At 42.5% G+C, this 72089-nt stretch overlaps 2 protein-coding genes across 2 annotated transcripts; both read right to left on the bottom strand.

The window, feature by feature from the left end:
• Positions 1-4744: 4744 nt before the first annotated feature.
• On the bottom strand, positions 4745-8867 carry POU4F1 (POU class 4 homeobox 1). Its single transcript, XM_088457209.1, has 2 exons — positions 8386-8867; positions 4745-7275 (listed from the first exon to the last, which is right to left on the bottom strand). The coding sequence occupies exons 1-2, from the start codon at positions 8506-8508 to the stop codon at positions 6268-6270; spliced, it is 1131 nt and encodes a 376-aa protein (XP_088313335.1). The 5' UTR covers positions 8509-8867; the 3' UTR covers positions 4745-6267.
• Positions 8868-38042: 29175 nt separating this feature from the next.
• Positions 38043-67680, bottom strand: OBI1 (ORC ubiquitin ligase 1). The gene is made up of 6 exons (XM_088459084.1): positions 67438-67680; positions 56700-56835; positions 54446-54537; positions 53284-53526; positions 44929-45017; positions 38043-40693 (listed from the first exon to the last, which is right to left on the bottom strand). The coding sequence occupies exons 1-6, from the start codon at positions 67507-67509 to the stop codon at positions 39319-39321; spliced, it is 2007 nt and encodes a 668-aa protein (XP_088315210.1). The 5' UTR covers positions 67510-67680; the 3' UTR covers positions 38043-39318.
• Positions 67681-72089: the final 4409 nt, after the last annotated feature.

Genomic DNA, 72089 nt, shown 5'->3' with positions numbered 1-72089 from the left:
AGACATGATATTGTCCTGTCAGGCCTCCTCGCATCATCTGTCTTGAAACCAATTTGATTTTATTTACATCCATATGCTGGTTTAATTACAGTGTTGATGAATAGCCTGCAGGAATTGAGTTACAGTCCTTAACCACAAGCGACAGTAGTATAGAGCAGCTTTTCTAATGATCAAATAAAATCTTTCCTTATACTTTTTATTGTTTTTAACTCTGCCACCACTATATTCCCATCTAGATTATGAAATGTGAGCAACCACAGAAATGTTTACACTGCAACACTATATTCTCGATTAGTAACATACAATCGTTTTAGATAAAATACAACACATTAATTTACACTTTTCAGAATGTAAATCCTTATATTCAAAAAGTTTTTTCTCTGGTCATACCTGATGACTTGATTATGTCTGATCATGATGAAGGGGTGCCCCATTGAAATAGATCACTGCAGGGTGGAAACATTAGTAAATTGGTACGTTATTGTTAACTCTAGAGTAAAAAAAATATATAAAAGGATCACAATAAATTTATTTGAATATGTATCTTATGCTAACACATATGAAACGTTAAATAATTTTACATTTGCTAGCACTTTAGTTTTCACAACTGTTTTGTGTGATGTTTTGAAAGAGCAAAGAGGATATTTGGCAGAATACTGTAAGTGGGGTACTTTTTTGTTTTGATTAATAGATCCATGTGGCTAACGCTCTGACATATGGTGCGCGGAGCAGCTTGAGATGCTACCTAAGGCATCCCCTACGGCCATTAACATATTAGAGGCTTATGTGCAGTCAGACAGTCAGACTTCATCTAGAGCCCAACGCAGAGAGCTTGCAACCCAGAGCTGTTTGATATAGTCTTTCAATAATGCATCACTCCTCAATTTTAAGGGAGACGCTTGTGGTGGGGGAGAAATGCTACAGTCCTAGCAAAGTTCATTGACAAATCTACCTCTCTTTCTAAACACACAGAGAAAAACACACTATTCATTTTCAAAGACGTATTTCCACTATACAATGACAAGTAAAGACTGAATGCAGTATATTTGTGTTGGGATCACAAAGTGTATTTTATAAATGCAGAAAATGCACATTTCCTTAAAAAAATAATATAGACTATATTTTTTTTTATTGTCCAAAGGCATATTAATTCCAGAAACACCGGGCGCAAATGTTGTTCTACAGCGTGAAAGTTTGGATAATAGATTCTTAAAAAGAAAGATCTGAGCAGCAGCTAATCGGTAATAACCAAATTCTCCTGCTGGTGTCTTGTTTGTTTTAATAGCAGCAGCATTAACAACCCCTCACCTCTCACTGATCTACGGTCCGCTACTATTTAGCACTATTAGGCAAGTGGAAAGATCACCGTGTGATCTGAGTAAAATACTGTTAATAAGGCGCTTTGATGGGGTGTTATTTTCAGAGAAAATGCCTGTAGGCAGATGGGATGAGTAGTAAAATGACTATAATCTCACAGAGGTCTCCAGAACTAGGGTTCACACCACCGACCAGCAAGCACTTACACTGGTACTGTAATAAGTTAGATAATGCTATACACTTTCACTCTCCTCCTATCACACCTTGCTGTGCTAATTCTATAGGAGCTTGTATATAACTATGCATTCAGATTAAGAAAAAAACATGCACATTTCTTGTGATTAAAATTAAACTTATCCATTTTCAATTAAATAATTGATTCTATTTTTTTTTTGCAAGCATCTATGTAAATTCTAAAGCCGTGGGTTAATTTGAGGGTAATAAAATAGATTCGCATCATCAGAGGTTTAATTCCAGAGTAAACAAGTTTACGCCAGTACCGCCTCAGTGATGGACTTTCCATTGTATAATGCGCCTTTAATAAAGTAGGTGAAGAAAATTAACATAAATCATTATTAGTTATTAGGATTTGCTCTAAATGGCTCTTCAGATGGAGCTGCAAACCCCATCTGCCACTGGTGCTCTTGCCGCAATAGATTGCAGATAAAATAAATGTCCTTACCCCATTACAATGTTCCTGTGTCTGTAGCCAAAAGCCAAACAAAAGCAATAAATATAGAGCTTTACTCTCCACTATTCAGCTGTGACTGTTTTCATCAGCTCTTCCTCTACAAAAAGCTCGATAGCTGCCTGAAAATATTGCATTTTATATCACCAAAGGGCGATTAATATTGCATTAACTGTATTTAACATTTTGAAGAGCCAGTGATCTGCAATGAGCAAATTTTTCTTAACAAATAGAGAATATGTCAGAAGAAGCAGAACGGCTGAAACCTTCCTATAAACATGTTACTTGTTTTGTGTTTATTATTTTTTTTTCTTTTTTGTATATTTATACTGTTATGGTATACAGTAGTGTGATGTGTTTGAAGTAGAGAACGCCATGCTAATGGTCTGTTAAAGTATTCTGACTCTGTCTAGAGACATTCAAGTCTCTGCCTTCATTAAATGTTTATTGTCAACACTTCAGTGAAAAGAAAGAGTCTCATGTAAGTGAATTTCCACTGTTGGATGCTGTCAACATTTTGTTTTATTCTGATCAATGTGTACAAAAGTTTGTATACATTACGTTGAGCCACAGAAGACAGAACAAAATTGTCTCTAAACTATGACTGTTGAACCAGGGTTATGCCCCATCCGTCGACTCCCTATCCAAAGTATTTGTGGGTGTGAAGGTACATTATATATATATACATATATATATATATATATATATATATATATATATATATATATATGTACCTTTGTACCTTCACACTCACAAATTTTGTATATATATATATATATATTTATATAGATGTGTATTACAGCTTAATAAAATTGTTCATATATATTTACATTTGCGTATTTTTAACAATTACTTCTCATTAGACATTATTCCACCATGTGCCTCCTTGATATACGTGATTTACTCCTGCTAGCTTTGATTCATTTAATATTTTCATCTACAGGTTTTGTAAGTGAAAACAGTTCCTAATAACAGAATAGCAGGAGGAAGTCTGATTCCAAGTACAATCAGAATGAATAATAAATCAGGTGCTTCGATGGCCACGAAAATGTCTTATAAAATTATTTTGTGTATTACTCCTCCCATTCTGCTATCTTCACAACAATTACTAAAGTTTTTAATTAGCCTCTTGTTATAATTCACTTTATTAATTTTCCAAATCTCAGTCCATGAATTATTAACAGCGGATCTGTAATTGTATTTACAACATCCCTTTGTAGTGCACGTGATTAAAGCTGGTGGTCGAAAAATATATTTTTTTTATTTACTTCGCCATAAGTTATTTTGCGTTGCATTTTTTAATCGATGTCCGATTCATGCTTCACAGCAATTTTGTTTAACATAGTTTATTGCAGCTTTTGTATATGTGTAATATCGTCAAAATGACACAAATGAAACATTGTGTACATTTTATTTCATATATAGGTAGATATAAAGGGTTGGGGAAGTCATTTTACCATTTGGGTCAGGGTGATATATATATATATATATATATATATACACACATATATATATATATATATATATATATAATTCTCAAATCCATTAGATTTTACACTGTCCTACTTTAAAAAAAATCATTAAAATATCGATCTCATCATGATCACACTAAAAGGACATTTTATACGATACGTCTGCTTTATTTTGTTCAGTCATTGCACTTGTTGAATGAAGACAAAAATTGTCTTAATATCGCAAGAGAGCAAAATCGATAGTATCATGGATGTTATTGTCTATTATTCATTCATGATGGTCTAATCTAAACTGAAAGCTTCAGGAAAACGAGTGCTGGTAAATAGATATATAAGGCTCACTCCAATTCAAGGACTTGGAAGCTGTACCAGTACAGTATGTTGTTGCTGTTGATGTAGTTTGAGAATTATCCTCCATTAATAGGCTCCTAAAAGTTTTTTTTTTGTTAAGGTAAACGTGAACTCGTTGCAGTCATAAACAGGTCTTATAAAATTAGGGGTATAAAATGTCCTGACATAATAAGTGCATAATTTCAATGCATGCCTCTTAAGTGTCTGCAGGTGTTTTATTGGAGAAACCTGTAGACAAGGTCACAAAGCAAATAACTTTTCATGTTGTGAGCAATGCTTTTGTATTGAAGTGAAAAGATTAGCTTCTATTTTGGCCACTTAACTTTTTCTTTTTATTGAGGTCGAAAACGGAATGCTTTATTTTCAATTAATAGTATAAGTTATGTTATTTAATAACACTATTTTTATTTTTTAAAATAACACGAGATAATTGTTAGGGTCAATTACATATATATGAGTTTAAAAGACTTTTAGCTCAGGTCACTGCATTAGATATTACACAGTAGCGCGAATTATATAACCTACAAATACCTTAAATACTTCTGTATATATTTTCCTGTTTGTCTCTAATGTCTTTAATGTTGTCATTTGGAGCAGTAGGTGGCATACTATAGCTACTGATGGAACGCTAACAAGGAGCATGTTAGATCAGCTTATAGATCTGTTCAAATATTTTTAGTGCAAACAAAATATCACCTAAAACATGTGACACTTAATAATGACAAAACTGCAAACCGATTTCTAATAACTGACCAATCGGACACCTGCCAGGTGAACTTGGAGTTCAGTCCCGTTCAAGTCACTCGGCAGATTGCCCGATTTGTTATTTTTTCTTAAGCAAAAGGAAACGTCTTATTATTTTTTTATAGAACTTATGATTTTCTCTATACAGAATATTCAACAAAACAAAGACTGGTATGTTTTAATGCATTTATTTAGAAGTATCTTGTCACCGTTGCACATCTTCATATTGCAGCTGGCGTACATAAATATAAATAAAAATAAAATATTGGGATTCGGTGGGAGTGGGAGGGAAAATAAGAAAGAAAAATCTCTGCAAATCTGTATAAACAGGTAGATAAAATGATGAGGCGTTTAGAGGAAATTCGTGTGGTCTCACATATGTACCATTATGTCAAAATTAAAATATTTACAATATTTTGCTCTGCATCACACAATTACTGGACATCAAAGTCGTGGATTTTTTTTCTCTTTTCATAGTTGGATGAAGACAGCCAATATAACAGTGAAATCACAGCACACACAAAGTCTACCGGAATCTAGCCTATGTAGTGCCCATATGCATAGAAAGTTTGCTCTGCAAACAAGGAAACAAAACAAGTTATAAATGATCCCAGTTAGACTGAACTCTTTATAGAAAGATACGTCATATATGCAGGAGAACCATCAGGCTGGTGAATGGTCTCTCGATCTAGAAATGTACAATTCTGATAATTGTTGGTCTGAACTATATTTTAACGCTGGACAGGGGGCTGTCATCTCCTGTAGGGTGGGAGATATGTTACAACTAAGCATAATGTACTGATTGCAAAATTAATGACACTGCCATAGTGCAAAACTTTTAAAGAAGCAGTGTTCTTAACCCTTGTGTATATTCATTATAATAAACAGAAAGTTTCATAATGCAGGCCCCCGTTAATGCGTTTTAAACACAAGAGACATGTATTATCACTAAACACAAGACATATCCACATTCCTACCCTACCATTGATAGCAGTGATTGGGTGACATTACTTTTTGGGGTGCATTCTCTTATATTGATATTTGCATCCAATTTATTAAATTGGATATTTCCGTCAAAACGTTAATTACCATAGACGGTGTAAAGAAATAACCGGTTGAGCTGGTTACAGCAGCTCTAATACCCGCAATACACAGCTCTCCCAGGGACCAGTAACAAGACAGAATGAGAACAGCACAGAGCAAGGGGACGGGAAAAAAGACAGAGAGCCTCGGATAAAATACTGAGAATTTCACATTATTATTATCATCATAATCAACAATACTTGTATCCCTACTGATTCAATGAGATGTGTTTTAGATTAGTTGTCCTTGTCCAAAGCAAGTACACTTCCCCTTGATTTTATTATTAAAATTCAAGAATAGATCTACAGTTTCCAGCGAGTAACGACGCCCGGATTCCTCCCCTGTACTGTGTAGCATATTGTCCATTGGTCCCGGCAATAAATAATTTGTTTTATTTACTTATTGTTATTTTTTTAAGGTTTTATTTCGTTAGATTTAATCCTTCGGGTTTTTTTTTTAGAGATCACCTGAAGTCTCACAGGAGTTCTGTAGGAGAGAAAAACCCTCCTCATAGATAAAAGTGGGAGAACTCAGAATAAATAAATAAATCGATAATAAATAAATCGATAATAAATAAATAAATAAATTGATAATAAATAAATAGTCTGGGCTTTAGTAATTGGCAGAGAACTTCATCCGTTTCTGCTTCTGTCTCTGGTTGCAGAACCAGACCCGCACCACGTTCTTTTTCAGGTCCAATTTCTCTGCTATGGCCGCGATCTTCTCCGAGGAGGGCCGCGGCTGCACCGCGAAATACGCCTCCAGGGACCTCTTCTCCGGGGCGGCGATGGAAGTCCGCTTGCGTTTCTTTTCCCCCCCATTGAAGAGTTCGGGCTTGTTCATTTTTTCCCTCTGGGCCCCCTCGGCCTCCTCCAGCCAGGCTTGCAGGATGGGCTTCAGGGCGATCATGTTATTGTGGGACAGGGTGAGAGACTCGAACCTGCAGATGGTGCTCTGGCTGAGGGAGCCCACCCCGGGTATTTTCAAGTTGGCCAAAGCAGATCCCACATCGGCCTGGGTCACCCCCAGCTTGATCCTCCGCTGCTTAAAGCGCTCGGCGAAGGCTTCCAGCTCCCGCGGGTCCGTCTCAGAGTCACAGATAGAGGCCAATCCCACCGCTGCCCCTACGGCCGAGGCCACCTGCCCCCCGTGTCCATGGTGTGCAGCCACCAGGCCTGGGTGCTGGAGGGCGGAGGTCATGTTCATGGCCGCCTGGTGGGAGAGGTGGCTCAAGCCGTGCATGTGGCTATGTGGATGGGCTGACGTGGAGATCAAGCCTCCTCCGCCGCCGCCACCTCCGCCGCCACCGCCTCCTACACCACCTCCCCCGACCCCATCGTGTCCACCCGTGGTCATAAGTGCAAGGGACGGGGAGGTGACATGGTCCAGCAGGTCCCCGGGATCCAGCCCCTGGTGGTGATGGTGGTGATGGTGATGGTGGTGGTGGCCCAGGGGCACCGTGGAGTTGTTGGAGCATTGCACGCTGCTCATGGTATGGTAGGTGGCATCAGGCTTGTATGGATGGCTCTTGCCCTGGGACACTGCAATATCCACGGCGGCCAACGCTTCGGCCCGGGCCAGGAGGGTCTCATCGAGGCTGGCGAAGATATTGCTCTGCAGCTAGAAGCAGTAACAGAAGGCGGGGGGTTAGAAACATAATATGTGTGCAATACAAGTACACCCAAATCATAAACAATGTAACAGTAGCAGCACTAGCCTCTTATGGGGTCAAAGGAGGCACAAAGTAAATGACTAGAGGCCAGGAGCTGGGGTCTGCAAATATGTGGGGTCTGTGGCTTTCAGCACAAGAAACTCGGATACATGGGACATATTAAACATTAACCAAAGCTTGGCCACTGTGCTGTGTAGCGCTCTCTGTCCATATATCCAGAAAGCAGGACAGAGGGCACAGAATATAGGTATATGCAGGGAATATAGGGTATGCAGGGGCACCAGACAGAAAGCAGGACAGAGGGCACAGAATAAAGGTATATGCAGGGAATATAGGGTATGCAGGGGCACCAGACAGAAAGCAGGACAGAGGGCACAGAATATAGGTATATCATGCAGGGAATATAGGGTATGCAGGGGCACCAGCCAGAAAGCAGGACAGAGAGTACAGAATATAGGTATATCATGCAGGGAATATAGGGTATGCAGGGCACCAGCCAGAAAGCAGGACAGAGGGCACAGAATATAGGTATCTCATGCAGGAAATATAGGGTATGCAGGGGCACCAGCCATAAAACAGGACAGAGGGCACAGAATATAGGTATATCATGCAGGGAATATAGGTGTATGCAGGGGCACCAGCCAGAAAGCAGGACAGAGGGCAGAGAATATAGGTATATCATGCAGGGAATATAGGGTATGCAGGAGTACCAGCCAGAAAGCAGGACAGAGGGCAACAGAATATAGCTATATGCAGGGAATATAGGGTATGCAGGGGCACCAGCCAGAAAGCAGGACAGAGGGCACAGAATATAGATAGATGCAAAGACACCAGCTAGAACGCAGGGCAGAGACAGAGTGCACAGAATATAGATATATAGACCCCCAAATTATATATATATATATATATATATATATATATATATATATATATATATATATATATATATATATATATGTCTACACACACATGTAACCAGCTAGAAAGCAGGACAGAGTGCACAGAAACGATAACCCTTGGTAATGCATGGAAAGCCATGGAAGTAGTCGCTGACTTACCGGTGGTGTTGGCAGACATGCTCTCCTTATTGCTTCCGAACTGGAATGCAGAGAGGTGTACTTGTGCTCAGGTAAGCTCGGGTGCATTGCAAAATGCGGCTGCTTGCTGTTCATGGACATCATCTTGGAAGAATGGCATGGACGCCTGAAGTACTTCTAAAGTGAGAAGGAGAAAAGTGAGCCGGGTCCCTCCGCCTGGGATGCTGCAGTACCGTGTCTGCTGCTGCTGCTGGTGACCACACTGTGCAGCTCTATGGTACTACTGCTGCTGCTGCTGGTGACCGCACTGTGTAGCTCTATGGTACTACTGCTGCTGGTGACCACACAGTGCAGCCTCTCCTCTCACTTATCTCTCTGCTACTACTAGTGCTGCTACTGTTACTGCTACTGCTGCCTCCTTACACCTGAGTCCCACATCTCGCAGCAGCCGGTTCCTCTATCGCGAGACTCCAGGCTGACAGACATCAGCTGTCTGCGGGCTTCTAGCTGTTACTTCTCAATTGGAAGAGTCTGGGCGGTGCTGGTGACTGGGGGCTGCTCTTATAGTGACCAGCAGGTGCTTCACCTGGAAGCAGCCACTAGGCATGCGCCTTCCTCACTGAGTGCATCTGTGTGCATCTATCTATCTATCTATCTATCTATCTATCTATCTATCTATCTATCTATCTATCTATCTATCTATCTATCTATCTATCTACTGTATTATGTGTACGTGCTATACATCAATGTGCCTGTCGGTACTAAACGAATGGACAGCTTTATCTCAGTTGTAGCCAGTAGATGGTGGCTTTATATACACTTTGTCATGCCTATGTGTATTTGTCATACATGCAGAAACACACACTGTACCTAGGAAGTGTTATAACACTATAAGGAAGATTAATACTTCAGTCTCTAGTCCAGATGGATAAAGTCAGATCTGATCAGCTGTAGACACAATAAGCTGTCTGCCCAGAGAGGGTGCCCAGGTTATTTCACTACTTGCAGAACTCTGCTCCGGCAATACAAGGGTTCCAGTTACCGCTACAGCCAGGCATGGAGACAGCTCCCCTGCACTCTCTATATAAGGCTCCATTCTAATAGAGTGCATTTACTTTGCACACCGATACACACATCTCGAATGACAATCTCAATTAGCATTTTAATGAATCATATCTCCCGAAACAGTGACCCAGACACATTTATTGGCACAATTGCTGAGAGACAAATCCCGCTGTAACATTAACCCATATCATACTGCTGACCCCAAGAACACCGGAAATTACAGATGGACACACACACATATATATATATATATATATATATATATATATATATATATATATATTACGGCACACACACAGTGGTATACACAGCGCTCATCATTGTCCTGGATCTGGGTTGTGCTAGCGCCACTCAGTAGGATTCTCAGCTCTAGACTGATGCTGGAGGGGGGAGAGAGTCAGTGCACCATTCATTATGTCATCTCAGGGGATGCATACATGAAACTTTAAATCAGATGGGAATTGACTAGAAGCTAAGCAATTTCTAGGCAACATCACATATCTTATTAACTTTTGTCAATGATGGCTATTGAAATTAACATATGTACACATGACACCAACTTTAATACTGACGTGCATTTCACATCAACAATTAAACGGCTAAAAACAAATACTAGTATTCATAGATAGTAACTGTCATATATATATATATATATATTGACGAAAGAGCTGCATTTTCATAGAAATCGACCTGGCACGTTAATTCACATTTGAAAGGTAAGGGTCTCCCACTTGCCCACTTGCAGACTAACACTGCGCCATATAAAACGTAATTTCAAAGAGAATAGGAAATGTATAGAAGTCATCGGTAACTGATTTGTCTACTGGGAGAAGGCTTAGGAGATATACTATACTTGATCTGAAAGGCCTAATTTTGAAGGAAAAGTAAGTGATGCAGAATATTATGCTTTCCACTCTCCAGAAGAGTACCCCTCAAGGATCATCTAATTGCCATGTAAATAAACACAGCAAACACAACAAGTAAATTGCATTTATTGTACAATCTTGTACACTAATTACTTTGAAGGCATCATTTTGGTCCATAAAGAATGATATCATTGCACTTTCAACTAAAGCCCAACCGGACATAAAAGCTTCCTCTAAACCACATATTATCTACCTTGTATGTTTCCAAACTGACCTTAGGAGTGGAACGTGTGCAGAGGTTTGTCAATTTCTTAATTGTACATTTTTAACAACTTCTGCTTACATTAAAAATTCCCTTCCAAATTTATACAGGTGGATGCACAGAAAGTGTTTTCATGTACATATCAGGGCTTTCCTACCATCAGCAAAGACTAGCTAATTACAGATGTACAAACTGCAATTATTTCCTCCGCTGCCAAAGTGTAGAATGTTGTCAAATTAAAAATTGAAAGGCCGGAATGTTGTGTAAGTCCCTGGAAACTTCAGTGATGGAATAGAGACAGCTGATTAACTTATATGCTTGTTTACTTTATATGCTACTTACTATAGTCAGATGACGATCACAAGAAAATAGTTTTTCCCTCTCCCAAACACTATCAACATTCATATGTAACTAATATTTCCAGTAATGTACAATTTATGAGTCCCTATTCATCAGAGTGTGCATATTGTATTATTATTATTATTAGAATTATCATAATTATTTCAGATGCTTTCAACTACCTGCAACAATGTTAAAAAAAATATGCATCCCCTCCGTCATTGAATAGAAAGCCCCCATTTTCTCACAGTCGCCAAAGCATGTACAGAGAGCTGGGAAAATAGTTTGCCTTGTCATGTAACACATTGCCCTGATTTATTATAAAAATTTAACGAAATCATACATATTTTAGCAGCCTTTAATCACTGCATGAAAATTTAATTCATGAACTGTAGCGCGTTTAAATAAATGAAGTGTTAATTCATTAGGATTAATTAATTTGTTAAAGGATTGTGTGCAAGGTTAAGGTGGAATAAAACTCTTTTGTTAGTTTCGTGACTTAATAATGAGGTTTAGTTAGCAGTTAAAAGCTGGAGCTTGGCTTGCTGGTACAGAGAGTGTGGATAAACACTGAGCCATTGAGACATTCAACCACAACATAGCAGGGAAATGAAAGAGGTTTATATTCACATAGTACATAACTGTAACTGAAGGAAGAAGAAAAAGAAAACCCTAAAGTATATCACCTGCTACACTTATATAAAAAAAATGTCAGCAGCAGAAGGGTTAACACGTTCTATTAACCCCATCAGATGATGACTGCTGCTGATTAGGACCACTTCACTGGGAATAGGATCAAATAATTCAGTGCCAGTCTCTAGGGGATTCAGGCTTGTGTAGCCAAAACCACTACTATGGATAATGAGGTTCCACCGGATAAAATCTAGGCAAGGGTCATCGGATTAGGCCACAGGCACTGCACATTTTATTCAGATAATAATCAGCGAGGATGATCTTGTACTACTGAGCATAGTGTCTGCCCTTCCTGCACGCCCTGGACTTTCTAATAATTGAGATGCCAGCAAATTAGCGCAGCCAGAATGTCACCGAGCATATGAGAGAGAAGTATCACATCACAGAGGACGCAATGATGGATAGGGCTCATGACTCCTCGTCCTGATTGTAAATGCAGTGAGCAGTCTTCCACAGCTGGTCCTCGCTGAGGTCTACATGCAGCCATTCGTTTCACATGTACTTGTATTACATGCAATAGTCATTAGAGTTACCATTCTGTACCAGTCACATGGGTGGCATCTAACTGGTAGCCTTATCCAATAGCCAGACTGTAAATTCACTACAAACTAGTGACATCATTAGAAGCTAGTGACATCGCTTCTCACTTCATGTTATTAGTCAATAGTGGTGAGTCAAATATCTGCCTCAAATATGTAGATGATTGGTCCAACTTACACCTATTCTTCATGGAGTTTATATAGTATTCTGTTTAAATAATAATAATAATAATAATAATAATAATAATAATAATAATAATAGGCAAATACATGTTTACGTTTTCTTGTTCTTTAGATGTGTAATCCACTGCTAGTATGTGTGATGATTATCGGACAAATGAGTGCCTGATTGTGCATTTTAGTAGAGAGATCTACAGTCTCCCTCTGATATAGCATTGACATTTCCCTGATTAATTAAAACTGCTTCCCTAAGATGTACTGTTTTCCTATAAACATTTACAACTTTAACAATGATGGTTTATTACCTAATTATACTCCTTCTCATTTGTAGTTAACATAGCATTGAGGTATGAGATGAACTTTGGGCATGTTTTATATTTATAACCTTTCACACCATTTCAAAATAGATATGTAAGCATTAGGGATAGCTTATATGTACTTATCAGTAACTCTGCGCGATACCATGTCCCCGTATGCCTGTCTGACACAAAGCAGAAGTCTTATAAATGCTTTTTATTCAGGTATTTTATTTTTTAACCCAACTCTCCGGACTAGACAGTAATAAAATGCTTTGCCCGAATTTACAGAAGTGGAATTTCGGATAAAGGGCTATTGCGCATATACGTATGAGTTGCTCTGCATCATACAGGTGACAAGGAACTCTATGAGGAATTGCTCTATTTACAAATACAGACTATCACCGCTTGCTGTTTGTCAATATGCCAATCAGATACAACGTTAACATTTCACACTCCCTCGACTAATTTGCATGACAGAGGAACAGATGCTGCGATTGCTACTTTTTATGGGCAGAAGCAAAATTATTACTGTGACAGAAAGTGACTGCGCAAATACAAAATACTATCTCATACATTCCTAAAACTCATTAAGTAGTTTCTTTTAAAGTGCTTTATATTAATGGAATCGGAACAATTTATGTACCAGAAGTCCTCAGCTGATACAGTATGAGTTAGGAAGGAGTGATGTCTCACAGACCTGTTCTGCAGTAAGTAGACTATGGGTGAGCGAACCATCTTTGATTCGAATCAAGAACCAGTACCTTCAGTCACTTCCGCTACCCTGCCCTCACTTCATTGCTATTCACAAAGGATGCACAGTGACAATCTAATTAAACATAGTGACTATATTGCAACTCAGCTATGTTTGGTAGTGAATTAGTCCTTAATTCTACTATTTCACACACTCTCTCACACACACACTCTCTCTATCACACACACACTCTCTCACACACACATACTCTCTCTATCACACACTCTCTCTCACACACACACACACACACACACACACACACACACACACACACACACACACACACACACACACACACACACACACACACACACACACACTCACACACTCTCTCCCTCTCTCACACACACAGACTCTCTCTCACACACTATCTCTCTCACACACACACACACACACACACACACACACACACACACACACACACACACACACACACACGCACACTCTCTCTCTCTCTCTCTCTCTCACACACACTCTCTCTCACACTCACACACACTCTCTCTCTCACTCTCTCACACACACACACACTCTCTCTATCACACACACACTCTCTCACACACACATACTCTCTCTATCACACACTCTCTCTCACACACACACTTACTCACACACACACACACACACACACACACACACACACACACACACTCACACACACTCTCTCCCTCTCTCACACACACAGACTCTCTCTCACACTATCTCACACACACACACACACACACACACACACACACACACACACACACACACACACACACACACACACACACACACACACACACACACACACACACTCTCTCTCTCTCTCTCTCTCTCTCTCTCTCTCTCACACACACTCTCTCTCACACTCACACACACTCTCTCTCTCTCTCTCTCACACACACACACACACACTCTCTCTGTCTCACACACACACACACTCTCTCACACACACACTCGCTCTCTCTGTCTCTCACACACACAAACATACACATCAGTGATCACTTTACTTTGTGCTGTAAGACCTGGGGCAGCCTACTGGGCATGTGCGGTCATTAGACTGTGTATGTGCGAATGGCTATTACCAGTGAGGGATTCGGACATTGGCATATCTACACTCTGCACCCTAATTATACTTACCTCTCCAGAGTCCCACAATGGTTTGTACTGCAGGACAGTACCGATGCTTTGCACATGAGCAATAGAGAAGTTTCTGGGAACATGTCAGGGAACATGGCAGGGACATCATGTTCCTCAAGACTTGCGCATGTGCAGTTGAGGCTGGCACAAAGCCAAAGTCTACTGCCAGAGAGGAGGGGTCCCACATGGAGCCTGCACACAGATGGCCTGCTCTCTAAAACTGCCTCTGGAGGATCCATCTCTTGGTAAATTATGCAATATGTAGCTAATAGGTGTCAAACCTTCTAAATAGAGCATGTAGAAGTATTAGCCATAGCAACCAATTAGATTCTACTAGTCATTTACGTAGTATATATTATAAAATTATATCTAGAATCTGAATGGCTGCTATGAAAACTTGTCCTCCACTTCTCTTTAGGTGGTTTGATATGTCCCTCTATGTGAGCAAATGACAATTGTTCTCCACACAATCTTCTTAAATTAGTCACCAATCCATCCTTTTTAAACACTGAGGGTAACACGGAAGGAACTTCATAAACTTCACTCAACATGCAGTGGTGTCATTAAAGTGGTAAGGCATACCATTAAGAAATTAGTGGCCGGTATGCAGTACCCCTATCATCTTAATGCTGATACCATTAGCTGTGCTGCCAAGTGAGACACAGCACTCGGCGGTGAGTTGAACCCTGGAGCATGCCGTAGCATCTGGGGAATGCCCAGCTCCCAGAGCATGGGGCATGACCCCACAGTGACAATAAATGGGGAGTGTTATCCAGACACACCCATTTTTCGGCCATGCACACAGCATACCAAGAAAAATATTTCAGCTACTTGCACCACTGTCAGCATGGATCAGAACCAAACTGAGATCTCCACATTCCAAGTGATCTAGGTTTAGGAACAGATCCCAATATTGAATGGTAACCATCATCTGCACACAGTGAAGGTAGTCAGTTTGTAGGCTGAATCAATATTTCTCCTATGGATTGACCATAAACTAATGCCATCAATGAGACATGAACCAGACAGCACTATTGGTGTAGTATCTAGCATTACTGACTCACAACCCTGAGGTCTTGAGTTCAACTTTTGGCCAAGGAACTATCTGCGTAAAGTATGTACACTGAGTGATCAAATTAATATGACCCCCAGACGATTTTATGCAGAGTAGCTATTCCCCAGATAACGCTTACATGAGATGTTTGAATCTTTATAAGAACGGAAAGGTATGCAGAGACTAACAAAGTGATCTGATGGGCTTTGAACATGGAATGATTGTTGGCATTTGCAGCAGCAATGCGAGCATTAGCAAAATGGCTGCACTGGTGAATTGTTTGAGGGCGACAGTTGTTAAAGTGTACACAGAGTGGACCAGCAAGAAAAAAAACAGGGTGTGAGCGCAAGGCCTGTTGTCATAAATGACTACTGGATGCTAAAGTGGAACAGAGGGTGGGCAGACTTTTTCAGTTCCACAGACGAGTAACAGTACATGAAATGATGGGTAATCTGAATTAGGGACCAGTTTAGATGGCCTCAAGCAGAATGCTGCACATTCCATCGTATGGGCTACAGAAGCAGAGTGAAACGCCTCTAATTTGCTCAGGTACACAGGAATTGGACAGTAAGTGATTGTAAATGAATTATGTGGTCTGACGAATCACGCATTTTTAATGACACCATGCAGTTGGTTGGGTGAGGATAAGGACATAAGAGCACAAAAGCATGGATCCTTCTTGTATCACCAAGACTCTTCAGGCTGGTGGAGGCAACATTATGGAGATGCAGTTCATCGCATTTGCACTAGTATTTCCCACAAAACATACCTACGTAGCATCCATGCCTAGAAGAATTCAAGCTGTATTAAGAGCAATGTACTAACCTGATGGTCATAATAATTTGACCACTCATTGTAGGTTCTCCAGTGTTTGTGTGGGTTTCCTCCCACACTCTAAAAACATACCAGTAAGTTAATACGATTCTGACAAAACATGAACCCTACTGTATATGTGTTTCCATGTTATAGGGAATAGAGTGGTAAGATCCATTGGGGCAGAGACTGAAGTACATGCATGAAATATTCTCTGTAATGCGCTGTGTAATATGTCTGCACTCCATTGGTTTATCCCACAGAATGGATGCCTCCGTCATGTGTAGTTTATGGGTAGATTTTCATTTTCGATGAAATCATTAAATGGGAGGTGAAGGCTGAAAGGCTGTTTTTCTTATGGCTTTAAATTGGTCCTACTAAGCAAATCTTCATTTTCAGTCAATTAAATGGCAGTCAGAAATTAATTTCAATTTAGACCATATTTATTAATGACAACACATTTACCACCAAAACATTCATTGAAAAATTCATCATGTTCATTATATGAAACAAATACTAATGTGCGTTGAATCTCTGGTCACAATATATTTAAAATGAGAACAGGGTACAAAGGTAAATTCTAACTATCATTAATGGTGTAATGTGCATCACATTTCAGGGCAGGTGGAAACCTAAACAGTGCAGGGAAATCATTAGCTTGGTAAACAAAACCTAGGGTCTCTTGAGTTCATCCCTAATACTGTACTTCACAGTATCATTTAGAAGCAAGCCAGACATCTCACCACTTTCTAATGAATTTCATTCCCCTCAGCGGGGGCTCTCTTTCTCATTGCTCAATTAGAGATATGCCGTGTGTTCCTCTTTCTCATCCAGCTAGGACCTTCACTTCCTCTATTGTCATTTTGATTCCATTGTGAGTTAAAGGATAGACAGATTTGGCAGTGCCTGATGCCATCAGTTTAAAACATTGAATAGTGTAGTTATAAAACTGGATACTTTGGAATAAGTAATGTCTGCAAATATAGTCACAAACAAATATCATCTGGAGCATGATTTGGCAAATCAATTTAATTATGTTTGAGAAAATCTTAATCACATATTTCACTTGCTAAGGGGAATACACAGAGCTGTTCTTTTTATATTTTACATTTATATAAAAACAACTGAAAAGGAGAAATGTAAATATTTACTATTATACAATGTAGCACTGTGGCAATTAGTATAGATTTGCACACAATAATTCAGCACAATTGCGAACAAGGATTTTGACTTATTTTGCTCTGCTTAATTAACCTTTAAAGCTACACTGCATGGATACTAATTAAGACAGCTCAGTGACAGATTAATGTCTTTCTGATTTGGCACACCACATCTAAGGAAAACAATAGTTTCAATAGCAGGACTCAGCGACTACATTACTAACATGAGATGGACATAAGGGGCCCAGTCATTAAATTGAGATAAGTGTACCCGGGGCTCCAAAGAGCCTCCTTTGCATTCATTTATATCACACTGTATTTATAAAGCACTCTTCCTATGTCCACAATGGGAATTTTAAATGTGGTATGGCTGTTGATGGGCAATTCTGAGATTCATACACATTTTGTTAGCAAATAAGAAAAGAACATTACATATTCATAAGCCTTAAAAGCAGGAATTTTGGAAAGTTAATGGAAAGATACAAGCCAAACTACTCCATATAGTTAAGGAGCAACAGAATGTGTGAGGCTGAAACAGAATGCTTGGAAATACATTAATAAAATACAAATGCTGATTAGTATTCAGCAATTGAAAGAGTGATATAATCTGTTCTTGAACAGCTGTTTTGTAACACTTGTCCAATTTCTCCAAATTTTTTATGAAGTTATAGGTGCTCATGCTGATATGGGCGTGCGCCCATTTGTTTAGTATGAGATGCATAAGAATTACATACGTTTATAACTTCCAAACTTATACAACCTTGATTAGCTTACTTAACCTTAACTACAAATAAAGACACAGACACCATAGCTTGGCTAAAAAAGGTCACAGCTTTTATTTATAATTGAATCAATTAACCTAACCAGGGTGGCAAAGAGACGCTGCAGACTCAGTTCTAGCTTTTTAACTTACTCCAAAATACTCAGGGAACGCCTAAACCGTTCCCCCTTTCAGACGCACTTAAACCGTGAGGGTCTCACTTCCCTCCTGGGCCAATCCGAGGCGTTTCGTGCAAAAACGCCCGGGTCCCCCTGTGCGGAGCAGGACAAATCCGCCTTGTACATCGAGAGCAAGTGCTCCCACAGTTATCTTGCGTCCCATAAAACCACTGAGCTGCAGCGTACTCCCGCCAAAGCCAGGCCCTAATAGAGACTTGCCCCCCACCCAAAAGAACTAACCAAGACGAAAACAAATCCTGAACAAAAAGATTCATACCCAGTCCGTTCAAATGCACGTCATCATGATGGAAGAAACGTACAAGATCACCCTCAAAAAAGCCATGACGCACCACCAAGCCACCTATCGACTCGACATGCTTAGACACTGCCACGTTCACCTTCCTCCGTGTTCTTTCCAATGCCCCAAACTTTCGCACTCCTCTCCACGTCAAGCGGGGTGTCATCTCTGACCACACCATCTGAATGGATGGCCATTTTGTACGAATCGAATCCACAATCTCACGCAGACTCACAATTAAACCCACGCCTGTCAGCTGACCAACATCATTGCCACCAACGTGAAGCACCAGCCATTCGGGCATTCCCCATTTTGCTACCGCAGAAACAATCAGTGCCAAAACACCGTCCACTCGCAAACCTCTCACTCCAATCCAACGCACTTTCCGACTACCAATTGGCAAGCCACTAGTCCGACCCGAGACATGTTTTTCCGCCCAAAAAATGAAGGAGTGGCCAACCAACCACACCTGCCCGTCTTCTTTTGTCAACACTGCAAAAGAAGAAACCCTAACATGAGAAACCACACCCAACCTGGATCAAAACGACACAACTTAGAACAAAACAGAGCAACTAACTAGCAGGGATGCCAAAAAAGGGGGAAACAGGAACCCGAGTGAAGAAGAAAAAACCAAAAACCTACCCGTGAACCAAATTGGGCCAGATCATGGCTAACAGGAGGAAAATTAAAAAATCCCCTCACACCCCCAATTGTTGAACGCTAACCGTTCAACGATTGGCAGGTAAACAACGTTTTCGGGTTATCGCAGGGTGCGCACCTACAACTTGTGGCAGCGAACATACTTCTTATAACACCCTGACTTCCAACGCCCCACCTTTTGAATATCCGAAAGAGATGCCCCTGCAAGCGCTGCACAAGTGGCTGCCCCTATTCGAAAGGAATGGGTGCCATAATCTGTATGATCTAAACCCAATTCTATTAAACTTCGCTTAAATAACGCAGTGAACTGAAACTTTGTGAGAGGCTTAGCATCCGCATGAACCAACCACTGAATCCCCCCAACTGGGCGCACTAACATGTATTGCGATGCTAAATGAACCGGGCAAATATTGCAATCCTGCTGCTGCGCAAGCGTGACCCATTTACCCCTACCTGACTGATCCGTTTTAGAGAGACGGAGCTTACAAAGCACCGCCGCATCTCTAAAAACAATGTCCTTATACAACAACCCGGAGGACTCAGATAAACTATTAACTGCCACTAATTCGCTAACCCTGAAAGCTCCAAAAAACGCAGCAGAAAAAGCTAAACGAAAAAGAGCAGCCTCAAACGAATCAGAAGCTACCTTCTCCATAACCTTAAGCAATGCTGCCAAAAGCTGGGTGTCCACCGGCCGACGGGAATCGGCGCGAGCAGGAGCTTGCCTAGCCCAACCTTTTAGAGCCTTAGCAAGAAGAAAAGACCTGGTTGGGTCAATCAAACCTTTTAGTTTGCAAAAAAAAAAGAGACTCCCGCAAGCGCCGACGCCACGTAGGCCCTGGACCTCCCCTGCTGATATCTCTCCCACACAAAGGATGACAGCAACTCCTTCGGAGACTTACCCTCCGAATGTTGGCGCGCGCAGTGACTGCTCCAATCCCGCCATGCGGCCGAGTATTTGCGGAGAGTTGATGGAGCGAGCGATTGCATCGCCAAAGCCTCTAAGCCGGCCTGATTATCTGCCACACAAACGGGGGGCATGTCAAACCAACAGCAGAAGCAGACGGTGCAAGCGCCCGAAAACGTTCAAATTGAAAACGAGACAATGCGTCTGCAATCTCATTAACAACACCCGGTACATGACGAGCTCTAAAACGTATGTTGGCCTCTAAACAGCGCAAAATTAAATGACGAAGCAAACGCAAAACTAACGGAGAGGACGATCGCTGATTGTTAATAGCATGCACCACCCACAAATTGTCGCACCAAAAAATTACATGCCGGTTACTCAGACGCGCTGCCCAGAGTTCCACAGCAACGACAATTGGGAACAGTTCCAAGAGCAACAAATTACTAGTTAAGCCTTCGTCGCGCCAAACTAAAGGCCAAGCAGTAGCGCACCATTCCCCATTGAAAAAAGCCCCAAAACCAGATGATCCAGCCGCATCAGTATACAGTTGCAATGACCCATTTGCCACTGGAGGCGCTGGCCAAATACGTTTGCCATTGAACTGAACCAGAAACTTGGTCCAAACCCGAAGATCTTGCTTAATCTCTGACGACAAACGAATATGATGATGCGGCTGTCTCGACCCAGCAGTGGCCCTCTCCAATTTCCTACAGAAAACCCTGCACATGGGAATTATGCGACAAGCAAAATTAAAGGAACCCAGCAGTGACTGAACTCCACGTAATCTTACCGTGTCCACTGCTAAACAACCCGCAATCTGTTCTAACAATCTAGCCACTTTGTCGCTTGGTAACCTACAACAACCCGCAACCGTGTCTATCTCAATTCCCAAGTACGACAGACAGGAAATGGGACCCTCCGTCTTATCTTGCGCAATGGGAACTCCTAAACTGCGAAACAGAGCTTGAGCGGAAAACAGGAGGTCTGCACAGACGTCGCTCTCCCCTGGACCTATGAAGAGAAAGTCATCTAAATAGTGTGCCACGCCCGCTTGTCCTGTGCCGGCATGAACACACCAGTGTAGAAAAGAGCTGAATTTCTCAAAATAGGCACAGGAAACCGCACAACCCATAGGCAAACATTTGTCAACAAAGTAACCTGACTCTAGTTTGAATCCCATAAACTGCATAGCGTCTGGGTGCAACGGCAATAAACGGAAGGCTGACTCAATGTCTAACTTAGCCAGCAGCGCGCCCTGCCCAAAACTGCGCACTAAACCTAAGACTTCATCAAACTTTGATATTTCACTCTACAAAAACTATCAGGATTGGCGTCGTTCACCGAACGCCCATCAGGATATGATAGGTGTTGGATCAAACGAAACTTCCCAGGGGCCTTCTTGGGTACCACACCTACCGGAGAGATACAAAGATCCTGCAACGGAGGAACAGGGAAAGGACCCTCCATCCTCCCCAGCAGCACCTCAGCCCTAACTTTCGCTTGCACAACTTCTGGGTAGTCCCTGGCCGAGCGCAAGTTACGGGGAGACCGGACCCATAAAGGACCCACTATTGGCAGAGAAAAACCGAACGAAAAACCTTCTAACAAAAAAGAAGCGTCCTCCTTATGAGGATATAGACCCAACCAGCGAGCTAGTGCAGCTAAACAAATAGGCGAATGAGCCTTAACCAGCTCCTTTTGACCCTTCACGATCCTGGGTGGCACTAGCAGACCCTCTACGGCAATCTTTGGCTGGATGTTCCCCCCCGCAGAGACGACAGGAGTGACGAAAACGACAGGACGACCCCCGTGTACACCGGGAGTCGTTGAAAGCAAAACACTTGCCCTTCATAACTCCCGTCGCCCCCGTCCTACCACTAGCATAACCCTTGCGAGGATGCATCCCGTCCAAAGGGGGCCTACGCTGCTGCGACCCTCTAACCACACCTCTACGTCTTTTGCTCCGAACGGAATAATCTTGCTGCCATCATGCTTTCTTCTAAATTGCACGTCGTATTCCCGCCATGCCAAGGCCCGCGAACGGACAAACATGTCTAGCACTAAAAAAATATATCTCACTATGTTTACATGTTCATCCGCTCGCGTCTCCAAATAGCACGCCGCAAATACCAGCATGCCCTTCAACCAACTGGTGAAACTACAGAAAGCCTCCTCGCCCATACCCCCCGCCTTCTTAGCCTGACCAAAAGCCTTTTTCATATCTTCGGTAAGCGTAAAGAAGTCGACAAATTTACCTTTACGAATTCTCCCCCTCACACTCTTTCGCAGGCCGCGAAGAACGGCGGTGTTCGCACAATGCACTGAATCAGCCCCTGCTGCCACTGTAGCTAGCTCCACACTAATGCCCTGTGCAGCTGTACTCACTGACTTCTTGGCTAAACGCCTGGCAACCATTTTGGCTATTTTACGCGGGCGCGCAGGGGAACCAGAAGAATGAGAAGAAGAGGAGGAGTCAGACATAGACGAACAAGAAGACTCATGCTCACCAGCACCAGATGGACCCGGAACAGCTCCCTCGACTTGCTCATTCGTCGTGGCCGAAGACTCGCCTGTCGTCCCTTTCTCCGCGCACACCGGATCAGCTGCTGCAACAGTGATTGGTTCGCTTGACGGAGCCTCGATCGCCCTCCGATTATCTGCAACCGGGGTAGACTGGTGAACAACAGGACTGGAAGTCACTACCATCTGCGCGGGGGGGTGGGAATGCCGGGCGTAGGCGGAAGGGGTGCAGGCGCGGCTAACAGACGAGCCGGAGGCACCAGCGTGAAGTCGGGCGTCGCGGACAAACTGGTGGAGGTTTGACTGTACATGACAGGAGATGCGGAAGGTAGCATCGGCATGGGAGCCGATGATGCGCTTTGCTGCGAAATTGGCAAATAAGGGAAATAAAGCTGCGGATGAAAACCTGAGAAAGGGTAAGGTCCAAAAGTGGCCCCAGAGTAGTTGGGATAAAAAGGCGGAGAGGACACAACTGAGGTGGAGGGATAAATGGGGGGGGCCGCCCCGGAGCTCCATGAAGCCTGACCCCAGGATGAGCCGACTGACAAGGGGGGCGCATTATAAATGGGAGGTGGGGCACTGTTGGCGGGGAACCATGGATTCTGATAGGTGGAAGGGACAGCTTGCCTAGGCCAAAATTGGGCAGGTTGACTAAGCATGGGGCTGATAGACCCAGGGGTGCTACTCAAAATGGCCGCCGGGGTTAAGATGTGCAGACCAGGCCTGCGGGACCCCCCGCTCCCCGGGGACCAAAACCTAATGACCCCACGTGACCCGCGACGCTAACCGCCGGCGGGCCCAATGCAGAGTAACCAGCGGGAGGCGCGAGCACTTGCGCCCCCGCCGGTGCAGCGTAAGCGGCAGCCGACGTGTGGCTGATGGGCGCCGGCAAGGAGCGTCCATCGGACGCTCCCGACGGCGGGCCCGATGCAGAGTGACCAGCGGGAGGCGCGAGCACTCGCGCCCCCGCCGGTGCAGCGTAAGCGGCAGCCGCCGCGTGGCTGGTGGGCGCCGGCAAGGAGCGTCCATCGGACGCTCCCGTCGGCGGACCCGATGCAGAGTAACCAGCGGGAGGCGCGAGCACTCGCGCCCCCGCTGGCGCAGCGGAAGTGCCAGCCGCTGCGCGACTGCTGTGGGACGGCGAGGAGCGTCCATCGGACGCTCCCGCCGGAGCCGCGTGGGGAGTGAGTCGGCCCGGGGAGGTTGCCGAGTGCACAACCTCCGCCGGGGTAGCAGGACCCGCATGATGCGCTGGTGCAGCCGCACCAGCGTGCACGGGAGGAGGGGGAGCCGATGGGGAGGACGGCAGCATCAGAGGTGAGGTGGGGGGGGAAGGAGGACGTGGGGACAGCACAGGTGGGGAAAGGGGGGGGCGCGGACGCGCAGGGGGCAAGCTGAGGGGGCTAGCATAATCAGCTAGCTAACGGGGTGGGGGAGCAGAGCGACGTGGGCGAGGCATGATCAAACTAAGCTGCTTGGGCTATGGCACAGGGGCACTGGTACTTAGCTTTCAAAATTTCTTTCAAAGAGGCTGATCCCAAGGACCACAGGCTCCTATATAGTCCCCTATAACCACTCCCCCAAACTATATGACTGGCCCTTGGAAGCAGCTGATCACACCCAAACTAATACTCAATTTACCCAGCAACAAGGCTGTCATTCAAAACACACTGTCAGTAAAAACTAATAATCTTAACACTCCTCAATCCTATTCATATTTCGTCATTCATTCCCCCGTGCAGCACGGCCCTGATTTGGTGCTGTACGCAAACCCAATAGTTTGCATACAACACTGAATGTGAGAGAGCTGCACATGCTCTGGATCTGTACTGCACATGTGCCGGTCTCCCTCTGCAAGTTCGCTCGCAGTTCCCCCCAAGCCGCAGGCTGCCGTCTGGGGCCAGGGAGTGGGCGAGTCTGGCCTTTGTTGTAGAAAATGGAATCATGTTGCCCCTGTTATCTGGAAGTGCTGAGGCCAAGGCCTGGGTCTTCTGACATAGACTTCCTAGCCTCGGCTACAGGGCTGCGAGGGTCAATCTGAGCAACCTCAGGGTTACTCTGATTGCCAATGGTATCGTAGAAGATGCGCTGCTGCCTCTTAGGATGCAGCACTTAGATCTACAATGCAGTCAGGAGGGCCCTATTTGCACCAGACGCCTCCTGCTGCCTTAGTATATTAGTTATACGATATTACATAATACAGCGCCTGTGCAATACCGTATAACTCTGAATCAGGCCCAGCACATGCGCACTATATATTCACATCTGACAATTGCATCTATCACAACTGGAGAGACCGAATGGAGGAGAAAAAGGGTGGTCAAACAACGGCAGAGTACAGTAAGGGCATGTCTCTGTAGTTATGAGTATTACAGCCCTGTATAGATACACATATATTGTATGCCTGTCTAGAGCAATATCACTTGTGGGTGCAAAAACACATATACTCACTAATAATAATGACTGCAATTGCGTTTGACCTCTACAGCTGGTAGAAATATCTCTGCTGCTCGCACCTATATTACTATATTTACTGGACATTTGATAAGCTAGGTTCACACTATACAATTATCGTTCCATCAGCCAGTAATTGCATGATTGGCCAGATAGTTGTGTAGCGTGCGTGCAGGAGCATTAAAAGATAAACGGCTTGAAACACCCTGCAAACAGGTAGATCTTTTGAGCTGCTTAAAAATTCAGTTGCCCTACCTCCCGATCCCATAGAAGAAAGTACATGGCTTTAGTATTCTTTTTTTATTATCTGCAGCTAGAAAAGCTCAAACAAGATTATTACTGAAGTTTTATACAAGTATGTGATATACTTTTTTATTACACTGAGTAGTATTTGCAACAAATGTAAACAAACTGCTGTGTTTTGTGCACTTCTATAGCAAGTTGTTTGATTTATGCAATTGTGTATGGTTGGGGTACTGTAATTTATGCTTTTACAATTATTAGTGCTAACAAACTACTTTGTTTTTCATTTGTAAACACTCTTCTATTTGTGCATTTTGTATTTTGTTTCTATCAGTTCTTCTGTGCACTATAATTAAAAACAATGGCAAAAATAACACAATACACACAAAATATTTTTCAAAATATATATATATATGATAATTTAGTATTAATCCACATATAATTGTTCCTATAAAAGAATAATCAAATAACTAAAAAAATACTCAGTATTTGATTAACTAGAAAGTGCACACAGCAAAAATAACAAGATTGAGTGGATCCAAATCCCATAGGTGTTATTAACTTCAGGGGCCTATTCATTATCCCTTATAGACCCATTACACATGGGGAAATGCCAGTTTCTGCTTGTTTTTTGGAATGGGCCATACATTCATTATTAGGGGCCGATAGGGCCACCTAGTATTCAGCAAAACATTTTTTGAGTTTGCCTGCTGGAAACAATGCCATCTTCAGATAGCATTGATCCTTGAGCCCTATTCCTTCCTATGAGATGGAGGTCCGAGATTGCAAAGAGGGAACCAAGCAGATCCCTCCGCTGCCTCCTCACTGCGAGACCAGCAGCCACAAGCATGCGTGAGCTAAGATTACACATGCCCAAGGGGCCAGTTCAGAAGGGGTAAATAACATTGTTACTTCTGTAGTGTTGTTAGGGACCACAGCACAGCTGCTTTTAGGAGCTTTTATGTTGCAATATATAAGTAACTGTTTTGATTATTATTATTATTATTATTATTATTAATTATAATAATAGTGTGTGGTACTCATGCAGTCTTGTCACCACAGGGAATTATTAATCCAATTTTTGGAAAGGGAAACATTATCATTGTCCAGGCTATATGTGGTGCATCTATGCTCACCTGTAGTATTGTTGACTAATTTTCATGGAGTGCCCATGATGCCTTCATTATGAGGCAGTCACCATTATAGTATAAATTGTCAAAGAGGCAAGATGAAAATGTGTGGCTAGCAGGTACATTGTTTTACAAGAGCACCAAATATGTTCTACATTGACAGTATAGAACCTTCTTATATAGACAACACAGCAGCCTCAAAGAGAAGTGACAAGCTTCTTAAAAGAAAAGACAATGAAAATAATGTCTTGCTGGTGTAGCTATGAACCAAAAAACTTGAGCCCAGTTTTAAAAATGAAGGGTTATATATACTGGAGTACTGGTTTTTAGACGTGGAGTTGTTGTCCATAGCAACCAATTACATTCTAGCTATTATATTCTAGAAGGTGCTAGATAAATGAGAAGTAGAATCTGATTGGTTGCTATGGGCAATACCTCCACTTCTAAAAATCCACAATTTAGTAACTATACCCATAAGAGTATTTAACTTTACTCATAAAACATACACATTGGTACATTAAATACATATAAAATATAATAAAGCAGAATTAAAAAAAAACACATAATACACAAGATAGTATATAAATAAAAGACCTAGTGACATCAGACTAGGATATAGTAGCAGTTCTTGATCAGCAGCATATACCACAGATACATTGGATGTTCAAAGGAAGCAATAATTTGCCTTTGAAAATATGGTATATCTGACAATACTGTAAGAATAATGTGATAGATGCTGATTAGTAGGCAGATTGATTAGGCTTACTCACTTTCCACTGGCTGTTGTATGAAGATGTCCAAAGATGTGTGCCCGAGATACTAACTTTGTCTCAAAGCAGATGGATATATGTATGGGGATTGCTACATTGGTTACTGTCCTCCATTAGTTCTCCTTAATAAGTTGGTGGTAACTGGAGGCAGAACTGAGGGGCCCTGTTCAGAAGAGCCTTTGTAGATAACAGCCCACAGCTCACTGTTCAGCTAATATTCGCCTTTGGTAAAAGAGGTTTCAGAGGTTTGTATGGGTCATATGGCACTCTGCTGGTATGAATCCAATCGGGTTTAAAACAAACTAAAAACTTTATGTTATACATATATATATATATATATATATAAAAAGAAGAACAGTGGCACTCACAGGACTTGAAATAAATAAGACTCACGACTCCAAAGGATCAGCTGATCCTTTGGAGTCGTGAGTCTTATTTATTTCAAGTCCTGTGAGTGCCGCTGTTCTTCTTTGTATACTTGGTTCATACACCATTAGAGGGCACCCAGGCAGGTACAGACTATATTGTGGAGTGCCGGCGTTATTTCCTTGATAATAAGACAGTGTCTTATTTTTTGGGGGGGTCAAAAAAACACCATAGGGCTTATTTTCGGGGTAGGTCTTATTTTAATTAACATTGACAGCAGTGCCCCCTATGCAGGCCCCCTTGTAGAAGTTCCCCTTATGCAGCCCCCCTCTGTAGCAGTGTCCCTTATGCAGCCTCCCTTGTACAATAGCAGTGCCACTTATGCAGGCCCCCCCTTGTAGCAGTGTCCCTTATTGCTGTGCAAGCCCCCCTGTAATTGATCCCCCACCCACCAGTACAGTACTTACCTGACTTGCCGCCGTCTGGGATGTCCCTCTCACTTGCGCGCTGACTGGATCGAACATGATCCAGCAGGTGCGGCCACGCAGGATCCTCAGCGTGCGGGTGACGTCATCCGCGCGCTGCATGACTGGGAACGCTGGACTCTGTAGCGTTCCCAGCTCAAAATGGGGATTTTGGTAGGTCTTACTTTCGGGGTAGGGCGTATTTTAGACCGGGTTTCAAAAGTAAAGGTAGGTCTTATTATCGGGGACTCAGGAATATTTTTATAATTTGCACAAGGACCCTTTCCAAAATAGTCTTTCTCCTACTCCTGCTTTACCCTACGTAGAGTTGCTGTGGATGCCTTCCCTTGGTCCTTTCATTTACCTTATAATTTCCACTTGAAGAGTAGTAGTCAACATCTTCTAAGCTCCTCAGAAACTGACTGCCCACTGCCATCTCTATGGCAACAGGCAGCATGTGGCCTATCATGCTGGTGAAGGAGGTCCCCCTGGTTGCTGGAAGGTGGGGCAGTACATTTCAGTAATAACCTTAGCGGCCCCTATCTTAAAACAGTATTTTATGAAATGAACATTTCTATAATCATTTTGCCAAATAATGTACATATTTTCCCCCTTGATGTTACACAAATCAGACTTTAACGTGTTTGCTTTGCATAAAGATACCAGTGAACTACACATAGGTCATTATTTATAAAATCTACCAGATCAGTCGCACCTATTCTAAATTAATTCTGCACATTCTTCCATCAGATCGGTCATTGAATAAACATTTGGGGCCAAATGTAATAGGGTGAGAGTTTAGAAAACTCTCACATTTTTAAACTCAGCCAATGTAATAAAGTCACAGAACATGCCAGCTCACATGTTTTCCAGACTAAAAAAACTCAAGATTTAAACTCTCATCCAGGTGTTTCCTGTTTTGAAAATACAACTTGATCATTGTATTAGTGTGAGAGTTTTACTGCTAAACTCTCACATTTTCTAAACTCTCACCCTATTACATTTGGCTCCTGGTCTTCTCAAATGGTTTCATTGTTTTCATCGGTCTGAAGGAGCCCTTATGTATGCTAAGAAAGTTGTGTGTAATAGTGTTATTGCCATATTTAACAATATTGCCATTGGGGCAGACTGGGAACGAAAATAGCCCTGGAAAAAAAAAATCTGTAAGTAGCCTCATCTAGGCAGGACCAAATCAAATGTAAGTGGGGATAGCCAACTTGTTACCCCTTCCCACAATACAATGTAGAGTTCATCCACCTGACTACCATACAATAGCGTCAACATCTAGATAAGCACTATACACAGATGATAATACTACTACTACTAATGTTATTTACAGATGTGTCCACATACATCTATCCTCCATGCGATACAAGTTGCATTACACAACGCATGAGCGCCATATGACTCAGTATCGCCAAGCTTTTTGTGCATTTTTTTTCCTTTAAATGTCTTATTTGCACAGCGATGAGAATAGGACACACAAGCAGCTTCTGCTGTTTAAAATGATATGCGGCATGCCTATATTCTGTGTGCGACTGCGGTGTCAGCAGCTGTGACACAGTAACATTGTATATGTATACACAGCCGCACACAGAATATAGGCATGCCGCATATCATTTTAAACAGCAGAAGTTACTTGTGTGTCCTATTTTCATCGCTTTGCGAATAAGACGCATTTGAAGGGAAAAAGTTTCACAAAAAAAGCTCTGAACTACAGAGTCACACCACAGCATGGCGCGACTAGGAGTTTAACATGCAAGGAAGCAAGATGTGTGTTTACACATCTGTATAGACAGCACTTTTCTCCCAATAGGACTCAAAGTGCTTTACATTTGCAGTTTCAAAATTACAATGAACATAATAACCCGAAGTATTAATAGACTACAGAAAAAAAAGAGAGAGCTATGCATTTGGGTTATATTTTCTTTTCTTTAAAACTAAAGGGGCCTTAATGATATGACTGAACAGGCAAGTCTAAAATCTGATTTTGAAGGTAGGTTTCTAGGGTGGAGCTTGAAAGGAAGATTCTAGGTATTGATTATAGTCCTTAATCTGCAGATGGAAGTGAGTGGAGGCGTAAGGAATCAGAAGCTGTTTTAAGTACTTTGGGCCTTTGTAATTCAATCTTGAAATACGAGGGTTGTTCAAAAAGTAATGCCTAAATGCTCACAACTCAAATTTTATTATAGATACAGATTTGAAAATTTTCAGTAAAATACTTTGAAGTCTTAGGCCCTCATTCAGAGCCGCACGCTCTGAATGAGGGCCGCCCTCCATAAAAATGGAGCGTCCTCCTGGACGCTCGTATAGCTGTGGGTCACCACCCACAGCCTATACGAGCGTGCAGTTTGATGGCCGCGATGGTCGTGACCATCGCGACCATCGAAACTGCGAGCCGGAGCCTGCGGTTGAGGTTTTCAACCGCAAGCCCCGGAGTGATTTTGGCTCTATCAGAGCCAAAATCACTCCCACTGACATCACTAGTGATGTCAGTGGGCCGGCTTCTGACGGGAGGCGTTCCCGTGGGAACGCCGTCAGTGAGGCACGCCCCCGGCACTCCCACCAAAGGGGGCGTGCTGTCAATCAACATCGACAGCACGCACCCTTTGATCAGACACAACGAGCGAAGGACTTTCCTTCGCTCATCGCGTCTGGCGCATGCGCACGACGGAGCTTCCTCCGTCGTGCGCATGCTCAGTGCAGACCATCGACCCACTTGCGAGCGGACAGCCGCTTGCGAGTGGGTCTGAATCAGGGCCTTAGTAACAGAATGACTCTACTAAAAAAATTCACCATCTGCCCTCAAACATTTTCTCCACCTCTCAACCCAAGCTGTGAATCCACTTTGGAAAATTTCCAGTGGTTGGTGTTTGACCCAGGAACGTATGGCATTTTTAACAACCTCTATGTCTCAAAATGTTGACCACGGAGACAGTATTTGAGAGGGCCAAATAGATGAAAGTCAGAAGAAGCCAAATCAGGACTATATGGTGGATGTGGAATTATTGCCCACCCCATTTTGGCAATGGCCGCAGATGTTGCCATCGAAGTGTGAGGTCTGGCATTGTCGTGGTGTAAGATGACATTTGACAGTCGAATAGTTGACCTTTTTTTGCGGATGGCTTCTTTCAGCTTCTTAAGTGTAATAATGTATCGATCACTGTTGATTGATTGGTTTTGTTCCAAGTTATCGATGAGAATAACACCTCAGCAATCCCAGAAGAATGTGGCCATGACTTTGTTTATGGATTGCTGTGATTTAAACTTTTTTGGCCTAGGTGAACTTGGGCGTCTCCATTGTTTTGATTGGGCCTTTGTTTCTGGGTCATAAAGGAATACCCAGGTCTCATCTCCTGTAATGACATTTTTCAAAAACGTCTCAGGGTTGGCTTCAAAGTTGGTCAAAAGGTCATTGCACACTTCCACCCTCTGGGCCTTATGATCCCTATTTAATTGCTTTGGAACCCATTTAGCACACACTTTATGATATCCCAAATCATTGAATAGTGTTTCTACAGTGTCATGGCTACATTCAAGTTCATCACTGATATCTCTGATGGTCACACAATGGTCTTTCTGAATCATGGCATCAACTTTGTGTTGGTTCTCTGCTGTCACTGCAGTTGATGGTCTGCCACCATGAGGTTTGTCGCACACGGACGATTCTCCCAATTGAAAACGCTTCATCCACCTTCTAACATTGCTATAGTCAATTGTATGCTCACCATACACTTTTTTCAGTCTTCTGTGGATTTCTGTAGCACTGCAGCCTTCTTTTTCCAGAACTTTAATGATGGCTCTGTGTTTCATCTTGGATTCCATGGTATTTCTTGGACTACCTAAACAAAACTACATATATAGTTAGCAGACATATTAAAGTACAAACTGACAAAGTTTCAAATAAATGTTGCATATTATTTCAGAATTATGAGGATTTAGGCATTACTTTTTGGACAACCCTCATAGATTCACAATCTTATAGGGAGGTAGTAAAGGAAGTAGAGCACAGGTTCTCAAACTCAGTTCTCAGGACCCCAAACAGTCCATGTTTTCCAGGTCTCCTGACAGAATCACAATTGAAATAATTAGCTTCACCTGTGGATCTTTTAAAATGTGTCAGTGAGTAATGAGTACACCTGTGCACCTGCTGGGTGGCCTGCAAAACATGAACTGTGTGGGGTCCTGAGGACCGAGTTTGAGAACCACTGAAGTAGAGCATAGGTGTTATGTGGCAAGAATGGTCTGGTTAGTTAAAATACTAGGTGCTGTAATATGTACCAGCTGCAAGTAGCGCAATTCTTTTGTAAGGAGACCTTAGTAGAGGGCATTGCAGTAGTCCAAAAGCGATGATACAAATGCATGCATCAGTGTAGGCAGATCTTCGAAGTAATTTATTCTGGCTATGTTTCTCAGATGAACGAATGAGGATTTGATCAAGGCTGACACCTGATGTTTAAGAGTGAAGCCACAATCTAAGCCAACATCAAGATCGCACACATGTTCAGTATTTCAGTGTCTGAACCCCCCAACCATAAGTCCAGTGGGTTGACTAAGTTGTTGTCTTGACCTTTGACTGTGAGCTCCTAGCATAAGAACCTCTATTTTATCAGGAATGAGTCACTTCTGATTATTTCAACCAGTAAAAGCAAGTATACTGCAAATAGCATGGGAGAAAGGATAGAACTCAGGGAAACACAGCATGGCAGTGTCATTGGTGATTAGGACTATACTCCCGAAGACACTCTGTGACCTGGCGATGGGAAACAATTTGAAAAAGTTAAGGACTATACCATCTATTCTGCAGACATTTTTCAGGCACTCAATTAGAATCCCCTGTGCCACAGTATAAAATGTTGCAGAAAGATCCAAAAGTATTAAGATTTAACAATTACCACTGTCTACTGCCATCAGAAGATCCTGAAGTACACACAGAGCTGTTTCAGTGTTATGTTGTCTCTTGAATCTTGACTGAATGTATCATAAATATCATGTGTTGACAGATGGATTTCCAGTTGAGTTGCAACCACTGTTGCAATAACATTTGATACTTGTCTTTAGTTCATTATGTACTCTGGATATAAATTATGTTTTTTTAGAAGAGGTATACATTTCATCCTTTAGTGGTTCAGAAAAAATGCCTGTCTGCAAAGAGCAATGTTCTACCACCATACAGTACATTGCATATCCCTGTGACCACCATACAGTACATTGAGATATACTTAAATTGCTGTGTTTCTTGGTACTTTGTTTTTTAAAAATGATATTTACATTTTGGATTTGCCTATGGTGCATTATATATAATATGCTTAGATCGGTTACTGAGTGTTTTAAGACATATTCTAGTCCAATCTTTTGGCAGATTTTCATATTATGCCTTCGCTGTGGTGTAGCTGTGTATGTGTGTGTGTGTATAATTGTATGTATTAATAAAGGTATGTGAAAACCACAATTATTAACAATTATGTATCTACTCTGTATTGAGAGCATGTCTAACTAAATACATTATTATTGTGACACTTTTATTTCCCTTTTTTCTTTTCAACAGATGCTCCACATAAGACAATCTTTCCTTCATGCATAGCAGAGACGGCCCAGCTAGAAAAGGATAGCATCCATCATGATATTGGGGTTGTGCGGGGGTTGCCTAAATTCTTTCATGCAATATATTGACAAGTTTAAAAGTTGTAATAAAATATTTTTAATGTAAACAAAGTCCATTTAATTTTTTGTTTTATAAAAATAAATGTTTCACTGTTTAAATCTGTCATTGTCCATAAATTACATGTACTGTATGTTAGAAATAAAGTGAATGCATTATTAGTGGTCCAGTGACAATACAGTATACATAAGGTGCTAGTAAAGATCCCAAAGTGTTTAAGGTTTCCAAATGTGACAATCAAAGAACAGTCTCAATGGCCAATACATACAGTAGACAATTAAAGCATACAGTACATAAATATAGTAATGATCAAGATACAAATGAACCAAACAGTTCCCAGTGGGGATGTGGCAGTGCATCAGAAATATGCAGTGCTAATGTAGTATTACTGTATTCATGAAAAAGGAGATGTAAGAGGTACTTGCAGTGTTAATTCAGAAATATAGCATACACTGCACTCCACACAACTGTATGGTCAGGGCTGATTTAGGTAGACCGCTATGTGTTTTATTCCTTATGTAAACCTACTGTAGCGCACACTGCAGAGATGGTGACATCTTACGTTGCATCTAACTAAGCATATACATGGCAATATGTCTAGTTTAACCATCATTTTTGATGCATATGCATCACTGCAATTGTGAACAAGGTTTCAATGAACACTAGTAAGCCAACATTTTAGAACAATATGTTTATCCATGTAGTAATTGACCAAAAATGTAATCTTCTATGTATCATAATAACATAGTAACAAGACACAAAATAATTTGTTTTGCCTTGGTTAAAATAGATTTATGCAGAGGTAATAAAATGGCTTCTTGATGGTCATGAGGTAGAAAAAGTTTTCACTACCATTAATAAAGATCATTGTCTCAAATAAATCCTATAATATGCAAAGATAATATTCAACTCAATTGTAACACCGGTCAGATACATAATTACATTTACCACCAACTGTAGCCGATGCATGTTTAAGGGTAGGTACAAGAACTTCCAGCATTAACAATACCTAAAATAAATAAATTCACATTGCCACTTAAAATAGCTGAAACTGGAAATAAAATTAAGTGCTAGCTTCTAATCGGTGTCCCAGAACATCTGAAGAACTTCGGGCCTCCATTGTATTACTGCCAGTATTATTGAATTTGTGAGAAGGAAAACAGTAAACTGAGGCACTAATGGAAGATTAGTAGGTTTGTCGAAGATTAAGGATCTATGACTTAAAAGTATAATGAAAGAATGCTGTATGCACAGATAAGGCAAAAGTGCTTTTATTCTCAGATACTACTACATAGTTCACAGAAGTTCTCTCTCATCTGTTTGTCGTGGTAATTCTATGAATAGAGGTTTGTCCCCTTGCTCTTGTATGGTTTGGCAAAAAAATATAACAGGAATATGTCAAATATACCATACTAGTTTTAGGTTTAAAAAAAAAAAGAACTTCAAGAAAAAGAAGTGAAGGCGCTATTCAATTAGTAGGAATAAGATATTCAATTTATTAAAATAACCTAAAAAAACACACATATTACACATATAGGAATAATAAATACCAATTAATGAATTTTAACACAGCACTTCCAATATAGATATCCAATTGGTGCTCAATATTCTAGCGAAAACACTACAATTTTATAAATACTTCTGTTCACAAAACCACAATCATTTCCAATCGCTTATTAAGATGGCTTAAAATTTGCATGCTTATGATTATAAAAAAGAGAAAAAAAGAAAGGAGGCCTTCCTTATATTAAAAAAATGTCACTTCGTAACCATAGGCTCATAATATCCTTTCATCCGGTTATTGATTAATATATCATAGTTGTTATTTCATCATACTGCACTTCATGATCCAGATACCATTTAATTTCTGGCAGGTTCTTGATGATGAATATACAGGAACACAGCCCAGACTTCCAGGGGGTTTAATCGGCTATTCACACTTCCTACCACTGGCTGTTTATACCAGAGCACACTGTCAGTCTGAAGTAAATTTGGAAATAATAGCATATACTTCTCTCCTGGATTTGGTAATTTTAGTCATCCAGCTGTGCAGTCTCCTGTGAATAGTAGGGTTAAATAACACATTTCTCCGCCTATTTGTAATATCAGCTGCTTCCTCAGATGTATAACTAACTGATCCCCCTTAGACCTGTTTTTATATCGTGGGTCTCTCCTTCCTTGTCGCGCATGCACTCATTTGCACTATGTGTTCCAAGTCTCACTTTGGGTATGGTCCTTAAATAGACTTCGGTGGCTATCTTGGAATGTATTTCAAGCCTAGATTTGAGGCTCCGGTGGCCATTTTAAGATGTAATTCAATCACGCATGTACTCACTTGTGTTATGCATTCCAAGCCTCACTTTGGGTAATGTCCTTGAATAGACTCCTGCGGCCATCTTGGAATGTATTCCAAGCCTCATTTTGCGGCTCCGGCGGCCATTTTATAAGGTTTCTTCCGAGCTTTGTTTTTGAAGCTCCGGAGGCCATCTTTGAATGTTCTCAGAGACCATAGTAAGTTCTAGCGGCCATCTTCAAGTATACTAAGAGTCTAGTTTTACAGCTCCGATGGCCATCTTTGTCTAGATATTTTTCAAGCCTCATATTAGTACCATTATTGGACTCATTCCCACAGCCATCTTTATATGTTTTCTAAACCTCATTTTCAAATCTAAACATCATTTATATATTAGCCACTTTAGGATATACAGTAGCCATCTTTGTTCACTCAACTTTATTTATCTATCTCTTCTCATATTCCCTAACCTATAGTTTATACATTTCATTACTATTTTATATATAATAACCATATACTCAAATGATATACTAGACTCTAAACAGATATTATAGGGGTTATAATCCTAAAGCGACTACTGTATTTCGATTATATCACTATTTATTTCTAGGATCTTTTAGATATTTTATTCCTATATTGTCACCAATATACTATTATTACATCTATAATAAACATATACATATATTTATTTCCAGAGCTTTTCTGGTGTTACTGGCAGATAAAAAAAAAAAAACTTGATAGCTGGTCAAGCAAGATTTGTGACCGTCTATACTGTCCTCTGGTACCTTGGCACAATCTTCTCCTACCACTGCTGCTCCTCTCTTACATTATAGGAGCAGAATAACTACACTTTGTTCAATCATCACTGATCCTTGAAATGGTATCAGGAGCCTAGAGGGGTTTGCACTGATATCCAGCAGTCTTCTCCAAACAGGCTGACACTGCTACTCCCACATTTCCTGATTACAGTAACCAGTCACATGAGAAGAACCAGGGGCTTTGATCAGAAAATGTGAGCACTGCAGGACACCAAGCATAAAGACAGATGGATTGTATATGCTCATATCTAGTCAGGTGTCACTGTCTGTACTCCTCCAGTTCAGTTATGTTTGCATCACTCACCCAGGTTTGACTGATATAATAAAAGATTATTGCTCCTCCTGGAATTCCAACTGCATAACAGATAATAGTGGGGCATACTGTATAAAGAAAGCCATTGCCTAAAATTAGAAAACCCTTCTCAAAACAATTATTGGAGCTAATGATAAAATCATATTGGTTGACTGAGAAATATTTTTTTTAGATGTTACATTTTTCTAAATTAAACTAAACCTCTCAAAAGGATAGTTGAACAATTCTTTCAGTTAGGAGCTACACCATTACTAACGGAGTCCATCTTCATGGCAGTTGAGATTCCTCTCCCGGCTGTCAAGGAGAATCTGTCCTTAGGTGGAAGATCAATAAATAACTCATTGAATTGTAGTCTGGTTTTAGATTGATTAAAACATAAACATACAGGAAGATAAAAAGTTCCCTAAAAGTGTATAAACATTGGATTACATAGAACAATGATTTTGTATGCTTAAATATTAGTACTTTGGCTTCATGTTAGTGAGCTACTGTAACTTGGTGATCGACATAGTAGTAAAATTCTAGTCATCACATGTCTAGATTTGTGAAGCCAATGTTTCAAATGTAGGTATTCTATTCCAAGTAATGTTTAGGTTATTTAGTATTAAAAATCCATTGCACTCTACATCTAGTTGAGGAGATTATATAGAATGCAAATTGTTAACATTAGCCAATGTGCTGACAAGATCTTTTTATATTGCCAAGTATTACAAGCTCAGTATTTTGCTTTTCTTAGAAATTCATATAGAACAATGAGGATTTTGAATTGCAAAAACATAGATCACTTTATGGTTTCACACGTTGGTTAATTTAGCTTATCCACTAAGCAAAGGTTTAATGTCCATTAGCAGTCAACTTTGCAGATCATAATAATAATGTAATTGTTTACATGAATCAATAACATTACTTTGGCAAGAACCAATTGTCTTTAGGATAATGTTTGTGATTTAACAAAAATAATGATTTAATTATAAACTGGAAAATTCCAAGAATGGAGACATTCAATAAACACTGCATATATAGTTGATTTTTCATGAGGGAGTACTATAAATATTTATTTAATTCCTAAACTCATTTGTCACAAAATTGTTTTTATTGTGTAAAAAAAAACTTTTCTAGTAAAACAGCAACAACAAATATAAAATACAATCTACAGAGATATTATAAAATACCACTTATGTTATAATTTCCAGCACCTTATTGGTATATACATATGCTTTGCTGTTGTGATGGATAATGCAAAAATGGGTTTCCTTGTTCGTCCAAAGAGCAGCAGTAGGTAAACAGGTAGAGAAGTTAGAAGATACATATTGTGGGTAAAAAGAATATTGTATATTCTATTTACAGGATTGGAAGGTCCAGTCATGACCTTAGCACTGGTAAGTAGTTTGTCTGCTATCGTAAACAACCAGAATCTGCCTTTGCAAATTCATAAATAAATATGCTTGCCAACCTCTGAACTGGTCATTGTAAGACTTGATGGCTACTTCAGATGCGACACAAATTTACAAAATGCAATTAAAAATGGCACTGAGATTGTTAAGAAGGTGAAAAGATTAGTTACACATGGCTAGTGAAATAAGATAATTTTAATTAAAGATGGGAGGTTCGGTGCTGGCTCGGATCTCAGTCAATGCGTCATCTCTCACGGACAAAACATTATCTTTGTCCGTGAAAGATGTTGGTTTCCCACGTTCTGAGATTCAAACTTGGCAGCAAGATCCAAACCAAAACCGAACCACTAATCTCTAATTTAAATATACAAAACAGTGCTTCTTTATTAACCATGACCTCCCTTTATAAAGCCTTTCACATACCACACCTTTAAAATGTATTACATCTAACTTTCTTTACAATGCTATCCTTGCTCTAACAATAGTTTTGGTATGTCTTTTAAGCATATTAATTTATCATATTACCCCGTATTTTCTTCACCTGTACAAAGCCAACTGACAGCAATGTGTCTGATGGTGGTCAAGCAACTGAGGGTTTCAATGATTTTGAAGGGCTGTCACTACATGGATTAAGCATCTTTCTTTTTGCTGGAGGGCTGTTATTGTGATTTTGAGGGACACAAGCGAGTGTAAAAGCTGACTCTGTAGTATGTCCTGGCAGGGTCATATTAGAAGGAGATGGTTGAAATGTAATCTCACATTCAGGTTGTGATGATGATATAACAGAAAACGTATTTGTATTAGACAAATTGTTTTCACCAGGCGATGGGCACCTAAAGAATTGTGGATGTTCACTATTGCCATTTGCAGATGGAGAACATGGGCTATATGGACCATATGCTTCATGAGACATTGACACTTTTTTAGAGATTTTGCTAACTTGGAATTTAGAGTGACATTTTAAAGTATGAGACATATCGCTATGATAACCAATTTTCTGACTTTCCAAATCACACATCATGTATTGGAGCTCGCTGACTTTATCACTGAAGGCCGCATCCATGGAGATCTCACTTGAGGTCCTGGTGCGTCTAACATCTTCGAAATTTATTATTTTTGGCCTTCTGATTGAACTTTCATCTGCTGAATTTGGCACTATTTTTTTACTTGGTAATTCAAAGTCCTCCATCTGTTGTCCACAATTATCATGGCAAAAATTCAAAAATGTTGGCTTGGGTCTATGAAGGGATGGTGTGCTCTCATCACAATTCAAACTATTTTTATTTTTCTGAGAGCACAGTTTGCCCAATTCCTTTTTTCCAGGCAAGTCATCAAATACTAATTTTCTAAGGTATGTCAGAGGCTTTTTTAAACTACCATGATTGAAAGAACAACTGGCTTTGCTGCCTGGTGAATTTAACTGAAGAGAGCTGAAAGGCTGTGATAAGAAAGGACTACCAAAGATTTGGGACGATTTATCTGTACTGACACTTGGCCTGTTTTTAACCAAATGCATTTGTTCATTATCATCCAACATCGTAGACGAGTATCCACTTATTTTGCTTTTTTCTTCAGGTGAACCTAAATTTCCATTGATAGATTCAGCTTTGTCTAAGCTGAACATGTGTCCATTAGAAGTGGAGCAGATACTGTTGGAATCATCTGAATTGTTTCTAGTTTTATGGTTGCGATCTGGAAACAGTTCTCCTGTATTAACTTTTCTGCCGATTTCTGCATGTGTAGCTCCATTTACATGCACTTCCATGAAGGCACCATTTTGACAATCAGGTTTTTCGTTTTGCTTATTCTCTGGTGGCCTTTTCAGATCCTCGACCTGAGCTTCCACTTCTTCTATGTATTGATCACTCCTCTCTAGAGCTTTTTTAAGTCTGTTTATTTCTCGTTCATACTGGTCTACTTTAGATTGCAATGCAGCGACGGTAAACCTTCCAAATCTAGAAGGGAGAAAAGGAAAAGTGGAAAAATTCAAGTCGTTTTGTACATTGAAATTAAGAAAATTTTTAATACAATGGGGAAAATGTAATAGGCTGCAGCTTTGCGACATTGGCAAGTCCTGTGCGAGACTGCCTGATGTTTTAAAGTAGCAGTCTTTTAGTAGGCAAAACCAGTTTGATTTTGCCTATTAAAAGACTATTACTTTAAAACATAGGGCAGTCTCGCACAGGACTCGTCGATGTCTCAAAGTCACATATATGTGTGTGTATCTAATTTCAATATATGGTTGCCGAAAGAAACAGATGTACATCCACATAATGTAAAGATGTGATATTGGCAGCTGGAGAAAAAGGTGACCAAATCATCGATTTAATCTTTAGATTAAGGTTTCCTTTTCTTGTGTACTGTCACTATGACAATCCATAAGGCACACATCATGATCCTGCATCTCCTGACCAGTTTGTCTGTATTGCGGTACAAATATAGTGGACGGAAATTGTTTTGTTGTTGCTATGGTGATTGGTGTTCAGAAAGCATGGCATACATCATAAAGCCACCCCATTGTGACAGAAACCGGGTAAACCATTTCTGTCTTTTACTTATTTAAACCCATGAATTTACAGCACTCCTAAACCTTGACAAAAAGCTTTCCACATCGAAAAGCATCGTTGGAGTACCAGAGGGTGACTTACTAACCAGTTTTTGTGCGGGAACCTGATAGATGCAGATGGTTTACTTGGGTTCCATCTACACTGTATGTTAGACCTGCCTTGGGTGTTATAGCTTCTTGGATCAGGTAGGAAACAACCTTGTTTTCATTGTTTGTACCAATAAGCAGATTTTTGTTTTTACATATTACACTGAGTTTTTTTTTATTTGTATGCTATGCACCTTGGTAGTTGAGCCATGCAACTGAGGAATACTTCGACTATAATAGGTTCTTTACGGCTCCGAGTAATAGTTACATTAATGTAAGCATGCATTTCTGAAGGAATTTTTGTGTGAAGTCTTCCTACTTATCTTGGGAAATAATCTACTGCACGTTTACAGCTATTTTGTTTACACCATCATCACAAGATATTGGTACTTTCATCGGTGGACTTTCGTTAGCAAAAACATACTGAAATGTATAAATCAGCGCTATGTTGAATACTAGAGCACAGATATTTTCTTCATAGCAATAACAAATAAGGGTAAATGTATTTACTCTCCGGCTTCGCCTCTTCACCGAGGCGAAACAGGAAGCACTACTGGTGAGTTGTAAGAGAGAGGGGGAGTGAAAACCCTACCCTCCGGCGATCCATGCCTAAGTACATAGCACATCAGCTAAGTGCTGATGCGCGGTGTCTCACCTCCCGGCCGGCTACACTGGGCAGGCACGGGATCTTGCAAGCATCGCGAGATCCAGGATGCAACTATTGAAGGCGGCAGGGACAATGCTGTCCCTGCTGTAGTGATAAGACAACGACAGCTGTCGATATTGATAGCTGAAGCTGTCATACATGTTCATACATTGCCCAACTTATCGTCAGCCGATAATGACAGAGCCGCATAGTGCCCCTGTCATTTACCTCTAAACCCCAGAACACTACATGGAGAGAAGCGGAATCAGCGCATATAATGTGCACTGAAATAACTCTTCCCCCATTGCCGGTTAATACATCTACCCAATAGTTTACAAATGTTTTACACGCATCATAGAGAATCATAATGGCCAGAATGACAAGGAAATGTTGCCAATTGGAAAAAGGAAAAAAGTTAGTATGTTGTAAATAACAAATTCCTTATGTAAAAATGATGTGTTTACCCAAGGTCAATCAGATGTCAATGCATTACCTCCTAGGTATACAATAAATGACTTAGGACAGTCCTTAGATAGAACCAGTAAAAAGTATTTTACCTTTCTTGTGGCACAACAGTGTTAGGTAGATTTTTATTGTGAAGTGATTAAAAGACAACAATAATCATTATGTTTGTTAGTGATGTTGAGTAATACCTAAAATTAAATATATAACATGAGCTTATTTATAAAACAATAAAAGAAAAATAAACTCATTAACACCCATACTTTTCATAAGACATACTACGTGACGTGTGGACACATTGTTAATTTAATGGAAATTATAATTATATCTACAGGAATAGAGAAAACATGACAGAAAAGTAGTTATGTAATTCACTGAAAGCGTAAGTTTTGGCATTTTGTGCTTTTATACTGCGTCTCGGAACAGAAAAGCATCACATCAATGAAATAATGAATCAGAAATGCCATCAGTTTTTCCTTTGTCCTTTTTTTCCCAAAAGCCCTGGTGTATAAATCATAGTAAAATCTGCATAATTTATATCTGTAGGCTAATTACAGCTTAGTCATTAATATCTTTAATTAAATCAGAATGTGAAAACATTCTTAATTAATGTTAGTGAAATGATCTTAAAGAACCAGCACTTCTGTTTGAATAACTGCGACCAGAGGAATACCTAAGCATTAGAAAATGAACATGAGAGGATTGTGTGCATCGTTTAAGCTGGGACACAAATTACCTAAACACTTCTAAGCACTTCTTGTGCAGTCTGCTGGCACTGATGCTATTGTTCTCAATCATGTTTTCCCTTCTTACAGGTCAATAGGATGACAAGATTCACAGGCATGCATAGAGTTGTAGAACAGTAAAATGAAAAAATGCTGACATGCACCTTCCCTGTTGTAAGAATAGTATTTAAACTTGCACCCCTTCTAACTGGCCCTGTATTCCTTGGATAGCACAGAGAGCTGTCAGGTGAAATTGGCATTCAGCTGGTCAAAGGTCTCTAATTGGCTCAATCAGACATGTCAATTTGTTCTAGTTCAAGAAAGCAAAATTTGTCAAAATGATTTATGATGACTGTAAAGAATATGTAACAGGCCAAGTGTTACAGCAGGTTATAAAATACATCTATCGATGAACCTGGAAAGACTGTCACGCAATATTCTTTGGTGGATAGACATTTTAATAAAGGGAAAGAGAAAGTAATAAAGAGCTAGATAAAACTAACGAGCAGTGGGTCTCGGGAATGTGAATTAGTAAGTAACAATCGTCAATTTTATAAAAGACTCACTATATAATAATAGGGTCAGACTTACCTATTCCAAAATCTATAAAATGGCTTGAGGCATATTCTGGTCACACACACACACACACACTTTAGATGATAGGGACAGAACCCTGAAATATTGTTTCCAAACCTTTTAAAATGATGGCACTCTACATTTTTTTTTTCATGGCGACCCTAGGCCAAAAATGCCTTAAGGCCCCCATACATGGGACGATTTGAAAACGTACGACACCTCATTACGTTTTCAAGTTTTGTCCGATGCATCGCAGCATGCTTTAAATGCTATACGATGCATCTTACAAGATGCTTCGTTTACCTATTTACAGCATGACGGATCGTAGATCAAATGGTTTTTCCAACTGAGCTACGATGCCGATCCACGACGCTGGGGACGGGCACCGCATCGGAATAGTCTATAAAACCCTATTTTTCACACGATTGGTTGGTACGATCAGGCGAAAACGGCCAGATCGTGTGAAAAATCGCCCCGTGTATGGGGCATTAATTGAAAATTCAGAAAAAAATAATGAAGTAACTTGGGCTTATATGTCATCCTTTAGTTCAGTTGTGTGGTGGTGGACAGCGTTGCACTTCTGCTTGTCACATATTTTATGCTTGGTAGCCACCAGGACTGGTTATGCCTATCACATTAAACATAAACAATTTAATTGGGTCCTGGACCACCAACCTATGACACCCCTGCATATGACCCGTGGCACTCCAGGGTGTCACTTACACTATTTATCATATGGGGAAGAATAGGATGGTTGCACTTTGGACTGCTTGCTGGTTAAATTTCTTATTATACACCACAATTATAACTTTAACACACAATTACAACAGTGGTCTTGGAGGGAATACATGTTAACCTCTGTTTATTGCTTCCCACTCCTCCATTGTAAAGGGAGAATAAATACCATTTTTAAGTTTAGATACATGCCACATTTTCTGTAAATGCTTAGCATATATATGTTATGTGTTACTCCGCACAGGGAATAAGGTAGTTCTCAGAAAATACACACTATAGCCACCCCTGCATACATGTCTAAAATGATTCCTAATTTATTTTACATTATCCAGAAAATGGCAACACTACCTACAACAGGTTCTGGTTTTTGGATAAGGGGGTGATGACACATACTTTTGTGGCGATCGGAGGTCTACTTCATTTTTCAGTCGGAGATTCTCTCTCACAAATTCAATATTCTCATTTTTCAGCTTCCTATTATCCTACAATGAAAGAAAATCACTTAATATGATTACAACAGGTAACACACTCAAACTAAAACGCAGACAGGAAAAACCAGATATGTCTTGCCAATGTGGGAACATCATTTTTAATTAACACTGGGACAGAAATGGCACTTTGTATTCATATTCCCTAAACACAACGCAAGTTCCCTATCTAGGGAGGCAAACAAAGCTTTGCAGTTAGTTCAGAAAGTCATTAAGGAAATGTACTAATTGCTTTTCCATGTTTTTTCACATGACTGGATATTTTGTGGCCAAGTAGAATTACAATGTGCAGGTATAAGCAAAATTGATGATCATTTTCTTCACATGACTAACTAAAACAAGACATTAAATGTGAAATAAGAAGGCTAGCAAATGGCAAGTATTCGGTTTGCAAGTAAACTCCTGACAATAAGTAGCTGGCTCTTCAGACACTTTCCGCTTCAGAAAATCTGGGTGATGCTGTCAGTTTAACCATTTCAGCCTAGATCCAATGCAGCTCCCGAGTAGATTATACAATTGTCTGAACACAGATTTGCCAGAAGTGGAAAAGTTAAATGACCACTAAGCCTAAAAGAGAATTTAGTTTACTTAAAACAGCTACTAATCAAATTCATAAATATATACAAAACTCTCTGGTATCACCAAGAAAAATATTTAGGATAAGGATGTGATCAGGGATCGGGAGATTTTCCAAAGCACAGCAGATATCATTATCAGTAATCCAATAGGGGGAACACAGCAGCCAGACACTTTTAGTAGACAATGGCCAATATCTGTGAAAAAAACAACTGGAAAAATAAACTGATACATCACAAATTTTGTTAAATTAAATATTTACATATTTACTTGTGAATGTTGCTCTTTTACATAAGGCAACTAGTACGTCTGCTTTATTGTAGTTCTTTGGAGGTTAGCTGTAGTTTCATTATTTAAATGTTTTAATAAAGGCAATCAAATCAACCCATAAAAACATCTTGTTCTAGAACAGCCTCCATGTGCTATTATTCGGAGACCCCAAGTACCAGTGTCCTAGGATTCAACAAAAAAAGGCAAATCCCAATAAAATATACTGTATAATAACGGACATTCAATGGGTCTCAGAAACAGGCTTTTTAATCTCACCTGGGGTCATTAACTATAGGCTACAATGAACAACAGTTAATAATAATAATAATAATTTTAGTGCCTGAACATTGCAGAGCTTCACAAAGCATCAGATATTGACATTTTCATTGCAAAAATCACACATTTCTCAATTTCAAATATATAATCCCCAGGCATCATTCTCCACCAATGCAGAAGCTCAGTAACAGAATAACAACCCATTTGGAGGTCATAGAGGTAATAATTTAGCATTACCCAAACCATCAAAAACTACTACATGCAAAAGTTCTTCCACATTACTGAGCAACACTGAGAAAACCTTGCTCCTGCATCAGCTTCCTTCACTAGAAAATGTACATTTTACAACACATCCCTCTCACTTCCCAAAACAAATCTACTACATAACCCCTGATGTCTCTTTGTCATCTTCAAATTGTTTCTCTGCCCAAATACATTACACCAATTCCCTTCACACCTACTTATAAGACAAAATTGGGACCATTCTACAGGATACCACCTCACACTCAGTTAAGGCACTCTTCAATCCTGCCTTAACTGAGGCCAAATTCTCTGAATTCATCTGATCATCTCATCAATACCCTGATCCCTCAAACTTTCCCCATTTAACTTATTCTCTTTCTCTCTCCATACCCACCTCAAGCTATATTGTCTCTATCAATTGGAGCCTTCTGTCATTCTTTAAACATGCACTGATTTTGAAAATCCTAAGGAACCCATCTCTTTGAGCAACCTTACTCACCAATGACCTCTTAGCCCCCCCACGTCTAAACTACTTGAGCCACTTGTGTAGATTAACAAGCTGCTATAGTCAAGTAAAACTCAGAAATGTGAACGCCAACATGCTGGAGGTGTCAGATGTATTTCCAGTGATCTTATTTTTGTGTTATTTTAATTTGCTGTGACTCCCCTTCATTGGCGTTTTATCACATCCACAGAAATTACGTTTAAGTTTTTGAGTGACAAATTGATAAATATTTTCACATTCACTTTAATGCATCCTTTCATGTAAATGGGTTTAGCAGCATAACTGTGGAATATCTACTGAAATGTGCAGGCACATTTCACAAACTCTGATTTATAGGACTATTAGATTTTTAATAGATTTGTCAGATATAAAATCAACTTGTAAAACAAATAAAATAAAAACCAATATTAAAAAAGGTCTGTAACTATTCCTGCAAATTGACCTTTATTTGAAGCCCCCCTGTATATCTTACATCATCAAAGCACAGTAGTAAGGCTGTCATGTGCATTAGACTGCAGACATAAGATGTAAGAATTGTATGATACACTGTGATTGGCATTTTAGAAATGTAAAACTGTACCATAAGTATTTAATTACACAATACATACTGTAAAATGAAACTGCACAAAGAAAAAAAATGACCCCCCCCCCCCCCATTGTGTAAACTACAAACATATTTACTATACTTTGTAATAAAGAGACACTATTTCCTCTTTATTTTTGTGCTGGCTGCAGAAAAGTATATGGGAAATATGGTCTATCTTTAGTTATAATTTTGGGTAAGTACATGTGTCAGGTTGGGTACGGGATGCCCACGCTTGGGACCTCGGCGGTCAGAATCCCGAGTCGATGCCAGCATCCCCACAGGGTTAGCATACAGACACTTGTAGGTAAGTATCCTACCCCTTCCACTCCCTCTAACCACCCCACAGTGCCTACATCTAACCCTCACCCTACCAACACTACTTACTGTCAGGATTCTGGCGCTGGAATTCTGGCCACCGGCATCCCGCAGCCTGGATTTCACCTACCTCCCCATGTGACATAGTGACTTTGCAATGCATGGTGCTCTGGGGTCTCTTGTATCTTATCCCCTAACCCACCTTACTAGAACAATGGTGATACTTCACATTGGATGTTTGAATGAGACACTGTCACAGAGAATACTGAAAGTCTTTTGTACACATTAAAATGAACTTCATGCTGTAGTTGATAGAGATATTAGAAGTCACTGAGGAGTTCTGTAACCATATATAACCAGATGACTGTAAGCTAAATACAAGTCACAGAAATCAGTAAGACATGCTAATATGAGTAATGCTTTACAAGAAAGAGTACATTATTCTTTAGAATACACAGATTTTCCTAATGACCAATGAAGTGACAACATCAGAACTGTGGTCATTTTGAAATTATTCAAAAGAGTTTATATATAAACAACACTGGTCTATTATAAGTATATAACATCATATTGCAGCGCATTAAGCAGGGTTAGTGTGACTTTAATTTACAGTTTTGATTTATAGGTAAATAAATAAGTGCAGCAAGCCATCTGTCCCTGGCTCAGCAGACAAAACTACTTAGGAGGGAGGTAATATTAGAACGTAACCTCTAGAACGTTATCGGATCCCCTACTAGAATGGATGAACCTGCAATGTTATTGAAGTGGACTTGCTTTGCAAACCTATTTTACAGCACTAATATAGATAATCTCTGTACTTTTTCATGTAGGCATAAGGAGTGAAGTCTAGAGTACTACAGAAACCCAAGTCACTGAATTGCAGTCTGTGAAATATTATAGAATACTAAAATACACTCTTAGGTGTCACAATGTGGGGTATTGTGGGAATTAAGGAAATACATGGGCACAGTAGCTCTTAGAATGTCGAAGTAATGAGGACCAGCAAATAGATTTAGTCTCACTCTGCAGTGCTAGATTCTATGCAGCCAACCGCTCTACACATAGGGTTCAATCTTAAATGCTCTGATTTCTTTAAAGGTTTTCCTGTGGCACCTATAGTATGTTTATATCAACATCAAAATATTACATTTACTGAATTTAGCTTTAAAGAATTCTACATTGTTCGCCAGTATGTGAAGAACGGGGGTGGAGGGGTACTCCAACACACTTCCGTTTTGAGGGGCTACAATATAAAATATTCAGTTAATCATTTAAAGTACATGATATAGAAATCGTACTACTGAATCAGAGCATTTGACCAACACAGCTAGCATTACTGCTTCTCAGCACTGAGGTCTAGGGTTTGTTTCCCACCAAACCTCTGTGTGGAGTTTGTATGTTCTCTCTGTGTTTGCGTGAGTTTCCTCTGAGTACCTCAGATTTCCTCCCACAATCCAAAGACATATTGGTGGGTAAGTGGATTCCGACAAAAAAAAAATGTGAATGTAAGAAGGGGTTACGGTAATGATATGCAAGAAAGGAATACCACCAAAGGATGAACAACTGCACATTTTAATATCTCCTAAGAATGCAACATGTATAAGAAACACAACAGCAAACAATGTAATAAAAAAATGAAAAACTCCAAACTCATCTCAGCCATGCGGATATAGTTATCCCAACACTAATCCCGGCAAGGAATTTAACATAGGCGTCGGAATACCGAATACGCCGAAACGCCTAACCGACCATCCTCTGCCGGAGGAGAGTATACATGTACCCGGGGAAGGTTAGGTTTGGGGTGCGGGAAGGGGGGGGGGGGGGGGGGGAGGGTTAGGTTTAGGCACTAATGGAGGAAGGTTAGGCACCGGGGGGGGGTTGGGGTTAGGCACCCCTAAGGGAAAGTTAGGGAGGTAGGGATAGTATACTTACCTGCGCGGTCAGGATTTTAACCGATCGGGCCGGCGTCGGGATTTGTACTGCTGGGCTGACGTCCGGTGGTCATTCATACTGATTCCCAGCCAAGAAGCATTATCCAAGAGATTCTAGTGCACATAAATGTCTCCAGCCTGCCCTGATGTGTGAGGGATAGCTTCTAAGAACATCATAGCCCTGACCCCCTAAAGTTACTCAGTGATAGACTGAAATCTTCAATAGACAAGGGTTCAGGCTTTTGTGGGATTCAACAGATGGAGAAAACTAGACATTTACAAAGTGACATAGGAAGAAGGTATAATGGGATATGTTCCAGGAGAGCCTCATCTCTTAGACTGGGTACACACTAGACGATGTGTACTCAGCCCGACATCGGCAGCGATGGGACCCGGTATCGGTAAATGCATACACATTTGGCAGCATGGCCCTCACCAACGACATCCCCCATCAGCCCTGCATGTAGGGCAGATGGAGGATGTAGCTGATGACCCGCGGGAGCGCGTATAGTCAGCGACATAGCGGGTACACACTAGAGAATGTGCCAGATATGTCGATCTGATCCGACGGATTGGACGACATATTGTCTAGTGTGTACCCAGCATGAGAGCCTTTTTTGTAAAACTAAGCATGTTGGTCCAGAATTAATTGTCCAAAGATTATCTTTTACCTGGGACAGGAGTATTCAGCTCCACCAGGGAGTCTCCCTTTAGACAATGAGGTTGTAGCAGGTACAAATAAGTGTTTTACACTGAACACAGCAAAAAAATTGTTCCCAGGGTTTGTTCAAAAGTTCTTGCTTGGCATTGCAAATGTTGCATTCTACCACTTTTATAATAAATTATGCAACAAGGACAGAACATTTTACATATATGAAGTTCTTTCATGCCGCAACTCTGACAAGTGTGCGTGCTCCCAGGTATTTGTCAGAAAGTAACAACTTGTATGTAGCACTACTTGTGCTAAAGGTGTTTGAGCTGGACAGACCAAGATAATTGAAGTATGAGTGAGTCTGTGGAGAGGCCAACCATGTTGCTCTATCAATGCTCAGGAGTGTAATACACTCACAATACCCCTAGTAATAGGTGGAGAAAAAGTGACAACTATGGAAGTTACTAGTTTTCAAATAAAAGTTATTCTATAAACTGGCAGCATAATACTGAAGAAGAAATACAAAGTATTTGTGTAGTTCTAGTCTACAGCCAGGAAAAGCAAAATAATGTACAGTATATACTGGGCATTTGAGAAAAAATCCTCATTCTAAATCCAATTGTTGGCTAGATACTCTCTGTACTAGAGTGCAACTAACAAGTGCTTATTGCTGCAGACTTTCAATTACAGGAGGACTAGCACAGGAAGTCCCATACCCAACATCATCATCATCATCATCATCATGATCATCATGTTTAAACTGAAAAGCGCTATAGTTTTTCCAAGTTAGTCAACTTAAACAAATGCTGTCTTATTAGGTTACATACAATGTCTATTAGATCATGTCAAAACAGCATAAAAGATGCCTTGGAGCCTTGCAGTAAATGTTATGTTAGCACTCTGACAGGTATTTTCCCAGGAGATACTGGTGGAGCAACTTTAACCTTATTCATGTGTATCCATCAATACATAGCATTAATAATAACATGATACTTGAGGTGTATGTGTCCATACAGAATAAAATATGTTAGCTGTTGGGATTACAACATGAATGCACAGAACAGGGAGAAGACTGTGTGGAAGGGGCATATGTCCTACAGAAAGGATTTATTTGCACTGTTAATGCTCCATACAAATTATTTAAGATACAAAAGAAAATAATTTTGCAGAGAGTTTCTGTTCGTCCATCTACAGAAAAAGTACAGTGTGTATATATATATATTAATATACTAGCGACCCGCCCCGGCTTCACACGGGAGCAATTTAATCTCACTACAGCCCCCTGAATCTCATAATAACCTATGCCATGTCACCGCAGCCCCCTGCATCTCACAACAGCCTCCTGCTTCTTACACCTACCCCCTGCATCTCACAACAGCCTCCTGCTTCTTACACCTACCCCCTGCATCTCACAACAGCCTCCTGCTTCTTACACCTACCCCCTGCATCTCACAACAGCCTCCTGCTTCTTACACCTACCCCCTGCATCTCACAACAGCCTCCTGTTTATCACTCCTGCACCCTGCATTTCACCACAGCATCCTATATTAGACCACAGCCCCTGGCATCTCGCCACAGGCCCCTGTGTTTCTCACTCCTGCCACTGGTTCTTACAACAGCCCCTGCATCTCACCACATGCCTTAGCATCTCACCACAACCCCCAGCATTCCACCAGTGTAACCACAACCCCCCCACCCCTGCTGCTGCTGCCCTGCAGCAAGTTGGGGCCTGGCCACTGGGATTTGCTGGGAAGGGCAGGAGGATCATGGATGAGAGATTTGCATTGCAGCTACCGTAAGCATTATCAGTAGCACATCCCTGGGGCTGGGGCACCTGTGCATATGTCTGCAGCTCCATGCACATCCCTCCAGGACTGCCAAATATGGCGATAAGCAATGACCTCTTTGCACAAAGTACCTTGTATTTCTTGGTCTTCCTGTTGAGCTTCCTAGCCATGGTGCCCCTGACCGAGAACAGCGCTGACTTCTCCTGTTCAGCGAAGACGTGGCTGAGAGGGAACATCAGGTTGGAGAGGGAGCACTTCACGGTGGGGGAGTGGTGGCCGGAGTCCGCCTGCAGGCTCAGGTAGGGATAGTTCCGATTGTAGCGTTTTTACCATTTGATTGTGGCAGTCTGCTGTTTGCCACAATGGTTATTTTACATTCCTGATAGCTTTCCTCCCCTGGCTCCTGTGTCTGCATCAGGGCATCTTCATGGATTCATTGGAAACAATTTCTCACTCTCTGTCTGCCTCAGATGTGACCCTGCTCAGTCCCTGACTCCCATCCCTTTCTAGGCTGCTGCTATGCAACAGGGCACAGTGCTATCTCTGATTGTCTCTCACTGTCTTAGAGAGCCAATCAGAGCGCAGCCCTCATCCTTGCCGCAGCAGACACTCACACAACAGAACTGTTTTTGCTGTGAACTGCTTCATTCCAAGCCTCAGTTTCAGATGCTGTCTTGCTGTTTCAGCACCCTAGCCAGCTCCTATACAATAGCTTGATGCAAAAAATTTTTTGTCACTTGCTTCACTAAAACAATCAGTACTCGGCTCCCTTTTGTTACAGATGAATGGTTCATACACCTAAACCTTTCTCTACCAATGCTGTGTAGAATAGTGAACACCCCATCAAAATCTGTCCAGCGATTCACGAGAGTAGCGCGAACGAACAGACAGACCCCTAAACCGGAGACTAATATATATAATACACGCCCTCACTGAACACTTGTGAGCCCACTGTTACAATTCTGCAAGTCAATTGCTACCGATTTGCATACGACTCTGCATCTCCCTTACTTGTTTATGCCGGCTCCAGCGCATGAACACGTAAGATACGCTCCGTATATGCACTTGGGATAAACTCTGCATCAGTCTTAAATCTACAACTCACACACTATAAATTACCTCTTTTAACTTTTCTAGGTCTTCTGTCACCTTCCTGTTTGCAGCATTCACCATTTCAAGCTTTCGGTTCCACTCCACTAGTAGTTTATCACTAATGTTGCTCCTATCATCTGCTTCTTTCTGTCCACAATTGCAGGGTGAAGTTGCAGTGGCAGGATCAGCTAATTCATTAAGTCGCTCTTCTAATTTAATATTTGTTCTCTTTAGCTCTTCTGTTTCTTTTACCAGGGACTCTATTTCATCCTAAAAACACAAATGGTAATAAGAAATCATACTGTTGGCAATACTTTCCAGTTATTTTAGTTGCATAAAAATAAAGTTACTGGGTACAACCAAAATGCGGTCAGTTCTCAACTTTTACATCCAGCCAGGGAGATTTAAGATGTTGCTCTTTATTTATCTATACATAATGTTAAATATTGTTTGTTTTACAAAATAAAGTGAATACCTTGTTACACAAGTATTTGACATTCTAGACAAATACAGACATTGGAAAGCTTTTATATATGTCTGTATTGCATTTCCTAGGTTTACTATTGGGAGGCTGTACTAACTTTACTGTACGTACAGACTGCTTCTCTGAAGCAGTACCTGTCATTGGCCATGTTGCTAGCTACTGTGTCCGCATTGCAGGGTTTTTCTGTCTTACTTCCACATTCTCATCTCTGTTACTTTTCCTCCACCTATTTCGCTCTTATCTCTAACCCTCCTGTCTCCCTCTATAATCTCTGTCCCCATTCCCCCCTCGCATTTCTCTAATCTCTATTCCCCCTGTCTGCTGGTCATCTTGGCATCCCCAGCCAGTCTCTCTCACCTCTGTGCCCCAACTGTCTTCCTCTTTAATCTGTCTCCCGTCTTCCCATGTGTCTCTTTCTCATCTTAGTCTCACCTCCCTCAGACTCTCTCTCATCTTTTTCCCCATCCCACAGTCTCTCTAATTTCTGTCCCCTCATCTGTCTCACTTTCTTATCTCTGTCCCCCCTCCCCAGTTTGTCTCACACTCATCTATGTCCACCTCAATCCTTGTCTGTCTCTCCTCTCTTACCGGAGTACAGATCTGTACATCCATACAGCGCGTGGTAATGAAAGGATACTGCATTTTGCTTGATAAAGCAAACTTAATGAAAACAATTTTTCTTAATTTAAACATGTAATTGTTTACCTCATATTCCTTGTGGAGAAGCTCAAGTCTAGTTTTACGCAGGTGTTTTCGGATTGAATGACTGACTATGCATTCATTTTCACCTGTCCCACCTATGAAAAATAAGACATCCATATTCACAAGAGAACTGATAAATATATTTAAACACTTCCTATGCGAACAACAAGACATCTCCAAATTATAGGTTATATTCAAATATGCTAATACAGAGCTCTTCTCCAAGGATCTTCCTAAACAAATTCAACCATTGTGAGGATAAAGTTATGAAAAAAGTGTAATAGCCGAGACAACTGCAGATTAACAGGTTATAAGAAAATATTACTTTTTTACTCCTCATAATGTAGAAGTCCAGGAAAAGTAATTATAGTCCCTATCACAACCAGTCCCATATCCAGTGGCATAACTATAAATTTTGCTCCCCTCTGCCAAAAATATTCCTGAAGCCCCCCCCCCATGGCATTTTGGTAAAATAATTACAGGGCCATTCATACGCAATTTGGCTCCCAGTGCAAAAGTTAAAAATGTGTCCAACCCCCCTAGACAGTTTGCAGTATTTTTCCTCCTTGTAGTAATGCCCTTTACACATTATACCACACACCGTACTGCCCCTTCCACATTATTCTACACACCATAATGTCCATTACACATTATGCCGCACACTGTAATGCCTATTACCAAAGTGCCACTTACATATTTGCCCCCTGACACCATTTTATACCCCACAGTAAGGCTTCTAATTACTTTTAAAGAACCTGCTAGTTGTCAGGGGTCTTATACAGTGCCCCCAGTAGTGGCCCCCCTATGCAGTGCCCCTTCTATAGTGCCCCAGGTAGTGGTCCCCCTGTGCTGTGCCCCTTATATAATTCCCCCAGTAGTAGTCCCATCAGTGCAGTACCCCCAGTAGTAGCCCCCCCAGCAATGCCCCCAGTAGTAGTCCCCCCCAGCAATGCCCCCAGGAGCAGTCCCCCCCCAGCAGTGCACCCAGTAGTAGTCCCCCCAGCAGTACCCCTAGTAGCAGTCCCACCCAGTAGTAGTCCCACCGAGCAGTGCCCCCAGTAGTAGTCCCACCGAGCAGTGCCCCCAGTAGTCCCCCCCAGTAGTAATCCCCCCCAGCAGTACCAATAGTAGTAACCCCCCAGCAGTACCAGTAGTAGTAACCCCCCCAGCAATGCCCCCAGTAGTCCCCCCCAGCAGTACCAGCAGTAGTAACCCCCCAGCAATGCCCCCAGTAGTCCCCCCCCAGCAGTACCAGTAGTTAACCCCCCCTAGCAATGCCCCCCAGTAGTAGTCCCCCCCCAGCAGTACCAGCAGTAGTAAACCCCCCCAGCAATGCCTCCCAGTAGTAGTCCCTCCCCCAGCAGTACCAGTAGTTAACCACCCCCCCAGCAATGCCCCACAGTAGTAGTCCCTCCCCCAGCAGTACCAGTAGTTAACCACCCCCCCAGCAATGCCCCCCAGTAGTAGTAAGCCCCCCCCCCCCCCGGCCAGACAGACACACACAAAAAATACAAAGACCTCCATTTACCTTGATCCCCGCTCCGGCATTAGCTCCTCCGTCTGGCGTCCTCCCGGGCCGGCCCACTCTGCATGATGGGAGAGCTCTCCCATCAGCCACTGCGGGAGCCAGAAGATGCCCAGCTCCGGCAGTGGGCACAGCAGCCGATGAGAGTCTGTTTGACTCTCATCGGCTGCTAAAACAAACACACAGCAGCCGGCGCCGGCGGCTGTGTGTTTGTTATGCCAATAGTGTAGTGCGGACGGCACTTATGTACTACCGCACTACCACCCTGCCTGGGTGACTAATAGATGCTAGAGGTCCAGTAGGACCTCTAGCATCTGTCTCCTCCGAGGCGGCGGACATTTTTGGAGGGGATTTTTCTGCAGATTTCATGTGGACGGCTAGTCCGCATGGAATCTGCAGCCACAGCGCCCCACAAGCTCCCGCGCCCCCAAGCCACCGTGGGGTCTGCGGGGGCTGTAGTTACACCACTGCCCATATCCCAGGTTACCTCCCCAAAAGAAGCTACACCTGACATCTCTAAAATATTATTTATGGGGTATTAATTGGTCCTTTGGGGAACAGATTGAAAGGCTGCTCCTAATCAGGTGTTCTATTAGTTTTTGGAGAAAGGGGTTTAATAAAAAATAAAATAAATAGGACTACTTCCAATGACCTCACCCTATAATTGGAAGCCTGAAACAGATTTGCATGCATGAGTGACACTTAGAAAGCAATGACATTTAGTTACCATACCTATGATATCCTTGCAGGGATTCTCAGGGGTAATAGGCACCCTGCAGGCTGGGCACTGACTGTTGTTCTTCAGCCACATTTCAATACAAACAGAACAGAAGACATGATGGTTGACACAGATGACAGGCTGACGTACCTGTGGATAACAGAAAGAAAGCTCATGTAAAATGGGACATATTATTCTTCTCATCTCTATGTGAAGAAATGGCACATAAAACATATATAGGTTAATATTTAATATACACATCTTACAGCCAAAATTTTCATAATTCAACAAGTTTATACATCATATTAGGGGATAATTCAGTTCTCCATGATTTGTAGCCGGATATCACTACAATGCCCAGCTACGCACAGCACTGCTTATTACAGTAAGGAACATCTGCTCATTTTCCTTTGCACCTCTGCAGCGTGCAAGGAAAATCAGTGAAGGTATACAATGGCAGAGTGCCGAAATGGTTTATTCTGAGGCACACATCACAGAACACTGAAGGGTCCCCCAAATTACTTTCTGCTCCAAATTTGGTTTGGGATGAGATTGCACATGATCTAAGTCTAATCTTTGATTTCCATGTACTGTATATAGTCACAACTAGTCAGCATTTTTTATTTGAGGGGTTACAGTTGTATTGCTCTGCATAGCGGCCTGTCGCAGGAGTGGCCCATTAGACCAGCAGCAGCACCTTCACTCACTATTCACACCAATGTCACTGTGCGCCTTGTACACAGAATGCTATATAGCCTAATCAAGTGACCACGGGGCAGCGTGCATGGTTAGTGTTCAATCTAGGTCCGGCGCAGGGCAGGGCGCCGCACTATAGAAATGGTATTCTTGTGCGTGTCCGAAAGGGGGGGGTGGCCACAAGAAAGGGCGCATGTCTTTAAGTCGCGCTCCTTTTTCATCACTTTTGGGGGCATGCCCAGCACTTAGTGCAGGGCTCGACAAAACCCGGGGGCCAGGTCGCCAGGGCTACCAGATTTGGCTGCCTGGCAACCAGATTTTAAACAACCCCCGGGCCACCGTGTAGTGCAGACCGCAAGGCAAGCGTGGTCCACACTACAGAGTAACAAACACACAGCCGCCAGCAGCGGCTGTATGTTTGTTATAGCAGCCGATGAGAGTCAGACAGACGTTTCTGCCATAGTGCAGAGCGGGCCGGGAGGAGCTGACAGCGGTGATCGCTGGCAGGAGCGTGGATTAGGTAAGTTGTGTTTTATTTTGTGTGTGTGTGTGTGTAAGGGGCACTGCATAGTTTGGGTGGCTGCTTCTGTGGACACTGTGGGGGCACTGCATAGGTGGGGGTGGCCGCTACGGGGGACACTGTATGGGAGGGCCACTACTGGGGCACTGTACAGGGTGGGGCCGCTACTAGGGGCAATGCATAGTGGGGACAACTACTGGAGTCACTGCATAGGGGGGACTACTAGTGGGGGCGCTGCATAGGGGGGCCACTAGTGGGGGCACTGCATAGGGGGGACTACTAGTGGGGGCACTGCATAGGGGGACCACTAAAGCCCAAAGAATATTCTTGCATCTAGGCCCACCACTCTCTAGTTCGGCCACTCCCGGCGGTGGCTTTGCTTGCCCGGGGTTTTTTGGCTTCAGGGGGGTGGTCTTTCTGGGGGTTGGTTGCCTGGAGGGGGGGTTAGCTGCTCAGTAATGTGGCTGTGGGAGCGTGGTATACCTGGGGTATCCAGTTAGTGGTGTGGCCATGGCGGTTGGTTGCCCAGGGTGTAGGTGATCAGTAAGGCTGCCCCCAGCGAAGGGGAGTGGGGTCTGGATCCTACACTTTCATCCTGGCTCCTAGGTTTTAGAAAAGATTGTCATGCCCTGACTTAGGGACATGCTGGACGGGCCCCCAAGGTCTCACCTCACTGTGCATAGATGGCATGTACATGCGCATGGCATCTATCCACCAGTGGTGAGCGCTGCACCACAGTTTTTACCAACCATAGGACACTACAACCCGCGGGTGGGGACGGCACCCAGCAGGTTGTTTTACCAGGGCACATTCTGCCCTTTTGAAATCGGGCAGGGCGCCACGCTAAAACAGCCTAGTGGGAACTCTACATGGTGTCACACTTGTCTCTTGCATTGATGATGTCAATAACATTTGTTTTTGTTATTGCTCAGCTTTAACTTGACGGATCAAGACTAAAAGTGCAGGTTATTTCTAGAAGCTTGCGCTACAAAATGATGCTGTTTTCATGAAAATCAGTTCAGTGGCTTCTGCGTAAACTTGAAGCAAACAGACTGTATATGTAGAATATAAAATATACAGTATTATCATATATATTTCACTCTAGGTCCGGCGGGAGGCAGGGCGCCGGACCCAGAGTTAAGCACTTTTGCGACCCCCGAAGGCGCGCGCGCACCCGAAAAGAGGGCATGGCCAAAGAAAAGGTGGCGTGTCTGTATGATGCGTCCCCTTTTCGTCACTCCTGGGGGCGTGCCCGGCACTAACGGACATGTCGGGCAGCCCCCTAGCGCTGCGGTCACTGTGAATGAATGCCAGGCACATGCGCCCGGCGTCCATTCACCGGCTGTGACCGCTGCGCCGCCGTTTTGACCCCCCGCGGGACACAGCGACCCGCCGGTGAAGGCAGAACCCACAGGCTGTCTCTGAAGGGCAGGGCGCGTTCTGCCCTTAAGAAGTAGGGCAGGGTGCGGCGCCCCGCTAAAACAGCCTAGCGGGAACACTGATATATATATATATAACCTTGAAAAGAGGGGTGCACTCACCAGTCTTCTAAAAAAGTTGTTTATTCCAACAATTAAAAGTAAATACAGGATCAACGTTTCGGTCCCCACCGTGGACCTTTGTCAAAGGTCCACGGTTGGGACCGAAACGTTGATCCTGTATTTACTTTTAATTGTTGGAATAAAGGACTTTTTTAGAAGACTGGTGAGTGCACCCCTCTTTTCAAGGTTATACACAGGACCTGTAGGTCTCTTCTGGGCAGCTACCCCAGTAATTTTCAACTACAAAAACGTGAGTGTGGACATATCTTGACTATCTCATATATATACATATATATATATATATATATATATATATATATATACACACACATATATATATATACATATATATAAATATATATATATATATATATATACACACACACACACATATATATACATATATATATATATATATATATATATATATATATATACACACACACACACACACATATATATATACATATATATATATATATATATATATATATATAAATACATACACACACACACACACACAGCACTCCTCCAACTATTCACAATATTCAGGTATAGGCAGGTGCCCTCCCAGACAGCCAACAAGGATGGCAGACAGATATATCACTATACGGTGGAGCTCACTGCTCCAAATAAAGACACCGCAGGCAAAATTACAGCACCCTGATGAAAATGCTCTGTGCATTGAAACATTGGTTAAGTAATTTTGCCTGCAGTGTCTTTATTTGGAGCAGTGAGTGCCACCGTATAGATACATACACAGCGGGTAAAATAAGTATTGAACACATCAACATTTTTCTCAGTAAATATATTTGTAATGAGGCTATTGTAACAAAATTTTCACCAAATGTCGGCAACAACCCCTGCAATCCACACATGCAAAGAAATCAAACCATAGATGTCCATAAATTAAGTTACCGTAAGTTATGTGTAATAATGTGAAATGAGACAGGGAAAGGTTTTGAACACTTTTGAAAGCTTACTGAAATGTATTTAATACTTCGTACAAAAACGTTTGTTGGTAATGACAGCTTCAAGGCGCCTCCTGTATGGAGAAACTAGTCGCATGCATTGCTCAGGTGTGATTTTGGCCTATTCTTCCACACAAACAAGTTTTCAAATCTTGAAGGTTCCGTGGGCCTCTTTTATGAACTCTATGATCTTTAGTTCTTTCCATAGATTTTCAATTGGATTCAAGTCAGGTGATTGGCTGGGCCATGCTAGCAGCTTTATTTTCACTCTCTGAAACCAATTGAGAATGTCCTTGGCTGTGTGTTTGGGACCATTGTCTTGCTGAAATGTCCACCCTCGTTTCATCTTCAGCATCCTGGTAGATAGCTGCAGATTTTTTATCAAGAATGTCTCGGTACATTTGTCCATTCATCCTTCCTTCAATCAAATGAAGTATGCCAGTACCATATGCTAAAAAACAGCCCCACAACATGATGTTCCCAGCTCCAAACTTCACTGTTGGTATGGTGTTTTTGGGGTGATGTGCAGTGCCATTTCTCCTCCAAACATGGTGTGTATTATGGCTTTCACCCTTTTGGACTCAGCTGACCAGACTATATTCTCCCAGTATTTCATGGGCTTTTCCAAATGTTGTACAGCAAACTTTAAATGAGCTTCAACATGCTTTTTCTTCTGCAATGGAGTCTTGCATGGTGAGCGTGCATACAGGCCATGTGGATGAGTGCATTACTTATTGTTTTCTTTGAAACAATTGCACCGGCTCATTCCAGGTCTTTCTGAAGCTCTCCACAAGTGGTCCATGGCTCTAAGACAACCGTTCTGATAATTCTTTTCACTCCTCCGTCAGAAATCTTGCGAGGAGCACCTGGTCGTACCCTGTTTATGGTGAAAGGATGTTCTTTCCACTTCCGGATTATGGCCCCAACACTGCTCACTGGAACATTCAGACGTTTAGAAATCCTTCTGTAACTAATACCATCAGTATGTTTTGCAACAATAGGGTTGCAAATGTCTTAAGAGAGCTCTTTGCTTTTACCCATCATGAGAAGTTTCTTTTGTGACACCTTTTTATAGGCCATCAGTTGGTACTGAACCAGCTTATATTAATTTGCACTGACAAGGGGCAGGATTGCTTTCTAATTACTGATAGATTTCAGCTGGTGTCTTAGCTTTCCATGCCTTTTTGCACCTCCCTTTCTTCATATGTTCAATACTTTTTAACCCTGTGCGATTTCACATTATTACACATAACTTTGAATTCTTTGCATGTGTGGATTGCATGGGTTGTTGCTGACATTTACTGAAAACTTCATTACAATAGCCCATTACAAATATATTGGGTAGTATTCGATTGCTTTCGCGGTCTGGATCTCCGGTCTAAAGAGACGGGAGATCGCAGGGCGCTATACAATTGTTACTGCTTTTCGCGCTGATCGTGGCCAAAGTGGTCGGGTTTAGCCGCATAAATTGGCTAGCCCCCACCAAAGTGCTGTGCGCGATCGCAAAAAGAGCAGTTTGGGCGCCCAAACAGGTCACTTTTGCCCATTTCAGCTCCCACCCCCCTGGGGCTGCAAGCTGAAATGGCGCGCTGGCAGCCGATCGCGCCCGACAGGAGCAACAATTGAATATCTCCTGTCAGGTGTGTAGGAGGGCGATACAATTGAATATCGCCCATTTACTGAGAAAAATGTTGATGTGTTCAACACTTATTTTACCCGATGTGTGTTTGTGTATAAACTATATAGAGATCTTGTTTTTATGGCTCCGCAGTAACAAGAATTTATTGGCCCTCATATCGCCTTAAACAGCTCATTATTTTGGCCACATGTGGCCTGTTTTCTGTAAATGAGCACCACTATATAAGAAGTCAGTATAAGAAGCAATTAAAAAACTTGGGTTAGATGCATCACATACAGTATCCATTTTTCTCATTCTATTGCACTCATGAACTTCTTACCTATCTTCATTCCTTTACTGTAATATTCTCAACCTGTCACCAGACAATAAAAGCTCCTTCTTCTGCCTCAAGTAGCTGCTGATATTTCACCAATTCCAGCTCCCTCCCCATCTCCAATACACGTGTCCACAGACACATCCTCAAATCGCGTCAAATAGCCCTGTTAAGCGCAACAAAACTCCAGAACTATTCATTAACTTGCCAATTTCCATGCGTTAACCCATAGCTCCCAGGTTAAGTGCATAGGAGTTACACTGCACACTAAGCCCCAGAGGGTGCACTTAACTCAGATTTTCACATAAAGTGAACCTTCTAGGGCTTACCAAGGGGTGTAGCAGCAGTCACACCCTTGAGCAACTTCTCTTCATTTGATCCATCTTCTGTGCTCATCCCAGCCTTATCTAATAACAGTAATCTCTCTATCCATTGGTATATTTCCATCATTATTCAAGTATACAGTAATTACTTCTAATTCTGATAAAAAAGAATTCAGACACAAGCTCTCTGTCAGACTACCATTGCATTTCTCAGCTGGAATGTCCCTTCAAACCTACCAAGAGGCTTGCCTTCACTTGCCTCACAAAAACTTCAGTCTACTTTCATTCAACATGACACAGACTACAGTGATTAAGGTGGTAATATTTTTGATCACCGATAAGGCTGGGTACGCATGTAAAGATTTTCTGTCCAACCATCCAACAAGTTGATTGGTTGGAATGAAAATCTGGTAATGTATGGGAGTAAATGATGATCAGCAATTTGCTCCTAAATGCCAGAAAACAGATGAATATGGTCGTCAGACAATGTTTGATCTAAACAATTTGTTCAAACAACAGTTTTTGTCCATTTTCCGGCATTTGGGAGCAAATTGCTGATTGTCATTTGCTTTCATACCTTATCAGATTTTCATTCCAACCAACTAGTTGGATGGGTGGACAGAAAACCTTTGTGTGTGTATGCAGCTTAAAGGCCATTAATCACTTGTCTGTTGCATTTGAGAAGGCTGACCAATATCTCCTAATAAAAATACTACATTCCCCAGCTTTTCAAGACACTGGGCCTGATGTAGCAAGGATCGCAGTTGCTAATACACATGCAATCTGCGTATGCATAGCAGTGCGCGTGACTACGCATCGCAGGGCGCTAAACAGCCGTGGCGACGCAGAGTGATTGATAGGAAATGCCATTTGTGGGTGGTGACGGGGGGTGGTTGGGAGAACACAGGCGTGCCAATGCGTTTCAATGGTGTTGCAAGGCAGTGCATAAATTAGCCAATGCGATACCATACGCAGCCTGAGGCTTCATAGCATGCGCTGAAGTAAGCAATTCCTGAGTTAGATCTGACCAGTCTTAACTGTGTTTATGGGTCCGATGTTACCGATTATTTCGCTACGTTGCCAAAGTATACAGATGTATATGCAAGGGGAAGTGGGCGTCCTTATGCTGGGCTGCGATCGCAATACGAATGCAATTATTTGCATATCACCGCTGATATTAGCAGAATAGCGAACCTTGCTGATTCTCATCCAATTTATCAAAACATTCATTTCAGTTTTTGTCTAGAGTTACCTACTCCCCTCTTTTTTTATCACAAGGGGAAAAGGCAACATGTTGCACTCCAGCTACTGTGGAACTACATATACCAGCTTGACCTGCTACAATTTTGCTGCTGGGGAATGCTATAACTGTAGCAGTGCATGCTGGTTTGTGTAGTTTCACAACAGCTGTAGTAACAGACTACAGTAACCTACCCCTGCTCTATCAGATGGAGTACAAGGCTCAGGGCCTGATTCAGCAGTGCACCCTGCTGATCACAGATTCCTGATTATCGGGAATCTGCGCATGTGCCGGACCCATTCTGAGAGTGTGCAGAATGGGTCCTGCGTATTCGCGCGCAGACCTTTCTATGCCTCTGCTTTATTGACAGAGGTAGGGAGGCCAATTCCAGGAAAGGCGGGTGCACTTAAATTGAATACCGCCCCATATGTACTACTCCATAGGGACCACAACATGCTGACCAATCAGCAGCATTTATGCCTGCTAACAGTCCTAGTTGGTGACCCTAATCCACAATGGGTTTGGTTTTGGTAGACTGTATGGTGGTACAATGGTTACCACTTCAGACTCACAGTGGAAAGTGCAACTTTCCAGCTACACTTTAATGACATACTGGTACAGGCATGGCCAACATGTTGCACTACAGCTGTTGTGGAACTAGAAGTCCGAGCATAACCTCCCACCGATGGGCTGATAAAGCATGCTGGACATATAGGGCGGTATTCAGTTGTTATAGTGCACCCGATCTCCCGCCTAAAGTGACGGAAGATCGCAGGGCGCTATTCAATTGTTGCTGTTTTTTATGCTGATCGCACCCAAAGTGGTCAGGTTTAGCCTCGTAAAACGGCTACTCCGACCAAAGTGGAGGCGCGATCGCGAAAAGTGCTGTTTGGGTACCCAAACAGGTCACTTTTCAGCTCGCACCCCCCTGGGGCTGCAAGCTGAAATGGTGTGCTGGCAGCTGATCGCGCCCAACAGGAGCAACAATTGAATAGCCCCTGTGGGGCTCGTAAAGGGGCGAAACTATTGAATACCGCCCATAGTTTCACAACAGCTGGAGAGCCACAGGTTGGCCAGTCCAACTGGTAGATTAATTGGCTTTTGACAAAATTAACACCAGCGGCGTCTTCAGCTCTGTTACTGGCAGCTTATCACTGTCAGTAACGGGTTTCTGTATCATGCGCATGACACAGAAACCCGGCAGTGAGCTGGCAGTGCCTGAAATGCTTCGCTGAAGCTGAATGTCTGCTGCCAGGTCCTCATTGCCGGTAATGTGACCACAGCGAGTGCTAAAGGGGTTAAGTCTTGTTAAAAAATGGTGTCCATAGTTTGAGCAGGGACTAATGTGGACAAATATCCTCTGTAAACCATGATATGTAGAACTATATAAATATTGCTACTTAATAGTAATGTGATTTAGGGGGACTGCCCTTGATTTTCTGATTTCCCAATTTAAACTAGCAGTCTTTGGTGACCATGCACGTTCCTCAATAAAGACAACTGAACATTTTTAAAAACAAATGGGTTGTATTGAGAAAGCAATTTGAAAACACCGACATAAATTGTTAACATGTCTGTTTAATTAGTCTTAAGCCGCACATCCATTAGGCCAGGGGTGGCCAACCCACGGCTCTCGAGCAGCATGCGGCTCATGGCTCGGCATGCCCTCAGTGGTACTGAGAATGCTGGTCTCTGAAGCAATTAGAGACTAAAGAAGCCTCTGATCGTTTCAGAGGCCAGCGTTTCCAGTAATGCAATGCGCAGGAGACGTCATGACGTCACTCGTGATGTGAGGAGCCCGCACGCCTGCTGGATCCAGTAGGCAGCAGAAGAAATGGCGGGACTCGGAGCCCTGACGGCGTAGAGCATGCCAGCATGAAGAGAGGTACGTTTCTTCATAGGGGTGTGGGTGGGGAGGGGGAGCTAGTACTGGGGGCACTACCTTAGGGAGTACAACTACAGGGAGCATTGCTTAATGGGCACAACTACTGGAGGCATTGCTTAATGGGCACAACATAATGGACACTGGCTTTCTCAATGTATTTTATGTGGTTCTGGATTTCAATATGTACTTTATTTGGATGTGTATTTAAAATGTATTTTATGTGGATCTGGCTTGTTTCTGTGTATTTTATGTGAACGTGGCTATTTCAATGTTTTCCATATTGCTCTGGCTTTTTCTTTCACTTTAACAGTGAAAAAGTTATGTGGAGAACTTTATGTAAATTGTGTATGTTCAATGTACTGGGCTCACCGCCAGTGTGACTAAATACAGGGGTGTGACACAAAAATGGGGCATGGCCTTGTGACAGCTAGATGCAATCGGCTGTTCAACTTGACCACAGATATTTTTTGGCTCTTTGCCTCTGACTGGTTGGCCACCCCTGCACTAGGCGATTAGGGTAAGACAGTACGATTACAACATCGTAATCGTATCGTCATTCCCCATCCCCTGCAGTGCCTACACTGAATGATTAGTCATTCAGTGCAGGCACCATCCATCATCCCGAACATGGTCAATCTCTGGTTATCGGCAGATTGACTGGCATGTTCGGGCAATGATTGATGTCGGAAACGACCAGCGGGAGCGTGCATCGTTGGTCGTTTCCGACATTGTAGTGCACGATTACAATGTCTTAATCGTGCAATTGCTCATTAATATCACCTAGTGGATGTGCGCCTTTACTTTGACTACCTGTATGGGACTCAAACATGGACAAAGATTTAATCATACATAACACTATATATCAGTGGTTCTCAAACTTGGTCCTCAGGACTCCGGTCACGTAGCAGGTATACTCATTACTGGCTGACACGTTTTAAAGGATCCACAGGTGAAGCCAATTATTTGACTTGTGATTCTGTAAGGAAACCTGGAAAACATGCACTCAGTAGCGGCTCCAAGCCGGTCCGTCGCCCGGAGCGCTACTGTTTCCGAAGGGCGCAGGAATCACCCAACACCCGCCCGGCGGTATAGGACATATTTAAGCACAGGGGGGAGGGAGCGGAGGAGGGAAGGGGTGGCAACACAGGACGGCGCTGGGCGCAGCGCTGCCTAGCGCCGGCACTGCATGCACAGTATGGGGTCCTGAGGACAGAGTTTAAGAACCTGTGCTATATAGGATGTAACTCATACATTTGATACACACAGCTGAAATACTATAAAAAATTAAAAAAAACAGTACATCCAACACAAGTATCCAAAATCAATCATATGAACTTTATGCAACCAAATTCTAGCTGTCATTTCTGTAGCACAGATTCCAAAATTAAGCTTACATGGGACTGGGTGCTATGGTCAATATCGCAAATTTCACACCTGTCCCTAATTAATACTTTATTACCAATGTGTGCTTTGCAGACATCACAGCAGCAGATGGTTTATTACATGATCAGACTATATAATCTGACACTAGAACTACCGCAGCTGTACTGAGAGTAGAACAAGACTTCCAACTAATGTGAGGCCAGTATACTGCCTGCCACAGTGAGGGGAGAGCAGCGCTTACCTTGCCCAGGCAGATGTGACAGGTGATGGGGAGAGTGAGCGCGATGGTCACATTCTGCACGCTCTGTGCCATTGTCCCAGATCTCTGTAGGAAGTACTATACTACTCCCGCCGGTCTCACACTCTCTCCCCCGGTCCCTGTACTGTAAACAGAGACATGATTGCGCAGCTACGGAGCGCGATACAGCCAAAACACTACACACACAGGGAAACGCGCTTTCGGCACCGTCCGCGCTGCTTTCTGGTATTTTAGCGCCATGGTGACGGCGGGGGAGCATGCTTAGGTTTTATTAACAATGTTTTGTCTTATATCTTTTAAGTTACAGTATCGAGGGTGAGGGTCCCCTTGTATTTAAGTCTCCATCATTGCTTAGGGTGTGTATGTCTGAATAATTGTTTTATTTCCTTCTGCTTGGATTTGAACAATAATTACAGTCATCAAGAAATAACTTTAACCTGATTCACAAGTGAGCCCTAAACAATGAGTACAAATTTTCAGTCGCAGGCACAGACGCCCCTGAAACGGTGATGACATGCTTGCGTTTCAGTCACCACCCCGTTACCTCTCACTCCCTCACTGTTATCACTCTACGTCCAAGTCCTCACTGTGACCGTCCTAATGAAACTTGGCGCATGTGCGGTGCGACTTATACGCATGTGCAGTGCAAAAATAATTGCTCAATACCCCAAACATCCACTTTTAAATCAAGCCCTTTGATACGGCTGCAGTGTGAATGTACTTAATTATAGGAAAACAGTAACATGATCACACCACTGTATTGTGTGCGCTGCCTGATCGCCCGACGTCATGACGCTGATTACATAATGTCATTACTTTGTGCAGAAGGGGTTGAGGGCCGGCAGCGCTGATCGTAGCGTCCTGAGGATGCCCAGTTCAGCTGTACAAGCTGCAGGGTGCCTTTCTGGAGCGTATAAAGGACGCACTGGTGGATCCACAGGTCTACTTAGGTAGCATTTAGACCAGTGCTCGAAGTGGGAATTTAGAGGTGGGGGTATGGAGATTGAATTTCCCCCCAGCCTTCGGCCCCTGCTTCCATATCACCCCAATGTACTTCTCACCCCCCCCTTCTCCCTGCCTGCTCCCCTCTCTCACACCCTGCTCTTCTCACTAACTGATTCCCTCACTCTTTCACCCCCTACAATACTACCTGCCTGCTTCCCTCTGTCTGCCCCTCTCTCACACCCTTTCGTTCCCTCTCTCTAATTCCCACTGACCTGCGCTTCTGGAATGGAGCTGCTGGGAGCATCGGGTCTTCTAATCCTGCGCCGCTGTGAGCCAATGAGACACTGCCACTTGGCATTGTCTCATTGGCTGGCGACATGCGAGCTCCACGATTTGCTGGCGGCCAGAGCGAGCTGCTTACTTAGTGCAGCCAGGACCCAATGCTCTGTCCCGGCTACATGCAGCTAATCCGGCTCCGCTGTGAGCTACTGAGAAGCTGCCACTTGGCAGCTTCTCATTGGCTGGTGGCCCGCGAGCTCCGCGATTGGCTGGCAGCCAGAGCATGCTGCTTACTTAATGCAGCCGGGACCCGATGCTCTGTCCCGGCTACATGCCAGCATCGCTGCCACCGATCGAGATGTGTTCCCTGCGGGACACATCTCTACACATTACTGCCGCTGTTCCAGTGCTGGGATCCTATACTGGATCCCAGCGCTGGTACATTCTCTCTTCTGCAGCTAAAATGAAGTGGGGCCGGGAAGTGGCGGTATGTCATACCGCTGTATACCGCCCCACTTCGACAACTGATTTAGACTATGGTAATATAAGACAAACAACTACATACACAGGGCCTGGATAACAGCATGGATGCCAACTGATAAAGCTTACACAGATAGTCGATTGCTGCGTACTGCTACTGCACATGCGTATACGTCACAGTGCACATGCGCAAATTTATCATTGCGATCATGGAGGGCCATCTTACAGTGATTGACAGGCAGTGAATATTTGGTGGTGGTGACGGGGGGGTGGTTGGAGAAATGCAGGCGTGCCTGACCGTTTGAACGCTGTTACATGGGAGTGCATAAATTAGTCGCTGCGATGGCATACGCAGCTTGAGTGCTCACTGCTTGCAGAAAGGTTAGAAATTTTTGAGTAAGGTCTGACCTGTAATTTTTGGGAGTGAGGCTCCGATGTTAGTTGATGGTACCGATATTTTCACTGGATTGCAAGATATTATGGATGTGAGATAGGGGAAGTGGGCGTCTTTATGTTAGTCTGCGATGGCTTTGCGATTGCATTCTTTAGCACATTTTCACAACAGACCTGCGTGCGGTTACGGAGATACGATTGCAATAGTAATGTAATGAATCAGGCCCACAGAGCTGTGACCTTGACTGTGTGTAATACAAATAACTGCTCACACATGCGCAGGATCAGTCCGAGACCAATTTTTTTGGTAAGTGCCCTACCAGCCCTTCTCTATCCATCCGGCTGCTAGTCAGCGTCGGAAGCTCCGCCCACTGGATCCCACGATCCTTTATACCTTCACACACACCAAATCAGTCATACCCAGGTACTGCAGCTGTGTGTGGGATGGGTCATGTTGGAGGGTAGGGAAATGTCCTAATTCATTCATAACTCAATGGACCTGATATTAGTCGTCACCAAAGAACCAGAATTCAGCACAGCAACCAGTGACTAAACATGCCAGCACTGACCCTGAAGCAGCATTAAGCTCGGCTTGGGTGGTTGAACGCACTCCGCCTTCGGCCTCGTGCATCACAACGCACACAAAGGCGTTCGGTTCGTATGTCAGAGCGCGACCACACAACCAAGAGTGGTATATCACATTTACAAGTGGAGTAATTACATGGCCATATACAGTCAGTCATAGACATTGCCTCACCTCAGACTGTCTGCAGCTACTCCTCTGAGACCTGGCTGTCACTATGGCCGCCCACAGTAAATGCAGAGAAAGTCTCTGGGTGTGGTGCTGGCTCTGCACTCACTGAGTGTGAGTGACCACCAGGCAGGCCAGAGTTATTTCAAGTAACGGGCACCTCAATGCGCTTTTTTTGTTTGTGAGGAGTCAGGAGGGTGAGGTGCCTGCCCCAGGTCTCTTTGCATACTGTGAGGTCACGTTATGTTGCCCAGCCCTTTCCAACCAAAGGAGCCAGGGCTGCACCTTGAGTCACAGAAAGGCGCGGTACTGCACAGGCAGCTGTGTCACAGTAACGCAGTCTGCACGAGCTTAGTTTTGCATGCAGCCGCTGTGTATGGGCAGGGCTCCCTCCTCTATGTAGCGCCCTACTTGGCTGTGTAACCAGCATATATGCAAAACCCTGCACATGCGGAAGTGTATAGGAATGTTTGATATGCATATCTGAAATTCTTATAGGTATATCCCCGTAATAAAAGAATTTGAATTAGACTCCAGTTATGACAGGACTGATACAGAGCACTGTGACTAACATAACATAAAACTGTATTGTGAAAAAAGGCTAGCTACACATAAATATGTCAACAACCACATATTTGCTGTTTAAAGTTGTCCCTATAAAGGGACTTTTTTAAAGTGGATTACCCATGTGTTGGAACGCTTATGTGATGATGTGATAATGGGGCTAATTTAGCATTGCATGTATGTGCAATTATCTGGAATCTGGATTATTATCTGGATTATCTGGAAGCTGCCCGTGCGCCAGACCCATTCTACCAATGTGCAGAACGGGTCCTGCACGATCGCACACAGCCCCTGCTATGCCTCTGCCTGATTGATTTAAGGGGTGTGGTGTTCCCATAAAAGGAGGTGTGTCTGTCCCGCTACCCGGGAGTGGCAAGGACAGAGGCTGTGTCCACAGACGCAGTTTCCTAGCCACTCAAGACAGCCAGCTTGAGTAGACTGAGGCTTACTCAGCTGGCCGACTTCCCGGCGCGATGGTGATCCCACCCTTTGACCTTGGTCGCTGTGCTGGGATCGCAAATGCAGCAGGGGAGTCAAGACCATCGGGGCTTGCGACAAGACCCTAAGGTTGGGTCTCGGCAACCGCAAGCCCCAGGGAGCTTCCTGCTCTGATCGAGCAGGAAGCTCCCCACTGAAATCACTGCTGATGTCAGTGCGGCTGCCCACAAAACGGCAGGCGTTCCTTAAGGAACGCCTCCGTTTGTGAAACCATCCCGCCGCCACGCCTACAAAACGGGTCAAGCTGTCGATCAACATCGACAGCTGCCCTATTTGTATTGAGCTCCGGAGCGAGAGAGAAATTCTACAAAATGCGTCCGCTGCGCGTGTGCAGGGTCTAAACATCGACCCGGTTGCTAGCGCTCAGCGCTTGCGACCGGGTTTGAATGAGGTCCACAATGTATCCACCATATAGACAGGAGATATAAGACTTTATAATATGCTTTGCAATAGCTGTTCTGCATAATAAGACATTACAGGTGCAATAGCTTCGGTTCAACCACACTTAGGGCCTCATTCAGATCCGCTCGCAAGCGCTGAGCAGCCATCCAGCGCGTGTGCAAGCCCTGGAGCGAGAGAGAAATTATCTCGCTCCAGGGCTCACTACAAAAGGGGCGGCTGTCGATGGTGATCGACAGCTCGCACTGTTTTGTAGGCGGGGTGGGGGGGTTGCATGGCCAAACGGAGGCGTTCCCGAAGGAACACCTGCCGTTTGAGGGCGGCC

The sequence above is a fragment of the Taudactylus pleione genome, unplaced genomic scaffold (genome assembly GCF_031769625.1).
Source record: "Taudactylus pleione unplaced genomic scaffold, aTauple2 ptg000041l, whole genome shotgun sequence".
NCBI lineage: Eukaryota > Metazoa > Chordata > Amphibia > Anura > Myobatrachidae > Taudactylus > Taudactylus pleione.
This window is presented reverse-complemented; position numbering and strand designations above follow the sequence as displayed.

Bases quoted from the DNA above. Each gene is read 5' to 3' on its own strand.
- POU4F1 (XM_088457209.1), bottom strand. From the start codon at position 8,508: ATGATGTCCATGAACAGCAAGCAGCCGCATTTTGCAATGCACCCGAGC. The intron at 7,276-8,385 runs GTAAGTCAGCGA...TACTGCTTCTAG, and splicing joins CATGTCTGCCAACACCACCG to CTGCAGAGCAATATCTTCGC.
- OBI1 (XM_088459084.1), bottom strand. From the start codon at position 67,509: ATGGCACAGAGCGTGCAGAATGTGACCATCGCGCTCACTCTCCCCATC. The intron at 56,836-67,437 runs GTAAGCGCTGCT...TGTTATCCACAG, and splicing joins GTCACATCTGCCTGGGCAAG to GTACGTCAGCCTGTCATCTG. The intron at 54,538-56,699 runs GTATGGTAACTA...TATTTTTCATAG, and splicing joins TCCCTGCAAGGATATCATAG to GTGGGACAGGTGAAAATGAA.